The following is a 72,089-nucleotide window of genomic DNA, read 5'->3' on the forward strand; positions in this document are numbered from 1 at the left end:
GTGTACCTGTGCGTGTGTGTGGAGTGGAGGACTAAAAACTCTGAAGAACATTACTGATCCTTGAATGTATCTGGCTGTTCTGGGATTGTAGCCAATTTGCCTTGCTGGGTCCACTCCAATCCCAACCACCATATAGACCTGCAGAGATCCACACTGGCCAGCAAAGACTGGAAAAGGACAAACAGGAAGTCTGGAGATCATTATGTCTACAAAATCAATTTGCTATGATTTTGTCTAAAAGCCATATACCTAAAATGTATTAAGTGTATTCTACCTAATAACATAGCATATGAAAAACTGAGGTCCAGAGATAGGATAAGGGCACTCAAAATCACCCATGTGTTCAAGATCAGAATTATACAGAAGCCCACACCTAATTTCAAATGGTTTGTTAACGGAGTGTTGTCACCTCTCCTGTCAAGCACACTTGATGAGTGTTCCTGAGAGACATGAGTCTAATATTTTAGATATTTTCAGAAGGCATTTCTGTAATAAAAATCTATGTAAGAATGAAGAAGTTAAATAATAATAATAAAACAAGTACTATTCAAAGCTGTATGCCTTAGCTGTGAAATCACATTTTGACTTTTGCTGTCCTGGCTCTTCAAGTAAGTAGTACTTTTAAATGCAATCCAGCCACAGCTCCAAATTCCTTCCCCAAATGACAATCTTCTTGTAAAACATACGTACACTGCAGTATGCCCCATGCCTAACGGAAGTAGTAAGTCCAACCTGACTTTGTCTTGTATATCTGCCCTGTGTGTATATGTCTCTGTGCGTGCCTGTGTATGTGTGTGTGTGTGTGTGTGTGTGTGTGTGTGCGCGAGATAGAGAGAGAGACAGACAGACAGACAGAGAGACAGAGAGAGACTCAACTTTGATTTGAGTGTCTATTTAAAGTGAGATCCTTAAGAGGGAAAAACATAACATGTTATTATTAATAACATTATAATTATCAAAATGTATGAAAATATTCACAGTGAAAAGCCAAGTCACTGGCAGAACCAAGGATGGAACACTTGGGTGGAACACTTTTGCCCCGCCATTCATTCCAAGAGGAGTAATTTTTCCTAGCCCCACTCTTGGCCCCTTTACTCACTCCTGATTATTAAACCTGAGGATGAAACCTAAGCAAGCTTGTGCACCTGACACTTTTACCACCTGGGCAAGTCTGTCCCAAGAGATTTCACTGCTGCTACATGGTGGAAGTCTTCCTGGGTATTGGTAGGTAATTTGTTTTAATTCTAGAGTCTAGTATTAGTAAGCCCTTTAGGTAACAGATCTCAGGGCTTGTTATTTTTTACTTGTTCTCTTTTTTATGTTTCTAATTACACTGGACTTTTCTGAGATATATTTCATATGCAAAATAGAAACCCTCCAGAAAGCCTGTGGGAGAGAAGGGCACAGTGACACACAGCTCCCAGGCTCATCCATCTGGGACAGAGACCCTGATACTTGGTTTAGTGGCAGCTCCTCCAAGGCCTTTCTCCAAGCTTGTTAGAGGACCACCTGGTTAGTAACTCCTGTGCCCTTCCTTTTTTTTTTTTTTTTTCTTTTTGCGGTACAGCGGGCCTCTCACTGTTGTGGCCTCTCCCCTTGCGGAGCACAGGCTCTGGACACGCAGGCTCAGCGGCCATGGCTCACGGGCCCAGCCTCTCTGCAGCAGGTGGGATCTTCCCAGACCGGGGCACGAACCCGTGTCCCCTGCATCGGCAGGCGGACTCTCAACCACTGCGCCACCAGGAAAGCCCTGTGCCCTTCTTTTAAGTCAAACTCTTGAACCTCGCCTAGGATTTACTGAATTAATACTGGTTGTGGGGCCCAGAGATGCACATATTTTAAAAGTTTCTCAAGTTATTTGTTTTTATACAAGAGCTTAAGAACTACTACAACAGAAATACTTTCTTTACTGCACAATACTGTCCTTGCATGAGAGCACTTGAGATCTCTCCGGGAAGTTTCAAAAGCCCTCCTCAAATACACAGCTCTTCCAGCAAACGTGCCCTGATTTTATAAATTTCCACTTTCTATCCCAGCAGTGTTTCTTAGTAGAAAGTGCATGTATAGACTAATAGGGGTCTGTGAAACCTCCAAATGTATTAAATTTTACATACATGTGAATATGTACATTTTTCTAGAAAGAGGGTTTATAGATTTCAAGATTTCTATAACTCAAAGCATTCTTGGAGTTGCAAAATTAGAAGATAATATCCATCCAGAAAGACTGATTTGTTTTCAACAGCTCTTTTGGGTCCCTAAACAACGAAGTACAAGGCTTAGCAGTTAAATTTTTGTTAAATGGCCTTATTTGTCTGCATGTCAGTTCCTTATAATTAAGCACACTTTGACTAATTTGAATTAAGTATGCCTGGATTCTAAACTCCCCACGCTATTTGCCTTATACAGATAGAGAACACAAGAACAGGAATGTCTGTGCTCCTTTTTCAGTGTTAGTTACCTCTGAGGAGCATAGGTAGCTTTGCTTTTTTGTGGAAAAAATTAACATCTTCTCTGATGAGAGTCACAGATTCATCTGATAACAGGTGCAGAAAGAAATCTTTAAACTCTAGACAGATTAAGGATAAAGGAGGACCCTAGGGCACAAAGCAGATGTTGTAAGTAATCAAAGAGACAGAAATTTTAATCAGTTCTTCTGTTTTTCAAAGACAATTCTGTTTCCTGGATTAATAGGGAGCTGCTGTGAAGTTGAATTGCCCAGGTGTGGCAAAATACTGTCCTACCCTCCTAACCTGGGGAAGCTTAGAGAACTACATTCTTTCTAAAATTTAAAGTTATCTAGAAAAAAGTTACTTGTTTATTTTTTAAAATAATAATCTCATTGACATATAACCTGTTAAGCTTTGGAGTTAAACAGAGGGTTTTGGGGCTTCTCTGGGGAGGGTACTTGGGGAAGGATACAGTTTTCCTTCCATAATTTTCAATATGATAAAAATATTTAATACACAAAGTTGATGAGCATTACACGAAAATATATGTAAAACAATTTCCATTTGGTGTTTACTCGGTGTGACTTTCCTTCCCCTTACCAAGCTGAAATGGAGGACTAAACATTTTGAATGATCTGAATTTCATTCCAATAGTGTAGTAGGCAGCTTCTAAGATGTCCCCCAAGGATTCCCATTTCCTGATATCCATGATCTTGTGTAATCCCCACCCTTGAGTGTGGACTGAACCTTGTGACTTCCTTCTAATGAATAGAACATGGTAAAAGTGATGGCATGTCCCTTCTGAGGTTAGGTAACAAAAGACTTTGACTTCCATCTTTCTCGGCCTCTTTCTCTCTGCCCTTGCTCTGGGGGAAGCAAAACGTTGTGAGTAGCCTTATGGAGATGCTCACATGTCAAGGAACTGATATCTCTGGCCAACTGTCAGTAATGCTTGAGTCTAGCCAACAGCCTTGTTAGTGAGCTTGGACCGGGGATCCACCCTGAGTGTGGGAACGACAGTAGCCCCAGCTGACACTTTTTATTTTTAATGTTTTGTATATTTTTATTATAGTGTGGAGCACCAATAAAAAGAGGTATAATAATAAAACTAGGCACAAGCCCATAGTTTTCTGAATTTTTTAAACATTGAGTACTTTTTGAATATTCATATAGTTCAAAATCAAAATAATACATAAAAGTACATGGTGAAAATTACTGCTTCCTTTCCAGCCCACACTCATGTTCACCCTTCAGCTTTCCTCCATCTTACTAGTTTCTTGTGTTATCTTTCTTTGTTTCTTTTTTTCCTTTTTTTTTTTAACATCTTTATTGGAGTATAATTGCGTTACAATGGTGTGTTAGTTTCTGCTTTATAAGAAAGTGAATCACCTATACATATACATATATCCCCATATCTCTTCCCTCCTGCATTTTCCTCCCTCCTACCCTCCCTATCCCACCCCTCTAGGTGGTCACAAAGCACCGAGCTGATCTCCCTGTGCTATGCGGCTGCTTCCCACTAGCTATAGGTTTTACATGACACTTTTTGGTTGCAGCCTTATGAGTAACTCAAAGTCATAGGACTCAGCTAACCTTCACCCTGATTCCTCATCAACAGAAGTTTTAAGGTAAAAATTGTTCATTGCTTTGGGCCACTAAGTTTTGGGGTATTTTATTACACAGCAGTAGATAACTAAAATAAATGCAAAGAAAGCATAATTCACCCTCATGAGGAAGAAACACTTCTTTCTCTGGACAGTGGTAACCCATTCAATCTCATTCTATAAGCCTATGGTTTTTATAATGAAAACCATTTCAAAGGAATTGAAGTTGAAAGGATGAGATGGGCATACAAAATCAGCTAAGGTAGCTTTTTCAAACATCACTTGCATTACTACCCTAGCTTCTAGGAAGTAAAGTGATGATAATTTAATATATATTAACTGTTAATATGTACCTGACTCTATGTAGAGTGCTGTATCCGAATCATTCCACTGAATCCTCACACGTACCCCAAGTGTTACTATCATGGACACTTTACAACTGAGAAAATTGACGTAAAGAGAGGTTGAATATCTTTCTCAGTCTACATAGCTAGAATTTGAACCCAGAGCATCTTGAAACTAAAACTCATATTTCAAAGCAAAGCAGTCTGAGGAGACCTAACAAGGACTGGCATTAGTGAATAGTGAATTTATGGCTTTCTTTGCCAAGTCCATTCAATAATAATAGGGAAAAAAATTTTCCAAAGTGCATAAAATCCTAATTAACTCTATTAAACTAACCTATAATTGTTTCAATGCACTCATAAAAATACATAGAAATATCAAACATGTTCTATTCATGTATAACATTTTTGTGTACTCTAATGACAGTTACACACAACCAAGAGATGTTAGAATTACATAGATCTATATATAAGACATATATAATAATGACATTTAAATTTTTTCTTTGCATTTTTCCTTCTCTTGCTTGGAAGAGCAATTTTGACCAGAATCATAAAAAGCTGACAGAGAAAGAGGTCTTTTCATACAGTCCAACAATTTCCTTTTACAAACGGGAAAACCGAGGACATTATTTGCTACCAGTTAATGGTAGCAAAAATTAGAACCAGACTTACTGATTTGCAGTTCAATGTATAGTCCAGTGCTGTGCATGGTCCAGTAAATTCGACATAGTATTGAAAAAGCACTAGTTTAATTTTTTCCAATAAAAACATGGAATCAAGTTAACCAACAATGAATTATTCAGCTCTCTTTGGAGGCCAAAGCAAGATATAAAATTCGTATTGAAAGAGCAACAATAAGACTGACAGCTAATTCTTCCTTAGAAATAACAGAATTCCAACTATAATGGAAAGATCTCTTTAAAGTGCTTAAAGAAAAGCACTTAACTTCTCAACCTAGAATTTTACATTTATAAAAATATCCCTCAAAAATGAAGGTTAAGATTAAGATGTTTTCAGGAAGTTAATCATTTATCACTAGCAAGAACACTGAAGGGAGTTTTTCAGGCAGGAAAAAAATGGCTCCAAACAAAAGCACAATAACGTAAAAAGGAATAAAGAGAGAAAAGGCTAAACACAGTGGCAGAAAATGAGTGCCGGCTGCATAAACAATCATAATAATGATTTGCAGGGTCTAAAATATATTTTGTATAAAAATGCATAACAGCAACAGTACAAAGACAGTAAAGGATAACTGGAGTTTAAGTGTTCTAGCCTTTGCATTTTTCTGGCAGTTGATAACAGGACATATTTAAGGTGGATCTAATCGGTCAAAAATATATGTGCAATCTTTAGGCTAACCATTAAAACAGTAATAACACTATGTATAAGTGCACACTGATAGAGAAGGGAAATTTGAAATTTTTCAAATATTTGAAAAATACAAAAATCAAGAAAAAAGAAAGGAACAAAGAACTGGTGAGTAAAAAACAAACAAAAACAATAGAAATGTTATAGATTTTAACCCAATTATATTAGTAATTTTCTTAACATAATAGACTAAATATTCCATTTAAAGGACTACAATATTCAAGGTAAAAAATAAAACTGAACTATGTGCCCTTTACAGGAAACACACCTTAAACATAAGGACACAGAAAGTTTGAAAGTAAATAGAATGGAAAAATGTATAGCCAATGTAAATAGTATATCAATAACAAAAAAGTAGACTTTTAGGGAAGAAATTTTAATTAAAAAAATGAAAGAACTAGAAGAAACAAAAGGCCACTCTTCAATTAGTTTTGGAGATATTAGCATACCCTTTTCAGCAATGAAGAGAAACACTGATAAAAAATAAATCGGTAAGGATATAGACTATTTGAACAACTTGATTGATAAATATAAACTAATTAGCCATAACACTACAGTTAAGAGCTGCAGAGACAGAGTCTTTTCCAAAAGCTCATGGAATGTATATGAAAATAGACCATATGCTGTGTCATTAAATAAATCTCAACAAATTTTGAAAAACTGAAATCATAAAGAATACATCACAGAGCACAGTAATCTTAAGCCAAAAATGGTAAAAAATTTTAATTTAAAAATCCCAAATATTTAGAAATCATGCAATATACACCTAAATTGCACTTTAGTCAATGAGCAATACAATGGAAAGTAAAATGTTTGTGAAATAATAATATACTAAAATTTGTAGGATGCAGGTAAAGCAGTGCTTAGCAGAAAATTTATAGCATTATGTACATGTATTAGAAAAGAATAATTTGAGCTTTTATCTGAGGAAGCTATGAAAAAAATATCAAATGGAATCTAACAGACAAGAAAGGAAATAAAAATATGAACAGAAACCAATAACAGAAAGCAGACATACAATTGAGAACATCAACAAAGCCTTTGAGGATTAATTGAAATTTAAACGTCTAACAATACTGTCAGGGTGGGGAGGTGGGTGGAAGAGTGGGGGAGAGAATACAAATTATTAAGATCAGGGATAAAAAAGCCACCATTACTTCAGGTGCTACAGATGTCAAAAAGACAAGAGGATAGTGTAAGCAAGTTTATACCAATAATTGTGATAATTTGGGTGAAATGTACAGATTATCCCAAAAGTTGTATTATCACAGCTGACAAAAGAACAAAAAGAAAGTATGAACCCACAGTTCCTTGCCAGGGGGCTTTCTCAACAAGGTTACTCAGCTCATCAAGCCACCAAGTGGTACCTCTTGCCCCAGTCTATGAAGACAGAGTCTTATATAGTGTGACATAACCACAGGAGTTATATCTCATCATCTTTGCCTCATAATGTAGCCTAAACAAAGGAGTGACATCCATAGCTTTGCCATATTATATTGGTTAAAATAAGTTACAAGTCTTATCCTTATGGGAGATTGAGGGGTGGGGGAAAGGATATATTACACAAAGCCATGGATATCATGAGGCAGAGATCATTAGGGTTATCTTAGGGTCTATCTATCACCCTGTGCCCAATCACTTTGACTACAAATGACTCAAACATACATCACAGTAGAATGGATAAGTAAATTATGGTATATTCTAATAATAGAAAATATACAACAATGAAAAAAATGAACTGTTGCTTCACTCAAAAATATGGCTAGATCTCTTAGACAAAATGATGAGCTAAAGACACCAAACACAAAAGTACCTGTGGTATAATTTCATTTATGTATGATTCAAAAAGAGACAAAACTGGTTGTGGAAATAACATCAGTGGATACCTTTTGGTTAGAATAACTGGTAAGGGCCATAAGGAAGGCTTTTGAGGTGAGGGAAATGTTTATGTCTTACTCTGAGTGTTGGCTGAAAATTTATCAAGAGGAACACTTATATTTTGCACATTAATGTGTACATTCTATGCTTCAAAACAAAAATTATCTAAATCTCTTTAAATTATTTTAATTTCCTACACAGAAACATCAACTATTCCTGATTCTTCAACTCTTTATTAAGACTTTTCCTTCTTATTGCAAACGGCCAATGTGCTTTGAAAGAAACAAAGAAAAGAGGGCAACTGTCTACCAGCTTCTCTTCCATGTGGCATTGGTGACCTTGCTTCAGGCATCATGCTTTCTCGTTTCACAACCATCATTCTCATGTTCTACAGATCCCATGGCCCATTGGTTAGGGTCAACAGTTTGTTGTTCAACAAAGTGACGATTCAACCAACATTCTTAAGCACTGCAGCTAGTAGCTTACAGTGTAGCTTTCTCGAAGAGCAAAATCATCAAAAAATAACAACAAAATCCACTCTGTACAGGTCATAGATGAATGGAAAGGAGAACCACAATGTGTAAAAATGGAAACATGAATTAAATACTATAAATGATCAAGGAAAGAAACACTTTATGTAGAGAATACAGGACAGTCTACTCAAAGGAAGTGTCATGCAAACTGGTATGCAAGGATGAGTGGGCAATGCCCTGAACGAAATGGTGCCACAGCAGCTAATGTTTAACTAACATCTACTTGCTGGGCACTGTTCCAAATGCTTTATATATATATATTAACTTACTTAATTTTCACATCATCCTAAGAGGCAGGAACTCTACTTTACAGATGGGAATAAACAGAGGTGAAAAAATAACTTGTCCAAGGTCACAAGCTGGAAATAAAAGTTTAGAAGTTTGAATAGGAACTCTGGAAACCTGTGCTTCTAACTGCTTTGCAGCAGCAGTAAAGAAAATACCACCACCTGAAAGAGTGTGGTCTCCTCTGGAGAAGGCAAGCATCAGAGCATGGCTGAAGAGTGAGAGGTGAGGCTGGGATGGTAGCAGAGACCAGAGTGTCATTCCATAAACGATGTTTGGATTGATTAAGCGGGGAGCCATCGGAACACTTTAAGGTATTGAGTCACCATAAGATTTTTATTTAGAAAAACCACATTGGCAGCAGTTGGGGTAGGAGGTAATGACACAAGAGGGGAACCTAAAATAACAGACAAGGTAAGAAATGATTAGGCCTTCCTGCACTAAAGCAGTGAGGATAGGGGTGAAGAGGAGTAGAGGCTAGAGAAGGAGTTCACAAAATCCAGGCAGGAGGCTGGCATCAGCATCGCTTGGAACCTGATAGAAATGCATACCTTCAAGCTCTGCCCTAGACATTTGCATCCAAAGTTCTGAGAGTAGGGTCCAAAAATCTGAGTTTTACTGATCTTTTTGAGTCATCCTGGTTCACACAAAAGTTTAAGAACCACAGGCTTAGGGGATTCAGTTTTAACCCAGGGTCCATGTTAGACTTACCTGGAAGGTGCTCAAGATTCATTGCCCCACCACCCACCCATTCTAATTTAGTAGGTCTGGTGCAGTGCTCCAGCATGTGAATTTTTGAAAAGCTCCCTGAGTAATGCTGATACATCCCCTGATTAAGAACAACTGAAACAGAAAATGGAATCTGATCTGGTTCTTTACTCCTCCATAAGTAGATACATGCACACCTTGCAAACAGGGTATTCTCTGCTTCAGAAAATTCTAAAAGAGTAACTTGCTGATGTCTGCCTATGAGACTATCTCTAAGTCTAAATCTTTACCTGGGGATGCCCTTTCGTGTCTGCCTATGTGCATAGGGATGATCCTGCCCTCTATTTCACACGCAATAGGACCTTTTGATGTTTGAAATTCATCCAGCAAATAAAAGCAAGAAAAGTGGCACATCTACTAAATGTTTATTTCTGAAATGTATCAGATAATGGTTTCAGAGTGAATGATTCAGTCTCTAACAATAACACTGTATTAGCTAGTGAATCCAATTTAATCTGAATTCTTGGGAATATTCAAACAGTTTTATACTTGTCAGTACTGAAATTTAAAAAGCAAACAAATCAGCAACAGAAGAGAGGCAGGAAGCTATACAAAGCTCAGCTCCATGGTGGCCTCATTTCATACCTGTCTCCCTTCATCACCAGACTCATCTTTCAGTGCTTCCTTAGACCATTTGAGTCTCTTTCTTCTAGGTTTGTACCACTGTTTACTCTTGGAACAGGCAAACGTAACTACATATGCACACATTCCCTGTGGTTGGTGAAAATTTCAGAAGCCGTACTACCCCAGGGTGCACTCTTCACCCTCAGTATCATCCTACCAGTTTTGGCACAAAGTCCAAACTCCTTAGCATGGCTTATAATAGTCCATCATGTAATTTATCATCCAACTCAAAGGATTTGAGAATGATAAGCGGTGCTAATAGTAATTACCATGGGATAATTGGACAAACTGTGATAGCCCCAGTCAAATAGGAATCTCCATTAGCCTCCACACCTGGCAGTTCATGATCTAGTTACATAACCAGCACTTCATCAATGTCTACCTTCTAACACATATTATTTCTAATCAGTACAAAAGTTCTGCAATTCTTTATTATTACCCTTATTTTACATATGAGGAAATGCAAAGAAATTCAATAGCTTGCAGGACATTTTACAAACAGGAAAAGGCAGAATCAGAAGTCAAATCCTGATCTGTTTGGTTTCTATATCCAAACTTTTCCTCAGGTGGGTGTTTTTTTTAACAAGTAGTAACTTTCTAAAATAGAATCAACAAGGAGTTATTCAAATCCCCATGTATACCAGAACCTGTTTTTTTTTTAGCTATATATTAATAGCTCTCTTCCTGAAGAACAAATCATTCATAACGAAACTCAAAAAAAATTGAGACATAAGTATATAAAGTCAATAATATAAGTTCCCCTCTGCCCCTACTCTCAGTCAACCCAATCCCCGTCCCAAAGGTAAACTCTCTTCACAAAATCCTGTTTATATTTCCAAAAGTTTTTAAGATGAAAACATAAGTATGGGTTTCTCTTTTTTTCCCATTTAACTTGGAATATACTATATGAAGAACTCGCTTAACACTCCATTAAGAAATATGGATAATTTTTAAACCAAAGATATAAAAGATTTTCCCATATAAATCTGCTGACAAACAACAAAAAACATTCACATTAATTCCTTAATTAAAGACTAAGAGACACTTAGCAATAAACTCATGAGAGTGGAAGGAACAAAATATATTTCATGGTTAGTAAATTTTGTTACTGTGGTTGACACCCTCAAAGAGTTCAAAATATAATCATTGAAGGCTAAGCCTGTTGTGTGGAGGTTGAAGTATACATCTTTGACTCCTGGGAGTGGCTCAAGCCCCATGAAGCCCCAACTCTGCCACAAATAACCTGGGTCACCACACGATTACTCACCTGAGTCTCAGCTTTCCAAGTACAAAATCAAAGGGTTTGACTTCATAAAGCTAAAACCCCATGTATCTAGATGATGCTAATGCACCAGCAACACCAAACAGGGCCCTCCTTCAACCTCCCTCCTTCTCTGCAGGAGTACATTAGACAAACATCACCGCCCTCTCTTGCCTACCAGCTGGGCCATTTTCCCCAAGACAGAGAGAAAACAGACATCCAAAAGAAAAACCTGCTGCAGAACTACTGAACTGTGGATGGGAGATCATTGCTCCCCTCACCCTACTAACTACTGTGCCTGCTCTCACAAAGATTCACATCTAGAGGGAGAAGAGAAATACAGTTTTCATGATGGATGGATCTTTTCCACTCCTAAAGTTTCCTTCTTGTGAAGGGAGGTCAAAATAATACAACCTGTGGGCATTCTCCACCTGTTTACTCATTAGGGAGGTCCTTACATGTTTGGTAAGTCTGGGAAGAATAACTGAGTATGTTTATTATTGTGCTTAGGCTGCTATAACAAAATACCATAAACTGGGTAGCTTAAACAGCAGACGTTTCTCACAGTTCTGGAGGCTGGGAAATCCAAGGTCAAGGTGCCTGCCTATTCTATTCAGTTCTTGGAGAGAGCTCTTCTCTTGACTTGCAAATGGCTGCCTTCTCACTATGTCCTTACCGTCCTTACATGGCAGAGAGAGAAAAGAGCATACAGACTCGCTTATGTCTCTTATCAGAGTATCTCCCCTCCCCATGGCCTTATCTGAACTTAATTATTTCCCAAAGACCGCATCTCCAAATGCCATTACACTCGGGGTTAGGGCATCAACATGTGTATTCTGAGTGGGGGTACAGCTCAGTCCATAGCAGTATGCTCAGCTCTGTCCTTTTTCTTATCTTGGTAGTAAACCCGCCCACCAGAAATCATGAGGCATCTTGTGTCCATCCACACTGTAAGCCTCGCTAGGCCAAGGGGGACAGGTTACCTGATTCTTGAGTTTGGTATGGACATTTCCATTTTTTCATAGAAAAGCCAAGTACTTTATGCTGATCTTTATCTACAGTAAAAGTGATATCCTGGACATACTGTACTTTATGTTGTCCTATTAACCAGTACCAACAATTCTCCCTCCCTCCAACACATATAGGATTGTGAATGTCTTTAGCCATATGCTCCAACTGAGGAACAGTTAGTTCTTTGAGAGTATTTTTCCCTCCCTATGAGTACACACTTGTGTGTGTGTGTGTGTTTGGGTGTGTGTGTGTGTTTACTGGAGGGAGAACTGGTGGTAGTGGTTCATCCATAAGTTCATCCATAACTATACTTGGCTAGTATTCTGCACACACGCCACAGGCACTCATGGGCGGCAATCCGACTGTGCAGCACGCGCTTGCCTTTCATGTAACACGTCCTCCTCAACACATGCTTCTTTAGAAATGAGAGACTCTGTGCATGACTCACCAACATTCAAGAGTAAGGTCATTGGTGGAAAAACCAAGTAAGCAAGGCACACCTCCTTCAAAGAAAGGACACAGCCACCAAGAGGAATTCAAAGGGTCAATCCTATCAGTAAGAACATGTTCAGGCAAAAGTCACAGAAAAAAAACCTTGACATAATAGGTTAAGAAATTTAGAAATATTTTAATCTCAAATAATGAGATAGGGACAGCTCCAGGATTGATCTGTTCAAGTGGTTCCTTTACATATCAAGAATTCAAGATTTTTTTTTATTTTACTCTGTCATCAACAATGTGTCAGTCACTCAAGGTAGCTTCCCTCAAGGTCACTAAGTGATTACCACTGCTCCAGGAATCTCATCCATGGAAACATGACAAGATTTAGTGGGAAAGAGGGGCACATCTCTTCCTATGTGTCCTTTTTTAAGAATAATAAATCCTTCACCCAAAGTCCCCCAGCCAATTCCTTACATTTCAGGAGCCAGGACTCATTCATATTCCCCTGCCTAAACCTATCAGTGAAAAAAAGGTAATAATACTAGTGTGATTCACTTCAGAAAATCAGGTGTTATACCTGAGTTACAATGGAAAATCAGGACTAAACCAGCAAGGAAGGAGGAAAGCCTATGAGGCTGGTAACCAGTAGTGTCTGTTACACTTACCAGTCAGGACTGATGGATAATGCAAGAATATGCTCTTCTTGGTAAAATGCAGGACCACTTCTCATATCCAACTAAAGTCACCCATCCCCTGATGTGCACTTGGGGACTTCAAGGAAGATAGGAGACAGAGACTAAAACACTTGGGATGTTATCAGCGGCATCAGCGTATTGAAATAGGAAGGCTGTGATCACATTTAAATTATGTAAGTCCTTTCCCAAATGGCTGGTGCTCTTGTTTCCTTTCATAAATGGATGAAATGAACAAATAAATTATAGGACTACTCAAATTCCATTCCTCGGGAGCTGTCACATAGTCCTTGCCAATGAATGCAGAGGGGCAGATATAGACCACTGACCTTAATAGAATTTCAGACAGACAGTAGCCCGGCCTGCTTATCCTAAGGTTTAAATTAGATGTGCTCTGCCAACACGAGAGAATCAGTTTGCTGTTCTGACAGCCCCTTTGCTGCAGCCATTTATGTAGAATATACACAATTATTTAAGAAGTGTTGGCAGTGATGTTATTCATATTAATTAGATAAGAACCATCTGACAATGCTAAAATTTATCCTATTTTCAGCTAACAATTAAGGACTGTTGCATAATAATCAGACTCTTTAAACATTTCATTTCCATTGACCATTTTAATTAAATTTAAGTTGTAATAAAAATATAGGATGTTGCTGCCCTTTTTAAGCTATTAAGAGCCAACTTGTGGATTGCTTAAACAGATAAAAAGAGACTGAGTTTCCAGGTAGTGTTCATGATGTATGGAAGGCAGAGTGATATGGCGTAAAAATGTGATATTCCATGAGAGAAGACATGAGTTTAAGTTTCATTTCTGCTACTAACTCTGTTTCTTATAGATGTCAATCAATTACTTTCAAACTGCTCATCTCTGAAATGGGGACAATATTATCCGTTGCATAGGTTTGTTGTATAAAACACTCAGTGCAGTACCTAGCACATAGTAAGCACTTGAGGATGACAGATATTAGTATTTAATGGATATGAAAAAACTTGCATATATGTGCAGCTATTAGGCTAATTAATCTGAACCTAGAAACAAAGGTGGCATTAACATTATTTTTATGGTCATGTAAATTAATTTTTAAATGTATAAGAATTCAGACCACAACATCCAAAATACCAAACTTAGAATCTCCTGTGATGGCTAGTTTTATATGTTAACCTGGCTAGGATACTTACTGTGCCTAGATATGTGGTCAAACATTATTCTGGGTGATTCTGTGAGGATGTTTTTGGATGAGATTCATATTTAAATCAGTGGACTCTGAGCAGAGCAGATTGCTCTACATAATGTAGGTGGGCCTCATCTAATCAGCTGAAGGCCCAGGTAGAACAAAAGACTGAGCTCCCCTGAGCAGGAGGGAATGCTGCCAATAGACAGCCTTCATACATGAACTGCAGCATCAGCTCTTCCTGGTTCCACCAGCCCACCCTGAAGATTTTGGACTTGTCTCAATGATCACCTAAGCCAATTCCTTAAAATAAATCTCTATATACATGCACATCCTATTGGTTTGGTTTCTCTAGAACCCTAATATGCCTCCTCACACAAAAAAATAGCATGTCATGTGTTAGACCATGACAGCAGTTAGCAGTTATGTTAGTATTATGACCCTTCATGCTAGGTAGGTTCTCCTCCCACCAGGTATGTCCCCTGCCAGTGGAGAAAGGGCAAAGTAAACTCCATTCACCTTCCTTGAAAACCAGAGCCACAACCTACTACTCTCATTAATTCCCTTAAGAAGGACAATTTAGTCTTTGCAATACCAGAGGTTTAAAACACTATTTACTAATTTCCCCAAAATATGTATCTACCTTCAAAATATCCACTTATCTTACGTCTATTTCAGAATTTATTCAGGCTTCCTGTCAAAATGTATTCTCCAGCCTCTTAGCTTCTCTATTACCTCCTGCCCCTTTTCTATCTATCTATCTATCTACCTAGCTACCATCTTCTGGTTTATTACCAGGTGTTGCCTCTCTATTTTGTTATTTTTCCTAAGGAACAGACCAACTTGTTAGATGAATGTAGATATAAGTTCTAATGGCAAAACTGGGGACACTTTTTAGCTAATTTGTGGGAATATATCTATTCTTAAAGAAAGCAATACTTTTTTGGAAGTGGTCTATGTCAGGTCAGGATAAAGATTATGAAGTCAAATTAAATTACTTCATCAAAAAGAAGAACAAGAAAAATATGGAATTTTTTTTCTTCATACTCCCAGGAAGAGGGCTAGAGAACTTAATGTTTATCTAGTCTTAGGAGTTTATCTCTTTGAACCTAGTTTACATCCATTAAAACCAAATGCATAGTAAAACTGTACATCCTAGCCAGAGTAGAGGTGATGAACATAGTTTAGGTTAAGACAAATGCATAGGACTGAGACGTAATAGATAACAGTTCAGCGGTACTTGGAACTGGGAACTAGATTATGGGAATATAAGGCTGTGTAATAACTAGGTCACTTGTGTATTAACAAGGTCCTATGACCTTGGAGTTTATCCCTGCGTCCTCTACAAGCTATACTCTCAGTGAAATAGTGTATTATTTGGGAATAGTGTATTTGTGTTCCATTTTCCCAGCCAGGATGAATATAGACACACCTGTGAGGCTTAAAAAAATCCATTTTGAAATATCTATAGACAAAAGTATTCAAGGTGTGGATTTGGGGAAACTATCTCTCTGAATATCTGAAACATGTCAAACATTCAGGCATAAGCACTGAAGGTTATCATGACTGTATTAACCTTTTAAAAAGAGTGTGAATACTTTTATCCCCAAATTTTGAGGGAAAAAAAATACAGTGGAAAGAATTCTATAGCTGTTCCCCCAAGATTCTGTCTCCTGGTTATTTGATCAAACACTATCTAGGTAGGTCTGTGAAGGGATTTCGTAGGTGTAACTGAGGTTATGGACCCTAAATTAGGGAAAGTAGCCTGTATGATCCAGATGGGCCCATTCTAATTACTTGACCCCTTAAAAGCAGCTAAATTTCTCCAGCTTGAGTCAGAGGAGAGATGAGACAGAAGAGGTGAGTCAGAGACTCAAAGGGAGTTGCAATCATCCTCTAAAAGCTGAGGATGACCCCCAACCAACAGCCAGCAAGGCAACGGAGACCTCTGTCCTACAACCACGTAGAAGTAAATTCTACCAACAACCTGAATGAGTCTGGAAACAGATTTTCTCTCAAAGCCTCCTGATGAAAGCCTTGGGTGCCCCTTAGCCCTGTGGGATCCAGAGCAGAGCTCCTGGACCCTCTGAATTCCTGACCTACAGAACAGTGAGATAATAAATCTGTGTGGTTTTAAGCTGCTAAATTTGTGAGAATTTATTATGGCAGCAACACAACACTAATCTAGTACTTTAAAATAATTCCTTATCTTCATCTATTTCCTCTATTCCCTCCCCCTCTACAGGAGCAAAAGCAGTTTTCAAAAAATCTGCAGGAGGAAAAATCTATGCTTTGCAGATGTGTCCTACAAATTTAAATTAGCCAAGAACAAATTATTTAAATTAGTATTTTCCCCTAAAATCAGATTGATAAAAGAAACAAGCACACATTTTCACTGAGAAGAAATGACTCCAAATTCTCACTCTGCCATTTACTAGTTTATACGACTTTGGACACATTTTTAATCCCTTATAACATTGCAAGGATTAAAAATTATTTTTTAAGTGAATCTCTCAATTATAAGAGATTTTAAAATAATTTTTAAAGTTACAGAACGATAAGACTCTATTACCTAAATTCATCATTTTGTTATTGCAGAAGCAATCTACATTTATTGTAAAACAAATATGAGAAAAACCAGATGAGACTAATTTTTTAAAAAAGAAATAAAAAAGATAAAGGCATAATTTGACATTTTAGAATAATTCTTGTTAATACTCTGGTGTAAATATCTTTCCAGATATTCAATTTTTGAAGCATATAATGCACATATAATAAACAATGTGCATATATAATATGGCAGGGAAAAGTATTGATGATTTTTCTCTTTTTCATTGCTATTAAGACATCAGAAAGAATGAGAACTTTTTTCTCCCCAGGGAAACTAGAAATTGAGTTTCACAGACTGAATTTGCCACATACCAGGACTTCTCTTCCCCCTGCCTAAAGAGAGAAGAAGAGGTTCACTTAGGTCCTTGTGACAGGGACTATCCCAGGCAGCAGAGGACGAGGCAGGGCATCCAAAGGGAATGGCTGCAATGACCTCTCAGACTCGGCAAAGATCCTATGCCAAAACAAACCCCTAGGTGATAAGATCAGAACACCTGCTACCTAAATATATATCATAGTGAAATTTTAAAATGTGGCCTTTCTTACATCCAAAATGTGGTGGAAAAAAATCTTACTCATATGAAGTTTCACAAAAATTCTAGAACCTGCTTTTTTCACTTCACGTCTTAACCTTTTTTCACGTCAATAAATGTAGAGCTACAAAATCATTTTAATAGCTACATTATATTCTTCTGGATAGATGTTCCATAATTTTTTATTAATAACATATTTTTGGACATCAGTTAAATCCAAATTTTCATTATTATAAACAATCGTGCTGTCAAGCTCCATTATCTTTAACATAATAAAAGGGTAAGTCAAGGTGACCTGTGCTTTACCAAGACCAAAGCCAAAAGCTGAGAGGCACGGTTGATGGAGGTCGTAACTAGAATGCTTATTTGCTTCCCCATGAAGGATGGAAGGTTTCTAGACAAGGTCTGCCACAGCATATGGGCTCTATACAGCTTTGTGATGGATCACTCTCTGATACTTATTTTTCAGTGCTTTTTACTTTGGTTTCCTCAAAGACAGGTAGTATCTTGGGAGCAAGGCAACAAATATATTGCTTTTCATAGTCTCAGATTTTCTCCAATATTCTGCAAAGAGTAAGTGCACTAAAAAATTACATAATGATTACAATTATATTTTCTTGGCCAAACACTTACTAAGGTAAACTATGGACTAAACTTATCTTTAAAATTATATTATGTCCTGGCTTCTCTAAAGACCATAAACCTGTGATGGTTGAGTACTGTTTCTAATATCTAAAATTTGATTTCGTGATACGTGTTTAGCTGATTGCTGTTTATTACGTCAGTTGGACTATGAATGCACCTTCTAACACCAACAAAGACAGACAATTCTTGCTAGGGAGGCTGTGTGCCCAGGTTTTTTCAATTCTTCCCCTTCATGATTCAATAAATACATGTGATATAACTTGATAGGCTCATGTTTTACTATATTTTATTGCTCAATTTTAAAATTTATTATCAGTTTCAAGGGGTTGAATTTGCTTAAATATATGTAATTATATCGCCAAGAAGAAACTTTAAATACATTTAAATCAGTCTAAATGTTGAGCAAAAATTACTTAGAGAAGGTAAATCCCATGTATTGAATCCGGGCAGTGGAGTCTTGATATAATGCCAGACCAAATCAATGAAATATTTCATCAAATTTTTCCTTAGTCCCATTCTCTCCTAGCTAGTGTGCTTTTCAATCTAAATGGCTTGTTAGCTAGTAAAATTCAGACAGACAGCTGGTGTGTCCTATTGCCTGGCTTATGGATGCGTTTGCCCTGAACTCCATAGGCAAGCAATGAGTTCCCAATATTGAAGAGGTGTTATCTCTGAGTAACCAGGAATAAGCTCTCAGTGTAGAATCTAAATTTATCATCATGTAAAAACATGGTCCTTAATATCTTAAAAATATCTGAATAATTTGATATAACTAGGAGGAGGCGGAAGTATCCAGGAGAAAATCAACAGTCACAGAAGACAAGCCTTGCCAACACAGTGCTATGGGCTGAGTCCATCGCTCCCCAGCTAAAGTGTCTATCCAAACTTCACCGATTTTTAATTCCTTTAACAGGGACTCAGAAGTCCACCTTCACACAAATTCTTTAATAAGTAAAGAACCCAGGAAAAACCAATGTTCTTCTAATCCCATCCTTAACATGTTACAAGTAAATTTTCTATTTTCAAACAGGATAGCTTTAAAAGAGAGAAATGTCATAAAAAGGATGCAATTCAAAGTGGTGTGTATTTTAGGGGAGAGAAGTTTGACAATTTTGCCTTAGTTCTTCTTGGTGGGATAAAGAATAGAGGGGTCACTCTTATACACACACATACACATGCACATATTGCATTTGTTTTGGTTTTTTAACCTCAAATTTCATTAAAGACCCAGGTGATGAAACTATCTCTTTCTGAGGCCACATCCATGAATCACTGTGCAGCTACCAATACCCTCAAATGTGATCTTCCTGATTTGTCTGTCTCCCAAAGAGGCAAAATCTAATAAACATTAACATAAAGGTCAGCCTTGCGGGTTACTGTAAATATGTCGAAGATTAAAAAAGAATCAGTCATGATTTTAACTGGCTTATCAGGATTAGTGGAGGGAGAGACAAGATGCTGCATATACACCTGGAATGCCATGTGCATGCGCTCATGACCTCTTAAGTTTTTCACAGGTGTGTACCTGGATACCACTAGAGGACCAGTGCATTTTGTTAGGATATTCTGTGGTGAGCTGTAGACAGGGTACTATACACTGTTAACACATACATTGAATATTGTGAAATGAATGAGTAACAAGAAAAATACATTTAAACTATTTGATTTTCTGGTCTGTCTCAGCACAGACAAATAAAGGACACATGGGAAAACTATTTGGGTCCAAATAGAATCTTAGCCTTCTAAAGGAGGAAGGGGCAAAATAGATGGTGGCCAGAATGAATTTCATGTTAATAACACATACAACAATGTGTATGAACTTGAATTACTATTTTACTTAGACTCATTCCAGTTTCCATATTAACTCACAAGAGTAAGATCTCTTGCAAGCCTTCAGACAAAAAATCGATTTATGATTTGCTAGATTCTGTTGCATGAGTTCTTCAGCACAATTGCTACTGGGCATGACAAATGGAAATTTCGACACTGCCATTCTTCGTACTTTCATTTTGTAGATGAAACCTTTGATTTAACCAAAAATAACAGACCTGCCCTTGAGAGTCTGAAAAATAGTCTTTGGAGTCAATGGTATGCATCATACAAAGACTTCCGAGTAGGAAATTCTTCCTGTGCTGTTTTGGTGGAATAATGTATGCAGAAATGTTTCTTTGGATGCCAAGGCAGCATTGAGGCACCAACTGTGGTGTATTGAAAGAGTTGATAACTGAGTCATTTTGCTCCGTAGCCCTTTGGTGTGAAAAGAAAGCTCTACTTTTAAATAAATAAAACTAAACAATGATTTAATTTCTGATTCTTAGACCATAAGTAAGACCATCATTCTGAAACCAACAGGATACTCTACCCATGCCCTGAATTAAATCATTTGTGGCAAGAATTAAAACACTCAATGCATATTCATTAACACTTCTGCAAACCCTCAATTTCTATTTCTCTCCCCAAAGATAAGTAATCTACTTAAGAAAGGTTAATGAGAAGTACAAGTGTATTCCATTTCTGCTACTCAATGTTTTTGGTCCAAAATGTTAAATATGTTTTTTAAGAGTATTTGTTGTCAGTTGTACAATCCAAGCCCAGCTTTAAATGTAGCATTATTATCTGATTTCCTAATCCATGGGTTACATGTGAGGTTGGTGTAAATGAACAGAAAATTCTTTGATGATGAATGATAATTATGATATCCATGATACCAAATATGATATTTATCTATGCTACTCCCCAATTTAGGAAACATGGATCTATATATATATATATATATATATATATATATATATATTTATATATATACATATAAAGCTACCATTTTTAGAGTGCTTCAGCATGTCAGGTAGTGTGCTATTTTCCATGAATTATTCATTAACTCTCACAGGAATTCTCTGAACTAGGTATTACCATCTATGTTTTGTAGATGAGGAAACTTGGATGTAAAAAAGTTAAGTGTAAGTGATGAACTTGTAGCCTCATTTTTTTTTCTGACTTGAAAGCCATCTTATTTTGTTTTCAGTATTTTGGTATAAAATGGTATCATTTTAATGTTTTTTCCTGATTTAAGTGATTTTTGAAAACAAGTAAGTTTTTGAATACAGTAAGGTACAGAAAGAACAGAGTAGAATTAGACCCCCAAACACCAAATTTATTATAATCAAGTTCAGAATATAATTTTTAAAAAGATTTAATATCTTTAAGAAAATGAAATAGGCAATCAAAAATATGAGCTGGTAACAGAAAGATGAAACCATAAAAATTTATCGGTTTATTTTTTTTTCCTTTTCTGCTCTACAGTAGTTTTACTCATATCTCTGTTCAAAGCCCAACCTCACCATGGAAAACTATTTTCTCCTCAGCATCACTTTTTTTTAAATCAAAATTTTCAAACATATACAAAAGTATAGACAATAATATAACAAATAATAATATAACAAATCTCCATTGTCCCAGTAACAATATTCAGCAGTGGTCAACTCATGGCCACTCTTGTTTACCTACAGCTCCTCCCCTCAGCCCCCACTATCCCTACTGGATTTTGAAGTACATTCCAGATATCATTTTATTTAATCTGTAAACATTTCTGTATTTATTTCTAAAAGATAGTCCTTAAAATACATAACCACAGTACCATTATCACCATTAAAAATGATTCCTATTTTTTAAATTGTCTTATAATGTTATTTTACAATTTGTTTTTATCGGGATTCGAATGAGATCCATACACTGCACTTGTTTTTATATCTGTTAAGTCTATTTTAATCGACAGATTGCTCCTTCATCATTTTTCCCCTTTCCTTGCAATCTTTTTTTTTTTTTTTTTTTTTTTGCGGTACGTGGGCCTCTCACTGTTGTGGTCTCTCCCGTTGCGGAGCACAGGCTCCGGACGCGCAGGCTCAGCGGCCATGGCTCACGGGCCCAGCCGCTCCGCGGCATGTGGGATCGTCCCAGACTAGGGCACGAACCCGTGTCCCCTGCATCGGCAGGCGGACTCTCAAGCACTGCGCCACCAGGGAAGCCCTCCTTGCAATCTATTTATCGAAGCAACTGAGCCATTTATCTTATATAGTTTACTACAGACTAAATTTTCTTGATTGCCTCTCTGTGGTGTCACTTAATATGCTCCTCTATCTCTTGTATATGCTGTAGATCAGTAGTTAGATCTAAAATCTTGATTCAAAAGTTTGTTTTTGTTTTGGCAGTAATGTTTTATGGGTGGTATTGCACACTTCTATTAAGAGATGTGTAATATCTGTTTGTCTCTCTTTCTTGATGTGAACAATTTATAATTACTGTCTAGATCCTTTATTTCAGTAGAGGTTAAACATGGTAATACTCAAATCGTATCATTCTTTCTTCATTTATTTGCTAAGATGCATCTATAAAGAGAACTTTCTCTTATCAACATTTGATTATCGTAAGGTATAATCCAGAAAGGAAATACAGGATAAAAGTTTGATTCTATTCCTTTATTCACCAGTTTTCAAAACAATGCATTGGATCTCCAAAGGTATCCAATGACACCATTATTTTTAAAATTATTATTAGCTCATAGATTTAAACATATTTGATGTATTTTAATCTACTATATTTAATTTTCTTATCGATTATCAAATTGTCCTAATTTTGGCCAGTGATAGCTTTTTCAAGTTGACTCCTGAGTCTTTTTGGTACTAATAATCATGTAAATCTTTCTTGCTTCTTAATAAAAAGAAAATCACCTTTTACTCTTTTCTTTTTTTTTCACTTTTTAAAGTAAAGCTTCCTTGCTTTTAGCCATCCCAGCTGAGGCTCATACATGTGAGTAAGTGTAGCCGCTCTGAAAGTTGTCCATTGCCATATAACTCTTTCTAGAGAAAAAGGGTAAAAGAATCACCCAGTCAACCCACTGGAACATGAGAAAATAATGAATAATTTTTGGTTTAAGACACTAAATTTTGTTTTTTTAATGAAGCAACATATAATCTTCAATATATTATACTCACTTAAGTTGATCATGTTTTTTTTAAATTTTTACTATTATTTAGATACCACTGCATAGCAATATATAGAGCTGTTTGACATTCTTTTATAAAGCTGCATAGTACTCTATTATATGGACTTAGCATGCTAGACAACCAGTGCTTTAGTGATGGCATTTGGTCTGTTTTCACTCTTTTCCCATTACAACAATGCTTTAGTGAAAGCTTTGGTGAAAAGCACACGTGTCTTTTACATTTTTTCAACAAGGCTGTTTTGATAAAGAATAAAATACAAATTGTAGAAATAAAAAAAAATTTTTAAATCAATGTGTAAGTTAAAAAATAGGCAAATATTTCTGAAGACAGATCTAGTGAATTGGAACATAAATCTGTAAAATGTTATGGAATGCAACAAGAAGCCAAAGAAATGAAAAATATGAGAGAATGGATAAAAAACATAGAGAAAAGATGGGAAAATTACATTTGTGATGAGAGTTACAGAAGAAGACAATAAGAGTTTTAGGGAAAAGCTATACTTGGAGAGTTAATGGCTGAGAATATTCAAAATGGATGAAAGATATGAATCATCAGAGTTGGTACACAAATAACCACATAGTTTAATTAAAAGAAGTCCTTTCTAGATACATCATGGTAAAATTCCAGACACAAAAGACAAAGATTTCAAAGGAGACCGAAAGAAAAGACCTGCAAAAGGGCTACATTTATGCTGACACCTGTTTCTCAATAGCAACAGCAGAAACTAAAAGCAAACTGTATTCAAAGAGCTGACAGAAAATAACTGTCAACCTAAAGTTGTATACCCAGAAAAAGCCGTTCTTCCAAAATGAATGCAAAATAAAAATGCATTCAGGCTTAAAATAAAGAATGATCCTTCGGAATTTCACCGTCAATTGACCCTCATCAAAGGAAAGCCTAAAAGAGTACTTTGGGAGAAAAGAAAATGGTCCCAGAAGAAAGGTCTACTATGAAAGTTACACTGACAACCAAAATTAATTGCAAACACGTGGATGAATGTGTCAACACAGATATATATAAAAATAATGTGTAATTTATAGGATTATCAAAATAAAATCAAATTAAAATACCAGATAATACAATGATATTTGGGAAATGGGTTATTTGCGTTAAAGCCTTCTAAGTTACTTGTTTCGATAGAAAATGGGGTAAAGACATTGACTAGTTTTATAATTAATTGTGTACATTAAAATTTCAAGAGTGCTATTAACAACCTGAAAATAGAATATAAAACTTCCAAATAAGTAGAAATGAAAAAAGGAAAAATACAACAATTTTTTAATCTTAAATTGAATAAGAAAGATGAAACAAAAAAATGTACTGCCAACGGAGAACACAAATATGGTGATATGGGTAAAATTAAATTAAATTTAGCAATCCAAATAATTTAAATGAATAAAGCTTATTCATTAAAAGGAAAACATTCTCAAAAATTATTAAATTTCTGGTACTATATTACTTACAAAATACATACACATATCATAAAAACAGAAAGGATGAGAAATTATGTACCAGGCAAATACTATCCAAAATGAAGCTACGGTTTCTTTCATACAAATAAAACCAAAGGCCAAAGGCATTAATAAAGATGAAGAATACAATTCACCAAAAAGATACATCAATTTGAAATCTGTCAGTACTGAATAATATAGCTTCAAAATCAATAAAGCAAAAACTGAAAGAAATATAGGAGGAAATTGATAAATCTATCACCATGGTAGACAGATCTCAGTAATTAGTAGATAAACCAAATAAAAAAGAGATCATTTAATATAGAGAAAATCTGAACCACACATTAGCACCTTGATCAATGGGTTTGTGTAGAGCCATGCATTCAGTGTCACAGACTACATTTTTCTTTAGCATAAAGGGCATCTATGGAAATTGCCAATACACTAAGCTATGAAACAAGTCACACACACACACACAGAGCAAAAGAACTGGAAAAAAATATAAACCATGATTTTCTAAGCACATGTAATTAATTTAAAATATACCAGAAAAAAAATTCAAGGAAGAAATCATAATAGAAACTATAAAAAACTTAAAAGTGAATAACAATTAAAATACTGAATATTAAAAATGTATTAATGGGCTTCCCTGGTGGTGCAGTGGTCAAGAACCCACCTGCCAATGCAGGGGACACGGATTCGAGCCCTGGTCCAGGAAGATCCCACATGTCGCGGAACAACTAAGCCCATGCGCCACAACTACCGAGACTGTGCTCTAGAGCCCGCATGCCACAACTACTGAAGTCTGCGCGCCTAGAACCTGTGCTCCGTAACAAGAGAAGCCACCACCTGAGAAGCCCGCACACTGCAACGAAGAGTTGGCCCCGCTCACCGCAACTAGAGAAAGCCTGCCCACAGCAACAAAGACCCAATGCAGTCAAAAATAAAATAAATAAAAAATAAATTTAAAAAAAAATATATTAAGGTAGTTAAAATTGTCCTTAAAGGAAAAATTTAGTGTTCAAACCTATATTTGAAATTTTTAAAAACACAAAAAACTGAAAAATAGTGAGCTATGAATCCAATTTAAAAAGTTATAATAACAAAATAAACACCAAATATAGTGGGAGGAAAGGGATTGCTCTAGTCTGAATGTTTGTGTCTGACTCCCCCCCACCAAATTCATATGTTGAAATCCTAACTCCCAAAGGTGATGGTATTAGTAAGATCTTTGAGTGGAGATTTGGCCATGAGGGTTTCGCCCTCATGAATGGGATTAGCGTCTTCATAAAAGAGGCTCCAGAGAGATGCCCTACTTCTTCTACCATGTGAGGACACAGCAACAAGGCCCCAGCTATGAACCAAGAAGAGGGCCTTCATCAGAAGGCTACCATGCTGGTGGCTTGATCCTGAACTTCCAGCCTCTAGCACGGTAAGAAATAAATTTCTGTTGTTTATTAGCCACCCAGTCCATGGTATTATAGCAGCCTGCATGGACTGAAACAGGGATTTAGGAAAAAAAAGAATTAATAAAATAGACAAAAATACAAAGATACAAACTGCCAAACCAAACTAATACAGATACTCAGACAGTTTAATGTTGTATATATGGAATGTAACAAATGGAATCAAAAAGAGCATAAGTTGCTTCTATTTAAAATAAGAAACAAAGAGAAATTGAGAAAAGCTGAGCTTATGTATTTTAATAAATTTAAAGTCTAGTGAAAGAGGGGCTGGTATTTGTCTCCTTACCGCTAAATCTAGAAATGTGATTATTCAGACCAGAATCACTGAAAGAGCAGCCCTGGATGGAATGACATTTTTGTGAGATCCAAGTACCTAGGGGGAAGTATGAAGACAAAAGATCACCAGGGAGGCAATAGGGCTCCAGATGTGGGGAGGAAGAAGGGAACATGCTCAATACAGACTTTCTGCAACTCTTAACATAACGTGCAATCATCACACCATATTAGTCGGTGGGCAGATTACTATCCTGTGGTCTGGCAAGCTTATGATGTGGAATGCTGTGCTCTGACTTTGAACTGGTTAACCATTTTCCTCACTACCCAACCTCCCTATCTTTCTTCTATGCTTTAATATTGCAAATCCCAAGAAAAATATTTTCCAAATTGTTCCAAGTAGTTGAGATAGTTGGCAAAACAAGTCTCTAAGAAATTTAAACTTCTGATCAAAGAAAATGTTGAATATGGTTTACTGTCAAGATGAGTTTCAGCTTTTAGGAACTAAAGGAAGAGTTCATAAAAAGAGGCTGAAAATCTTCTACATCGAACACTGCATTTTATTAATAAGTTCAATGAAAATCAGCTCAGGAAATCACAGGAGAGAGTTTTTTCCCTTAATTCAGCTTTATTGACTCCCTTTGATTCAAAGCACCAATACTTATGTGGCAGAAATTTCCAATTGCCTCTTAAAAATTGGTTTATTTGATTTTATATGAGAGACTATGCTACGAAGATAGTTCAGTGAGTAAGATTTTTGCACACATTTTCATAGAGCGTTTCTTCTCTCCCAACAGTAAATATATTCACCTGGTAGCATCCCTGACTTGGAGTTATTGCTGAGGAAACAGCTAGGACTATTCTCACATCCAGCAATTTTTGAGTAGGTAGGTGCCATTCTAAACAAACAAACAAAAAAATAGGATTTGGGAGTAAGATGGAATAGCAACTTGAAAGAGAGAAAAGAAGGGAGGGAGAGAGAAAGAAGAGAAGTTATTGACTCTCCTGGGGAGAATTTGAACAGATACTTCACAAAAGAAGATATATGGATAGCAAAACACACACACACACACACACACACATACACACACACACACACACATACACACACACACACACCCCAGAAGATGCTCACCATCTTTAGTCATCAGGGGAATGCTAACTACTACACATCCGCAGAGTGGCTTAAAGGAAAATGAAGCACTGGTGAGGATGTGGAACTAGATGTCTCATACATTGCTGATGGGAATGTAGAATGGTGCAGTCACTCAAAAATACTTTGCCAGTTTTGTATGAAATTAAACATAAGACTCAGTAATTCCACTGCTAGGTATGTACCTAAGAGAAATGAAAATATACCTCCACGGAAAGACTTGTACACTAATGTTCATAGCATTGTATTCATAATAGCTTAGAATAGGAACTACTCAAATGTCCATGAACAGATGAATGAATAAACAAAATACACATTAATAAAAAGCAATGAACTAGTGGTACAGGCAACATCATGGATATATCTCAAAAAGATTCTGGAAGCCAGATACAAAGAGTACATACTGCATGATTCCATTCATATGACACTCTAGAAAATGCAAACTAGTCTATAGAGTTATGAAGTAGATTGGTGGTTGCCTGGAGTCAGTGGTAAAGAAGAATTGAATGCAAAGGAGCATTAGTGAACTTCTGGAGTGATGAAAATATTCTGCATAGTGACTGATGTAATAGTGAGATAAATGTTTACATTTACCAAAACTCATCACTTAAAATGGGTGAATTTTGTTGAATATGAATTATACCCCAAAAAATGTGTAAGGTTTTAAACACGTATACACACACAGAAGGGACTTAGGAAGAATGAAGAAGATGGTGAGGGAATCAGAACAAGCTTTATTTGCCTTTGAAAAACAGAATAAGTGTTGTTTTTGGAAACATGTCAGTTAGTGGTAGTGCAGTAACTGCCATAGCACTTTAGGTGAAGTACGAAGGAAAGGTGGGAGTCAGCCCTTCAGCTCTGAATCAAGTGGACACAACATCTCCAGTGCATCACCACAAGCTCTTGTCCTTGGTCGTTCTGATCAACTATTTTATCCATGACGTTACATTCTTTCAGCTCTACTGTTTTATGATTCTGTGTTCTGCAATAATGTACTGAAATTTATTTGTCAAGCCTACAGAAACCTTAAAGCTAGAAAGGATAGCTAGCTAATACTTTGGATGACAGCTTCAGGATTCAAAATCCTTTTGACATAGAGGAACACTGCACTGTAATCAACAAGATGAAATTTAAAAGGACAAATATCTTGAAGTTAGGTTTAAAAATTCAACTCTGCATACACAGATTTGGGATAATCTGGCTTCCTTTGAAGGAAAACAACAACAACAACATACTCTCCAAAGGAGAAAAATCCTTTGTAATGGATTATATAGGTGTGTATGATTTCATTTATATAAAATTTTAGAAAATGCAAACTAATCTATAGTGGCATAAAGAAGATCAGTGGTTTCCTGGGGTCAGAGGTAGAGAGGCTATTGACAGGAAAGGAGCATTGGGGAACTTTGGAGGTAGGATATAATATATATATATATATAATTTATTGCAAAATGATCAAGCCAGATTGTCAAATAACTATTAAAAATTTCATGCAATATTAAACTACATAAAGAGAAGTAAACATCCAGAACATTGTAAATCACAGCCTCATTGAGTTTTGTACTGGTCAAACCATATCTGAAATATATTCAATTATGAGTATCAGATTATAAAGAGGATACCTAAGAAAGACAGACAATCTGATGAGAAATTCTCCAAAACATGTCATGGATTAGAAGACTAAAGTGAAGAGAGTCATAGTAGTTTCCAAATATTTGAAGCATTGCAACATACAAGAGGAAGAGGAATAGAAAATGTACCGTCTTAAAAATTTAAGATCAATGTAAGTTTCAGAGAGGTAGAAATGCCTTTAAAATAAGAAAGAAGTCAAATATGGCAGCTAGTTCATAAGGTCTCAACTGTCTCTTGATGTACCATGTAACTTGTTATTGGAAGTAATTGTGCAAGGGATGCACGATCAAATTATAGAGATATTAGAATAGGAATCCTACCATTAGGTGAGAAGTAAGACTGCATGTCACTGATTGGAAAATGGAGTAGGTGGAATTCAACCCAACTTTAATGATGGAAAATATCTGGAGAGGCAAAGAAAAAGGGCAGGTGGAAGTAGGAGGAAGTAAAGGGAAAAGATAGCACATGTATTGATGCAATGATGCTAAAGTCAAAAAATAAAAATAAAAGAATCAAATAGTGTAGCATGCCACAAGACACCAACCTGCCTAAAAGCAGTGTTCTTTGTTAAGGAATATTACCCTAATTAGCCTGGTAAGAAAAGCCTTAATATTAGGACAGGTGGTTTGATACTTGACTATTCTGAGCCAAAAGCTAGAAGGTGTTACTTTCAAATACATTTTAGAGTCGAATGCCTTGCTTCCTTGTTCACATCATTAATAAAGGGAGGTAATTCATGGGCAGACATCCACAGATTTTGCTCATGAGATTAAGAAGGAAAACAGAAGAAGGAAGAAAGGGAAAGTGGGGAGACTATTGAGAGAAAAAGACCAAAAAGATAAAGTAGAGTTATCATCAAACCCAAATTCTAGCTTGAGTTTGCTAAATTCAATGTTGAACTCTAATTTGTAAGTTCAGGGGGAAATTAAGAGGAGGAGGTAATGGACGGGATAATAAAGAATTTGTGGACAACAGAATAACATCAACAATTGTAGCAACAACCAGAAGCGAAAAAGAAATGATCTTATGAAGAAAGGCTGATCTTTTGAGGTGATCCTCTGCATCCAACTAGCCCATAGAATAGACTCTAGGCACTTGAGAAACTCCAAGCTGATGTTTGTTCTGAGAGAAAGAGAGCACACAAGCACGTCTGAGGTTCTTTTATTTGCTCTCTTTGTGTTTCTCTGTATTTGATAAGATGGATGGATTCTCTGCTTCATTGAGCATAATAGTTAAAGTGAATGAAAATTAAATGTTGACTCGGTCTGATTAAAATGTAAATCTAAATACAGCAATGAGAGAGAGGATCAGGAAGTGAGGGGTAAGAGAATCATTAAATATTTATATATACAGAAATGTGGCTTTTAAATATCTTTATAATGGGTTAGATGTCATAAAGCCATAGACATAACAGTTTTACTTTAGCCTGCATATTACACCTATGCATTTAAAATTCCAGAAGCTGGATTTACCTGCAGAGGACAAAGAATTTTTATACCCCTAAAGCCTGAGGCAAGAGGTCAAAGAGCCAAAGCTCTTGTTATTTATATAAAGGAAGATGTGGAGGTTTTAGTCAAACACCTGTATATTCAAATGGCCGGTAGATGTATGAAAATCGGTAAAACTTCAGATCTAGTCAAATGAGTGTAAATTAAATTAATGATATTATCTATCTAATGGATTGGTAAAAATTAAGATGAATCATATTTAATGATGAAGGGGGTGGTGGAATGGGCACAAAAAAGGAGAATAAAGTTCTCAATACAGTCTAATATAGTGTATGTATTTTTTGGCCCAGTAATTTCACTTCCAGAAAAATATTCTAAGGAGATTAGGAAAGAGTATAAAGAAGTAAGTATGAAAATGTCTGAGGAAGCATTGACTGTTAGTATACTACAGACAATTTAAATGCCTACTAAGGGGGAACTGGAGTAAATAAATTATAGTTTATTCATAAAGTGAAATACTAGGTAACTGCTTAAAAGGATGCATTTATCATTATGCATTAATATGCCATTATATATTATTAAGTGAAAATAAGATTGAAATATATATACAAAATTCGATGCAGGGAATTCCCTGGCAGTCCAGTGGTTAGGACTCGGTGCTTTCACTGCCATGGGCCAGGATTTGATCCCTGGTCAGGGAACTAAGTTCCTGCAAGCTGCGCCGTGCAGCCAAAACGAACAAAAAACGCTATGCTATACTACATATTTGATATGTTTTAATTTAGGTAAATAAATAATCTGTGAAAAAGTCTAGAAGGATGTGTTTTTAGCTGTTAATTATGTCTAGCTAGAATTATACAGAAGTTTTCACTTTCTAATCTATAAAGATAGGCTTTCAACTTTAAAATTTTGAGTGTGTATTATTTGGTAATCTGCAAAATCAATTAAGCGGTTCAATATAGTAGACTCTAACATCTCTTAAGTGACGCTGTAGCCATACAGGTGGATGTATGAACATAGGTGAACGTAGGTGAAATCACTGGAGTTGAGGAGTTTAATCATCTTTGAGGATAGATAATTGGATGTGTCATCCACATGCATTATGATGGCAAGAGACCGAGTGTAAAGAAAGAGAGTGAATCATATTATGACTTTAATAAACAATGCAGAAAGTGATAGACAATAAGAAAGGCCATAGGGCAGTATTGGGGTGGCATGAATCTTAAATGACTAAGGCCTTTGGCATGAGGATGGAAAAGGAAAGTCAGGAAGGAGCAGTAGGGAACTGGAAGAATGTCCACACCACTCTAGACCCTGCTACTCTGTGCTGAGTGGCCTCTGAGGACAGGGCAACTATGGAGGCCCTGTTCCCTGAGGAGACCTAGTCAGAAGGGCCATCCAGGGAAGATGTTTCATTCATATAAAGATTTATTGAGCCTCTACTACATGCCAGTTACTGGATCAGTTCTTCAATAATAATGCTTATAGAAAGCATAAGGTGAAAGGTCTTGACTAAATGAAAAAATAAGGGAAGAAAAAGCAGATAATAAAATGGAGATAAAAGTTCATGATCAGATAGCTTGTGTGGGTCTAGTCTTCTGGATGGTGACTAAGGATAATATGGTTTCTATTATAAGGGCTGCCTGGCAGGATGCAGGGGTGAGTGAAAAAATGAATGACAATTTTGAAGATTCTGAAACACTGAATATATAGAGATGGAAATGTCAAGGCATGAATATATCCTAAAAGCTAGACAGACCAGATTAGGTGTGTGACTTTATCACCCTCTAGACTCTTGCTACTCAGAGTGTGGTCCAGGGACCATCAGCCTTGGCATCACCTAGGAGCTTGCTTGAAAGATGAAATCTTAAACTTACTGAATCATAACCTGCAATTTAACAAGCTCCCCCAGGTGATTCATAGTCATACTAAAGTTTGAGAAATATTGCTCTAGAACATAGATTACCAACTACTCAACCATAAGTGGTGGAATTAGAGCTGGCGTTACAACTAGGATGCTAGGAATTATGCATAAACCTATATCCTGTTGTGTCTATGCAGCCATCTATTGAACTACTTACTGGTGGGAGTGTAAGGCTGGTGAAAACTTCTTTTTTCTGAGTTTCTTTAGAAAAAAAATGGGGGAGGGTTGTTGTAAAAGAAGACTCCAGAAAAACAGACATGCAAAGCCATGACTATATGCTCCAAGAGACATTTGTGCCTAAGAATGATTAGAAGTTGTTGAGAGAGCCATGAGGACTTACCTCCTATTGAAGAGAGAATTCTGTTTCATAGAGAATTATAATGGGTACTGAGACTATATGCATGCGTTTAATTGGGCATGCTGGCCTCTGCCACTGCCAGAACCCTTAGGGACTGGGAGACCTAGAGCCATAGGATATAAGTGAATGTGCTGTTCCAGGGAGTAGGACAGCACTAGGAACGGGAGGGTTGCTAAACTGCCCTGTGGTGACATTATGACTCTAACGATAAAAGTGTACTTTATACTCCCCCAGACTCAGGCCAAGATACAATTTATAAGTGTACTACGAAGGAAGACATCAGCCTGGGCAATGAGGGTGGCCAGCAGGGAGAGGGTGGGGGCTTGAATTCACCTCAGTTTCCAGGGGGTCCACAAGAATCTGTCAGAGGTTCAACCTCAACCCACAGGAAGCCATCCCAACTGCAGGGCAGGCAGGAGGGAACAGAGAATCCCACCATTGGAGAAGCCAGCATCTGAGTAAGCTCCCTCTCAGGTGGGAGGAGTGGCTGATAGTCCTGCAGCTGCAAGACAGAAGTGGGGCTCCAACCGTTCAAAAGCAAGTTCCCCTTCTTCCCACCTTCTACTAAAGCATTGCCCTTCCTAGAGAAATATTTGGGAGAATCTGCCTCTAGGGACAGTGAGCACGCTGAGTTGAGAGGAGGAACATAACTTCTTTACCTCCTTTGAGAAAATCCCCTGGAGTTAGCTGTATGAACAGTCATTCCATGCCTGCTCAGAAAATTCTATCAGTGAACTTGCCTACACCTCCTTTTACTCCTCCTTCCCGTGCCCACCACTACCCACCATTAGTTTAAAAATAAAATCAGTTTGGGCATTCCTTCCTCTGGATATGGATGTGGAAATTAACTTATGAGAAGTCAGAGCACAGCCTAGAATGGTAGTTTAACCAGGGAACTGGGTAGGAGTCTCAGTTAAACTGGTAGGCATATTATTTTTTACTATTTACTTTTTTTGTGCTCCTCCCTTTGGAGAGACACAGTGTCTATATAAGTGCTTCTATATTACTTTAAATTGAATTATTGAAAAACTGCCAAGCACCCTCATTTGAGATACCTTCATCTTTTTCAAATCAATATCTGTCTCAGGAGAGCACTGTTAGAAATTAAAAGGGTGGAAAGGAAAAATATCCTTAGGTTATCAGTTTTTCATTGCATATTCAATAGGGGAATGGTAACTCAATTATTCTAGATCAGTTGGTAGCCCACTTGGACAAAAATGCCCTTCTTCAGCAACAAAAAGGGCTCCTTACGGATGAGTTTGGCTGGAGAGCTCTGAAATGCCAGAAGCCCTGATTCAGGGGCATGAACAAGACAACCTTGCAGAGATTTCTTCACTCTACTGCACTTCCTTGGCATTCACTTGGATTTCATCATTCAAAATGGATAGACATCTTAGCATTCTCTAAAATTCCTCAAATCCTTGGAGGAGCAAATCAAAATCACTACCCTGTGTGTCCAGTAGGGGGCCAAGTGCTATCAGCATGATCCAAAGTAACTGAACCTGCCCAGGATCATTTTCCAAATCTTCTACACTTAATCTTAATTTTACTTGTCTTCTCTTTGATTTCATGACAGTCCATGGAGGAACAGCTGAATTATGCTAAAATGATAGGCAAAGAGTGACATCCCTGAGTCATAGTCAATTCATTTTCATAACTGAAGTAATCACTGATTCTTGCAACATCACTTGGATTGAAATATGGAGGACTTGTTTTGTTCTTGGAGGTTACTGAAAAAGCTACATCATGACATATCTGAGAGAATTATTCCTGTCATTGTAAAAGCAGATTCAGATAAACTGGCCAGTTATCTGCTTCATTATTTGCCCATTGTCTATCATGATAGCTGAAACAAAAATTAATGACAGAACAGTTGATTTAGGCGTGCTATATAAATAAAGCCTGAATGTATCTGCCATGGACATATGTTATTTTTCCAACTTTTATAAACAATGGATCAATTTGCTGGCAAAAGTCTCTATAAACCAACCATTTCACCGGCTTACAAAACATTCCACCATGCGAGAGAAAAAGAAAGAGAGAGATTTTTTTTCTCAAGCAATGTTGTCTTGCATATATGCAAATAAATAAATAAATAAATAAATAAATGCTTTCATTTTTGCAAGGCCCCACTGAAAAATATAAAGTGTGCATTATGCTTCCATGATACAAAGTATGGGCAAGTATCCAGCCACTTAAGTTTTTTCATTAATTTTTCAATGCATTTCACATCTACCTACAATTTTGTACAGTGCACATAAACTAGAATAACAACAGTCAAAATATAACATGATGTCCACCCCCAAAATGAACCAGTTGGCAACTGTAAGCTGCTTCCATCCTGAAAAATGTGTAGTCACAGTCATTTACAGGGCAATAACCAATTGTCGGCCCCTGAGAAGAGACAAAATCAGCATGCACTATGTAATATAAACCTTTTATAATGACTTAAAACTCTTATTAAATTTATTTTGTGAATTCTATTATTTTAATTATTTAAATGTTACGTCTTCTAATGTCAAACACCTAATTTCACAGTTTTATTATAAAAATTATCAGTAGTGACAGGAATATGAGGGTGCAAATAGTGAAATAAGGGGAAGTCATTTAGAGGCATTTAAAGATTTAATTAAACAGTCATATTTATACTTTTTTTTTCCTTGCTGGAAAAGCATTAATAAATCCACTTTGCAATGGTATAAGACTATAGTTTTTAACGTGTTTTGACTACATTAAATGTCTAATATTTTAAATCTGTCTAGAAGCAAACATCTATACGATGTCTTTTTTTTTTTTTTTTTTTTTTGAGGTATGCGGGTCTCTCACTGCTGTGACCTCTCCCGTTGCGGAGCACAGGCTCCGGACGCGCAGGCTCAGCGGCCATGGCTCACGGGCCCAGCCGTTCCGCGGCATGTGGGATCCTCCCGGGCCGGGGCACGAACCCGTGTCCTCTGCATCGGCAGGCGGACTCTCAACCACTGCCCCACCAGGGAAGCCCCCGATGTCATATTTTAAACAAAGAAATAAGAAACCAGCTAAAACTTTTTAAAGACTCATAGGTCTAGCCTTAAGTGTCAATGCAAGGAATACAATGAGTAGGAGGTGGAAGGGAGGGTGAGTGGCTCCCAACAGCATATAGAAAGACAATGGAAATCTTGCAAGTCAATTCACATACCAAATAACAAACTGTATGATTTACTGATAGATGACAGATAGACAGATAGATAGATAGAGCTGAACAAGAATCAGCATAAGGCATTTCACAACTCTTTATGAAAAGATTAATGTGATACTGACATCTGAAAAAGACCTCATAAAAGTATACATATAGCTGAGTCACTTTGTTATACAGCAGAAACTAACACAACAATGTAAAGCAATTATACTCCAATAAAGATATTTAAAAAAAAATCGTGTTAAACATCATTGCACACATTTTTCTAAAAACAAAAATACCTCATTATAAAATTGTCCTATGTCATGCATTTTGGGGCAGCTCTAAGACAAAGATGCTGCATAGATATTTGGAATCTGTAAGAGTCCCAGGTTGGACTGGTGTAAAATGCAAGCATGTAAGCAGGCCCAGTGTTTCCCAAAGAGCACAATGCACGCTCTCGGAGGTTCCTCAAATGGTTTCAAATGGCATATAGACATTAAATAGCATCAACCCCCATAGAAAAAGTTACTTCCTCTTCGATCAATATGATTATGTCAAGAAACAACTCTCGTTTTAGTGCCGTTGTGTCATCAAAAACTCTCTAGCATGTGGTAAACTACCCTTAGTAAACAGAAAACAAACGAAACAAAACAGAAAACCCGTAAGCAGACGTCTATTTAACAGGCATCCAAATACACTTCTACTTCCTGGGTTGAAAGTCACAAACTGAGATTAAGGTCATGGTATTTCACCAAAGGTTTTCCAAAAGTGTGTGTCTTCCTCTTCTTGGACAGGAAATAACCTTTAGGGAGCTTCAACATAGACATGCCTTTAGAACTGACTGATACAAAGAGTGTTCTGTGTTTTCTTGACCTCATACTTCTGTGGTCAAGATCTTTATCACATGAGGAGCATTTTAGTTTTAGTGTTCCATCACAACTGATGATGCCAAGTACATTCAAGGGACATTTAAGTTTTGCTGGGCTTTCTCTTCTTTCACGTTTCTACCTTCAACCAGTCCTTATGTTACATAAGGCAGATATACAGCATAATATTAAGGTAGATTTTCTGTCAACTGGAAATTGCTCTGGATGTCATAGCATGGATATAACAGTGATAGATTACCTGACCAGATCAACTGATCCCCTGCCGCTTTATACTTATTTATAATTAAAATAAAGTAAAATAATATAATAATAGCAACATCTTAATTAAAAGAGGCTAATAGATAACTTACAAAGGGAATGTGACCAAGGTAACGATAAAGTGAATTTTTGTTTGCCTGCCTGGTCAGCTTCCTGAAGTGCATCAGTGGTTCCAAAAATTCCCCATTAAAGAACCATGGCCCATCAGAACCCTGCACCTCAGCGACTCCACGTGGCTGTAAATGCCACACTTAAAGAAGCCCAGTACCCTTGCCTATGCTGCCTCTCTTCCTGAATGACATCGCCTGCCTCCTTCACATTGGAGTCTCTGCCAGTGCTAGGCTTATCCCCTCCAGGAAGTCTGCTTCACTTGCCGTATGCAGTGTTAGGTTTTCTCTCACTCGAGTCCCCTAGTACTTTACATGTACTTCTAACTTATAGCATACAACACACCATGGGCATATTTGTTTGCATGTCAGTTTCCCAGAAAAACACCCTCCCCTCAATGCAAGATGATGGAGGACAAGACTGTATTATTAACCATCTGTGTATCTCCAGCCACAAAACCTAGCAAGGTGTTGTCCTTTGGGAGCTACGTAATACATCCATGTTGAGTGAGTGTATTAACAAATTACCTCAAATTTGCTGCAAATTTCTGCACTGTGGGGAAATCAGAGAAATCCTCTTGCCATCTCTTATATATGGTGCGGGGTGCCGGGAAAGTCTGGTACATGAGTTCAGAAATGTAACTGAATGAATCTCCAAGCTGTGCTCATGAGGAATCCAAGAAGAGATGAAGTCCAAGTTTCTTATGCTTTAAAAATGCTTATTATTGAGTATCTCCTACTTTAAATTTTTAGCTGAGAATGCTGTATTACTTACAGGGAACTTGCTTGTACTAACAGCCTCGCATTTGTCATTTAAATAGGACCCTCTATCATTTTTCCTTAGTTTTTTAGTAGCTGTCACGTATAAAATTACCACAAATAAAAGATGGAGGTGGAATATAAATGTTCAGAGACAACACAGCATGGCAAGCAGAGGGGAGAAAGGAGGTTGCACAACACTTGCCTGGCTCCCCAAGGGACGAGGAATTTAGGGCAAGTCACATAAGGAGCCTAGTGGCTGTTCAGCTGATACATACGTATATATGTATGTATATATGTATATTGTTTTTTTCTTGGAAGTGTAATCTTTTTGGATCTTTTTGATTCACTATGTTGTGCAGGCCTCTGCTGCTATAACAAAATACCATACCTCTTTTTGTTTCAGGAAGCTAAGGCTAAGTTACTTCCTGAAATCCTTCCTCGGCTTCCAGGCTCTTTTTTTTTAAGCATTAAAAAGCACACACACAAAAAACCAAAACAGCATACAGGAATATAAAGTGAAAAGGAAGTTGCTACCCTTCTTCTTGTCCAGGCTCTTTTACCACAAAGAAATTTCATTTCAGCAAGGAAAAGCCAGAGAGGGAGTTTCCCGGGTGGGAAAGCAAATAAGAAGGGGAAGAGAAGGAGGACATATTCTGACAGAGTCAGGGCACCAAGGATTTTGTGACCAGTGTCACCAAAACACTTATGCACAGGTTCATGAATAGGGTGGGACCCTGCAAACATAAGACCTGGCTTGCAGGTCAGCCTCTGGTTCAGGTTAGCTGGGTAATTAAGAGCATGTCATTTCCCACTCTGAGATTCAGTTTTATTATCTATAAAGTGAGGAATTTGTCCTTTCCAGGTTTGATTTTCTGTGCCATTGTTGTTTCCTGCTTTAATTCACATCAAATCTAGTAAATGGGAACCACTGACTTATTCAAGGGATATTAATTTGCCTCTAGTCTGTAAGGTCAAGAGAAATAATGTGGTTAAAAAACAGAACTGGTATTTTCCTTCTTCTTGCCAATTCAACAAACGTCAGAGACAAGGAAAGGCTTTGCTTAAGACTGAAACAGCATGTTCTAACTGGTGCCACAATGTACAACATACATCACGGGGAAAGCATTGCCAAGCAGAGAAAAGCAAAACTTTAATTTTTTCCACTTGGAATTAAAAGTGTTTTTCATTGCATTTTCTGCCTACGGCTTTAGAGTTTCAACCAGGTGCTGTATAGCTGATGAAAGAGAGCTTAGCGTTGGATGACAGTTTACATTTTATCTCCTTCGGCTCTACCGCAGAACGGTGAATTCAGAGTTGTGCCCTCTAGTGGAGAAACACTCTGATTGCAAGTTTCTTTTACTGGGAAGGAGAATCAGGTCTTCAACCACTTGGGATTTCTGTGTGACAGGGCACCGTTTCAAATGATTTATGTCTTTCATGGTCTGATACTTATCTGTGATACAGCATAAAGAGCACTCAAGACTTGGAGTTAAAGAGTCCCAAGTCTGAGTCCTAGGTTGGCCATCATGTAACTATGTAAATTTGGGAGTTAATCTCTGAAAGTCCCAGTGCTTCCATCAATTATGTGAGTTTTACCTTCCATGTTGCGCTGTTGTGTTAATTAAACGAAGTAATACATCCACATGTGCTTTTTAAAATATAAACTATTTTTATTATAAGTAAAGTTAAAAAAATATTTAGTCCCTTGAAAGCCTAAACCAATATTAAGAAAGTACATCTCTGAATACTAGGTGAATCAGCATATATTTGAATTTTTTGAAAGCTTTTTTCGTATTTTTCCTCTTTGTCAATCTCCTCTCACACTTATTCAGCATCTTTTCTGAACTCACAACTGCATTATCAAGTAAAAAATCTTAAATGAAACTTGAATAATTTACTTAAGAATTATCTGAATTCAACTGAAGAGTTAGTAAGAGATCTGCCAAGTTCCTGGACTTAAATAAAAACAAAACTTACAATAGTTAACAAAATCAAATAATTTAATTAAAAATTGCCACCTATAGGAAGCCCACTTTAAATAAGAATATATAAAGTAAAAGTATGGCAAAAATATGACATTTTAACGTTAGTCCAATTGAAGATGAAATTCCTTCCCAAAGAGCTTCTCTACAAGTTACTTCTCTACAGAAAAAGCACCTAAAATGTATGAATGACTATCTATGGATGGTGAGATTATCCATCATTGTTTTTCTTCTTTTTATTGTTCTATGTTAACAATATATCACCAACATTATTAAGTGAAAAGCATTATCTCAAACCAATTCAAAGTAATGGGTAATTCTGTGTGAAGTGGAAAAATGGTGGAAATTGACATAGATGTTTATCATTTTAACTACCTAACCAGGTATAAACTTCCCCTCCTCTGTCCCCAGTACTCTCCGGGAAGCACACACACCTTGTTACATACAAGACAGTAGCAGACTGTACTTGCAAAGCATTCCTCCTGTTTCCCCAGATGTGTTTATGTATCATCCCAGTCCACACACAGCACCTACCCTTCCTCCTGCTCTCCATCACACGTTTTTGAGATTAAGAACTTTTAAAATTAAAAGAGTAGTAATTATGTAATATAACATTTTTCTGTTTGAAAATAACCGATTAACATTCCACTATAACCAAGCAAAGTAAATGATCTTTCCAGGTCTGCCTCTATAGTAATACTACAGAATCGGAGAGAAAAGCCATGTTCAAGATTAGCAAGGAAAATGGATGAGGAGGGAATGTCAGGAGCAGCGCAGTGACACTGAGGATGGGAAGGTGGGGTTTAACTGGGGCAGACCTGAGGGTCTGAAACAGATGGCAGAAGCAAAGTACACGTAGGAAGGATAGGGAGGAATTAGTGTTCAGTCCAGCCCCTCCAAGTGCCCTCTGTCTTCACGTGTAGGTTCTGATGCCAACTTAAACCTCCGATAAACCCTAGGACTACAGAACTCCTGCACTCTGAGCCACAGGAAAGTTCTAGCCTCCCAGAGACACCGGATTGTCTTCCTGAAACCCCTACCAGACAAATCAAGGCCCCTTCTTCTACTTTCTCACAACACCCTGAACTTTCCTTCACGGGACTTACTACAATTTAAGTATAAATTTATTTATGTGAATAGTGAACCTTGTAATCAATGGGATTCTGAGAGAAGGGTTAAAATGGTCCCAATTTATACATGATCAAAAAACTCAGGACTCTATGGACAGACCCCCAAAACTGCTAGCCTGGTTAGCATTTCCAAACCTCTCCATAAAGTCAGTCCCAGACTTCTTACAAGTACATGTAAAACCTCACAAGTCTGAGTTATCATTCAGGTTCAGAATTATTGTAAATCATCTCATCAAACTCTTTAACTTTTATAATAGATTTTCTAATTAGTGCCCTGAACCACAAGAAACAAAACAGAGCAAAAGAGAGAACGCATTTATATTTCCCTTTATTAAATACCTTTAATTATGGATCTAGAGCAACTCCATAATGAATAAAAAATGAAATTACTTGTAGCAGTGGACTTGCACTGCTCAATCCACATTATTCTTTCTGCTCTGCATAATCTGTGGACTGGAAACTAATTATGTAACTACCAAGGCATCTACTTTAACCCTGAACCCTCACAGCATTAACCAACTAATCTACTCGGCACACAATCTCACCCACACCGAGAACCATAAAGCAACAGGAGCCCTAAAACCGTGTGCTCCTTCTCCATTTGCTCTCCCTCCCCAAACATCTGAGCTTCCCTCCTGATGGCCCATCTGAGTTCAGCTCCCAGCAATCAAAACAGCAGCTGCACAGCACCCTCCCAACCAATCTAACTACAATTAAAGAAAAAAGATAGAACGAAGAGATGATTGTAAAAAATTCAGTTAACCTCTTAGAAACATAGAAAATATGATTTCTCTCTAAAGATATCAAAATGAACTTTTGAATTTTGCTTATCCATCCCCCAAAAGGAACTTTGATGGTGCTCCTACCAGAATTGTGTATATGAGGCTCTGAGGAATTGCTCCTTTGGTCTAGTTTGCCTTCGTAGCCCTCTTCTGTTTTCCAAAGACTTTCCTCCTTGTCAAGTATTCTGGGTCCTAGAAACCAAAGGAAGTTATGCTCCTTCTCTTAGATGAAAATTTAAGTCATGTATGGGTTTTATTTATTTTTTTAATTGGGGTATAGTTGTTTTACTATATTGTGTTAGTTTCTACTGTACAGCTAAGTGAATCAGCTCTATGTATACATATATCCCCTCTTTTTTGGATTTCCTTCCCATTTAGGTCACCTCAGAGCATTGAATAGAGTTCCCTGTGCTATACAGCATGTATGCCTTTTAAAAAGAACACTGTTTGAGTGAAAATATACAGTATTGGGAATCCAAAAAAACAAAACAAATGAACAAATCTAGCAACACAGAAACAGATTAACAGATATAGAGAACAAATTGATGGTTGTCAGAGGGGAAGGGCTTGGGCAAAGTAGATGAAGGAAGTTAAGAGGTTCAAACTACTACATATAAAATAAATAAGTCACAGGGATATAATGTACAGCACAGGGAATATAATCAATAATAATGTGTATGGTACACAACACATAAAAATATCTAATCACTATGCTGTACACCTGAAACTAATATAATACTGTAAGTCAACTATACTTCAATAAAAAAGTAAATAAATAAAATAAGATAAAAAGGACTCTGTATGATATTATAATCGTGGTTACATGTCCTTATACATTTGTCCAAACCCAGAGAATGTACAACACCAAGAGTGAACCTTAATGTAAAGCATGGACCTTGGGTGATTATGATGTGTCAAGGTAGGTTCGCCAGTTGCAACAAATGCACCACTCTGATGGGGGATGTTGATAATAGGGGAAGCTGTGCATGTGAGGGGGCTGGGGGTATATAGGAAACCTCTGTACCTCCCTCTCAATTTTGCTATAAACCTAAAAGTGCTCTTAAAAAAGTAAATCTTTAAAAAAATAATAATAAAAAGAAATCTTTACCCCAAAGGAGTTTCCTTACACAAAATGTTTATCATGGAGCATTGATTTTTTTTTTCTATTGTCATCATTGTCAATAGAGCAATGTACAGTAGGGAGGTCTCCCTGAAGGAGTTAGCGGGCTTTGTGTACAACCCCTTGTTTACTCTACCTCGTTTCATAGGGAAGCTTAACCACCTGTTCGTTGAAAGGTTCTCCCCACAGGCATTTTATTCCCTCTCCAACTGTTCATCCTCATCCCCACTGTTAAGTAATAAAGGGATCAATACCATTAAGTAGGTCATGATGTTGAAATCTTATGATGAAAAAGTTTCTTGATGAAGATAACCCCCATTTCACTAAAATCTTTACATCCTGGGGAAACAAAAACAACTACCCTTGTTATTACTGACCAAAAAAAACCAGACTAAAAGGTGTCTGTAGTATATGCACTTTAGGGTCTGTTTGCTCAGAACAATCCTCCTTTATTTGGGACATTCCCCTGAGAGTATCTTTTTTGTTTTTTACCCCTGTGATGATGTCAGCATCATAGTGCTGTGATGTGGCTGTAACTGATTGGCCAGCAGTTGGCATCTCAATGAAGCTGGACCAATTAAGTGCTCACCTTCAGAAATCTGGGCTGGGCTCTGAGAGATGTCCCAGTCTCTGGGCTGTGATGGATTATGGTGGGAGTGGAATCACTGTAATGTTCACACTCCAGAAGAGAGGCCCCCAAACTTCTACTGCAGAAACCCGTAAAGTATTCCAAGTTTCCATTCATCTCAAAGCAGAGCTCTTCATCTTTTTCCCAGCATCTGTGAGATACCACAAAATTCTTTCTTCTATAAGCTACCTCACTTCCTTTCTGTAATAAATAATAATGATTTGTTTAATGCCTCTTTTTCTGAAAATTCATTAGGGTGGCACGAAGTGAAGCAAATTATTTATACTTAGTCTTATTTCTGATACAGGTTACCACCATTGCTGGTGTTTTTAAGAGGGTAGGAATGTTCAACCCTCCCCTCACTTCCCTATAAAGGAACACTTTCTGTCCAGTCTCGTTGAGCTTTTCTCCTAGATAGGAAGAGTTCTTCATCTGATGGGCAGAATCTGAGACCATAATTCAGTCTTTATATATACAGAGAGAGAGAGAGAGAGAGAGAGAGAGAGAGAGAGAGAGAGAGAGAGAGAGAGCGCCAGGATACTATATCTTAAAAGGTTAGAGACTTGTACGTTCTCTCTCTTTGACTTACTAGGCCCATTAACATTGGGCTCTCTTGCCCTCTCTTGGTCTGTCTTCACGCTCCCCTTGCCCAGGCCCAGACAGCATCCTCTCTCCAACCCTACATTTATGCTCTTATTTGGATTAGCAAAGCAAGCTATATAGATCTTGACCCTAACACTGGCTGGGTAAATAGAGTGGTGATCTTCAGACCAGCTATTTTTAGATATGTCAGAGTCATGACAACTACTCAAAGGAGACTTTATTTAGATTTCCATACCTAACTTACTGAAAGGATTTTCCAACATCTTCTAAAGGCAAAGCAACACATTTAGTTCAGATAGTGGGCATCTGGCCATTTATTTTTTTTTTGATTGGTATTTTACTCCCTGTTTTCCATTATATCAGAGCTTCTTAATTCAAAACTAGAGAGAATATTGGTAAAGAGTAGAATTTAGGTATTAAATTTCACCTCACATCCCTCTGGGTCATGATTCATTCTTGGTATACTGTACACAGGTTATCCTGTATCCAGCTCAGTGGTTCTCAATGTGGGCTACTAATTAGACTCTCCTGGGAAGCTGTGAAAACTTGCAGTGCTCAGACAGCACTCGTGTCAAACTAAACCAGAATTTCTCTGGGTGGGAACCAGACAGCAGTGAATGTGCAATAAAGGTTGAGAGCCATTGCTATGTCTACTACTCTTTCAACGACCCTCATGACTCTCCTGTTGTCTTTTGACAACAGGAATCTCCTGATCAACCAAAGAGCACAGAGCCCAAACAGAAGCAAGGAAGGGCTAAGGGAGTCAAGAGGAAAAAAAAAAAAAAAAAGTTGGGCTCGTGTGCAGCAAACTCAATGGGTTGTAGCAGTAGGAACAAAAGTCTTGTGCCAGATGATTTATTATAGAAGGACAAACTGCTTTAATTGGAATTGTATTGATCTCAATGGACAAACTTAATGGGAAAAAAGATCAAGTTCTGAAATTAGGTAAAAAACCCCAACATATATATATGGGATGAGAGAGAGAGGACTAAACATGAATAATTAAAGTTGAGAAAATTTAGGTGCATATCAGTCTGCTCGGGCTGCCATACCAAAATACCATAGCCGGTGTGGCTTAAACAACAGAAATATATTGTCTTATAGTTCTAGAGGCTAGAGGTCCCAGATCAGGATGCTAGCATGGCCAGTTTTTGGTGAGAGCTCTCTTCCTGGCTTGTAGGTGGCTGCCTTCTCTCTGTGTGCTCACATAGCGTTTTCTTGGTGTGTGCAAGGAGAGAGAGGGAAAGAGACAGAGACAGAGACACAGAGAGGGAGGGGGAGGGGAAAGAGGAGGTGAAGGGGGAGAGGGAGGGAAAGAAGGAGGGGGAGGGGGAGAGAAGGGGAGAGGGTTCTGGTGTCTCTTCCTCTTCTTATAAGAGCCACCAGCCCTATCAGATTAGGGCCCCACCCTTATGATCTCACTTAACCTATATCACCTCCTGACAAATATAAATCACTTTGGGGATTAGGACTTAAACATATGAATTTGGGGAATAGGAGGGAAGGATGTTTTAGTCTACGGCAAGGTGTTTTGGTTCAGTCTAGACAAACTATAAGTCAATAATGATTGCTAAAATGTGATTGTATGTCAAGATACATAAAAATAATAGTGATTATTTATCGAAGTTTACCATGTGACAGGCACTATACTACAGATAGCACACTTTTACAGTATAACACACATGGACCTGTTTACACATTATATCATTTAGAGTATGGAGAGAAACAAACAGGATTAGCCGGAGAAGTCCTCTGGACACTCATAATAATGGAGAAAGGGGATTTCCCATTCCCAGTATGATCTGGTTGTGTCTAGCTATTGTGTACCTAGCATAATACCAGGGCACCATATCCTCCAACAGCCTGAAGTCAATTTCTCAGAAAGTCACCAGGCACTAGCAGCTGGTTCTCAGACAACTCCCTGAAGCTGTCGCCCAAAACCTGATCCTTTATTCCCTGAATTGAAAACTGTTTCTCATATTTGCATTATATGCTGGTAGCTAAAGAGGCAGGGTACCCCCCCAACCCCGCCAACACAAGCCAATCCAAAATTGTGTAGCTTCTCCCAGACTCCCAAAGGCATCTCTGTGATACGGGGCAGCATGCCTCTTCTTACTGAACCTTGGCTGGTCAACTTCCCCAAAAAAGCCTCTTTCCCAGATAGAGCTGTTTTTAACCTGGTGCTTCTCTAACTTTTATAGGCATATGAAACATCTGAAAGGTTTTGTTAAAATGCAGATTCTGAGTTACCCGGTTTGCAAGGGAACCCAAGTTTCTGCATTTTTAACAAGCTCCTGCTGCTGAAATAGGGACTGCACTCTGAGTAAGAAGCATGTTTTGAGGAACATACTTTGTGATATGGTGGTATTTTCCATCTCTCACCTCCCACCTCCCCATCAGTCCATCAATCCTCACAGCAATCTCCTGAAATATTCTTGTGTATACTCATCATTTTGTGTATTAGAAAGTTAAGGCTCAAATAGGCAATGGAATCATAGAGAAGAGACTGTCCCTGGGGTTTCAATTAAGTTGCTTTTTTTCTTTTTTTGGAAAAGGGACACTGTCTTTCTTCTCTCGTCTTTCTCTTTACAAATTCACTGATTTTATTCTGAAGGATTAGAACTCACCGTACGATTACAGAAGCGAACTCTGGGAAAATACGTAGAAGGATCCTGGACTTTGATGTGAATCACAACTCACCAATCAATTCACTGTCTTTCCCAGACCTACATCGCTATAATTTAGTAGACGGCAGCTACGGTTGACTTGAGAAACAGCTATGGGGGCCACCAGCCTGGTACTTTTGTAACTTTTTATGTTTTTCTTTCTTCTTATTTTACATAAACCCCTTGGTACCTCATACACAGAAGAAAGGGTAAAAGAATGAATAAAGGTATAGATAAGTAAACGAGATTCCCATGTTAGATCCAAAGATTGAGTAATGTTACTCTCCTCTATGAAAACCAGCAGAGGGAGAGACAAACATAAATACACATACATATGCATATATATACACACAAACGTATTTCTTACTGTTCAGTATCATATATATTTAGATTTAAATTTGTATAAAATGTACATAAAAGATAGATGTGTACATATCATAAGAAATATGCGTAAGGAAGCAAATATTTTTATCCCTTATGCATGTCCTTCGAATGGACTTATCAGGAGCATTTCAAAATGAAGGCAAAACCACATGATTCAAAAAAGAGATAAATTAAACTCATGAGCTGGTCTGTATTCTGCCCACTTAAAATAATTTAGCTTGAGTTTCAAAGTGATATTGTAACCAGGTTCACTTCACTGAACCTATTTGCATATTCATCTGAATGCAAAGCACAAGATTAAAGTGAATTGCTGCTTAGCTTTCTTCTCTGGAGTTCTCCGCGGGATCCACCTCTTGCTGACAAGCACACCAAAGCCCCTAGGGAAGCATTTACAAAATGGGTTTACAAATTTGTTTATGTGCAATACCCTCCTCACCAAAACAACAAAGATCACCATGGTCCTGCAACTAAAGCAACTCTTCCCATTTAATCAGCTTCTCCTACTCATTTTTCACTCTATTCTTATTTTGTACACTTTGAATTTGAGCTTATCTTTATCCTATTTAACATTTTAAAAGTTACTCCACATGTGTAGCAAGATATCGAAAATTCATTAGGTACCTCTTACATGCTTAGCTTTATGTTAGGCACTGGTTTTAATACATTGTTTTCTTATTAGAAGAATGAAACATACACATATTAACATTTTTAATAATATAAAAGGCTATTAATTTGACTCAGTTCACCCCATTTTCAGTAGCTCGTCTGAGTTTTAACCACTTTTAATTATTTCTCCTGCATCCTCCCAGAAAGTATATGTTTGTATGTGTGTGGCTGAGCATATATGGGGCACCCTAACATGTATACATATCTTTCTCTATTTTCCAGTAAATTGATTCCACCCAAAACAAGAAATACAACCTTTAGTTTTTTGGTACTAGCCTCAAAATAGCACATAACACTGATTTTTGAATATAATAAGTGTCTGGCAATGTATTTGTTAACTCACCAGCCTTTGATATTCTTTTCCCATTAATCCATTCTAGCTTGGATATTTAACTCTGTGTATGGCTCTTCCCCTCAATTTCTACTACACTAAACAACATTTGGTCAAGTTCCAATTTAAATATATTGAATGAACTTATTTCTGAAACATTAGGCCCCTCTTGAAAAGGATTATTCTGTAGTTTGTCTATTTTAAAATTCTACTATATTTTACTGGGTTTTTTAAAGGAAAGGCAATTGATAGCACTAGAACAGGCTTAACCAATGATTTTAACATTGGATCTGAAATGTTGTAATATTTTAAAAATCCCATTTATACATCATTATGTTCCTTGATTCATTTATTTTAAAATAGTTGCATAACATGCACCATACCCAGAGACCCATGGTAATAGGAAGAGCGCTGGCTTTAGAAAGACCAGGAGAGGAAGGGAGGGCCTACAGCTCAGAGAACTGTGCTTGAGGTGGGACTGGGCAGGGAGCAGCCACATTTACAGGGCAGAGAAAGGTACAGCTTGTGCACAGAAAACAGAGAAGGAGAAAACCGAGAGGCGGCAATTTGGGAAACAAGGTCAACTTTGCAGATCAAATATGTTTACACAAGAAAAAGGGAAGCTGCTTGAGATTCAGATGTTATAAAGAAAGGAGGCTGCTGTGGAAGTGAGTTCATCTGTCAGAGATTTCTATGACATTGAAAATTGCAGTTACTGACCATGTTAAAATAACTACATATTTAAATTGTTCTACAATAGATGTAAAAGAGTTTTAAAATAATACCAATTTTATTACTAACAACCAGAGGACTGAATAACCTTGAAAATGTGTTTGCAATTCTATTTGTTCTTAGAATATATTATATTAAATATATGCAGTCAAAGGTTGTTTCTAAAGTCACTTGAAATAATTTATTCTCGCCGCGGTTAATATCATCAACTTGATATATAGTTAAGTTCATTCATTTTGTTTTTCAGTTTGTAGGTACTCTACCGTATCTTTTCAATTCAATTTAATTTTGAAAATGTAAGTAATTCATAAGTTTCAAAAGCCAACATTATTTAAAAAGGTATTTTCAGAGAAAGCTCGCTTTTATATCTGTTCCCTTTTGGGAGTGTTTTATTTATTAAATACATTTGCATAGACATACACAAATGGTTGCATATCAAATATACTCTTCTGAACCTTGCTTTTTTTCACTTAACAATACATCCTGGAGATCACTCCATATCAGCTGATGGAGAGTGTCCTCATTCCTTTTTATGACTACAAACTATTCCACTGTGTGAATGGACTATTTTAAATTCAACCAGATCCCTATTAATTGATATCTGTAACATTTCTAAGCTAATGGGTTAAAACATAATTTTTAATGGGTAGATTATATGGATATAACATAACTGATTTAGCTAATATATTTCCAAACATTTATTTCCAATATTTTACCATTACAAAAAAAATGCTCTAGCAATAATGCTTTAGCAAACTCTATACAGATCCTAAATTATTTTATAGAATAAGCTTCTAGAAGTAGAATTTCCAGTTTAAATTTTTTGCACTTATTTAATGTTTTATCTCCATTGATTTGGGTCCTATTTGACAGCCTTATGACATATAATCCTGACAGTAATTCCCAATTTGACTATTCAGTAACATCATTCTGTCATCCTGAATATAGAGTTTTTTCAAATTTAAAACTTACAGATATCAAAAAGTTGAATTAAAAATAGAAATAAAAACTATTCTAATAAATGAATATAGTCTCCACTATGGAAAAATGGCATTGAAAAATGGTTATACCTATAACATGGAGATCAGTCTGCTCTGTCAAACAGAATAAATGAATAAATGAAAGTTTCGATTGAAGGTGTTATACAAATGAATTTTATCCATAGAGATTGCTTCAATTTAAGTAGTTACTACAGTGTAATGTAAATATTTACTTTGGGTTTTAAGGACAAGTCTTTCCCTGTTTTATATATGCCCTTTTGCACATGGTACAAATGTAGAAAACTTTGAAACTATTGCCAAGTTTCTTAGAAACCTGAAGTTTCAGTTTGCTGAGATAAAAGTAATGTGTTCTACACTGTTCTCATTGAGAAGCCACCAGCAGGGATAAAGTTATCTGAGTCAAGAGTAGAAATTCAAGAAGGAAAGGGACCTGGGATTGTCTTCCTTCCTCTAGACAATCATAAAAACTTCAAATAATTTCCCCTGAAGGTATATGCCTCAGAAAACATACAGCATAGAGGAATTTACTCTGGAGGATTCCACATAAAGTCATTTGTACAGGAAGCCCTGGAGGAAACAGAAATGACTAGTCAATGTTTTGATTCTGACCAGGGAAACAAATAATGAACCTAGTTTGTACATAGGGAACTACAATACATACCCAGTGACAGATTATAAACATGTCAGCCAGTGTCTGAGAGAACAGCTGGTATAAAGATAAAGGAGCTACTATTTATCAAAGACAGATTTAGCAGAACAGAGATCCTTAGCCAACAGAGACAATTAGTACCCAAGATCCCAGAAAACTATCTGAGGAGCCATCTTATAGAATATTAAGATACGAAAGCAACTGTGTAACAGACCCCATCTGAGCTTCACAACATGTAAAATCAAAGGGACAAGAGATGTGGTGGGGTGGAAGATAGACACTATGAGAAAACAGGCTGTAAGCAGAGCTCCAGTGGACGGAGAGAATAATTCTGGTAGGTGGAGAGTCTAGAGATAAAGACTCTATGCCTTAATCAGTAAACTCAAATATCTTAATGAAATAAAAATTCATATTTTAAGGCAAGACAAGAAAAACATAAACATAAAATTTTTTCTGCCAGTTTGGGCCTCCTGCCTCCCCTCTACTATGCATTGTGCATCTGTGTTATGTATCAACCAGACGTCCCCAAAGGCAGAAAAACCTGCTCAACCATAAAGATCAATTTTTCTTCTTTTGGAGCTAGCCATGTAACTCCTTAGAAGATAATATTCCTTTCTCAATTGTGTAAGGGGTCACGATAACCCACCACTTGCCTTGTATGTGCAGATATCTTTGGTAAACTTTATGAACAATGCCAGTACATATTTTTCCTTAAAGATAGCAACTGGTGAAGAATAGACTGGGTCAGAGGAACTGAGGAGATACTGGGCCGCACCTAATGGAAGTTCTGAGCTTAAATACTCAGGACCTTATTAATGTTACTAGCTATATTACTTGTACCCTGCCTGTTTTACAAGATCATTTTTTCTTGCATTACCAAATGTGTGACTGAGCCTCCAGTAAAAATACTGATGACTAGGCAGCTTGAAACAATTGATCAAATATATAGTTATATAAGGTCAATGATTGTAATAGTGTAACTCTAGATATGGGAAGAAGCAATAAGAGGGAACCATTTCCAGGACCATAACGGACTAGTAACACAGGTGGCCCAGAGGCTTTTGGCTACTGTTAACAGGGCTAGTCCAGTAATAGCCCAATAAGTGGCCTATCAACGAAATCCTCACCTGACCTTGGAACAAGCATTCCTAGTGCCGTGGGACACACTGGTGATAAATGCCTCCCAAACCTTGGTCAAAATTAAGACTGAAAGGGAAGGGACTGTAAAATAAAGAACGTGGTCCATTATCCAGTTCTACAAGAATCAAGACATTAGCCACTGCAGTCACTGACCTACAGGACACCCTGAAAGGAATTCAGGGCAAGGATCAGAATGAGGCACTTTGTGCTCTGGGAAAACTGGGAGAACTGGCCTTCAGCTAGTTAGATCTCTTCAGGAGAAAATTTTATGAACCCAGTTTCTTGCATCTTCCTACACTCAGAAAAGCACTAAAACCATTAACTTAGAAATACTATTTCCTGCAAACAGCAGTAACCTTATAACAAGATGTGTGCTTGAATTGCATGTACCCCTTAGCCAATATCACATATATACTGACCTCCCCCCTTATCTCTTTGGAACAGTTTTCAGAGCTCTCTGGGTTATAATCCTCAGGTTGGCACAAATAAGTTTTTCCATTTCTTTCTTAGATTGACTATTGATTAATTTTTTTGTTGACAATCTTATAGAACCAAACACATAATGTCAGCAACTGCAGCCAACCAGATGATACAGAGTGATGGGTAAGATGAGGCACTAAAGGCTGTTCTCCCACCTCAAGACAGGAGGAGCCATGCTGGCTTAGCTAATAGTTGCCTCTAAGGAATTTGGGCCCAGTATTGCCATACTGTCTGATTTTTCAAGAAAAGCTAAAAAATTTTTGTGTGAAGAAATCAAACCGTTATGTTACCAACACAATTTTTTAAGTTTTAAAAAATTCTATATAGGCCAACCAAAACATGTCTACAGGCCCCCAATTTGCTATCTCTATAATTGTCCTCAGGCTACTGAGCCTGAGGAAGCTGTTTACTGCTGCTGGGCCTTACTATCCCCTTCTTCCAAAAAGAATGAGAGGGGCTCAGGAACAATGAACATTACAAGGAAAAACAATCTAGTTTTTTTTATGGGCAATAAATAGTTCTTATTTACCTTGAATTGCAAAAGCTCTGTGACACCCAAAGTGAACAATGTTAGCTCAAAATAACTTCAAATATCTTTTATTTAGAAAAAAACCTGTAGGGGCTTCCCTGGTGGCACAGTGGTTGAGAGTCCGCCTGCCGATGCAGGGGACATGGGTTCGCGCCCCGGTCCGGGAGGATCCCACGTGCCGCGGAGTGGCTTGGGCCCGTGAGCCATGGCCGCTAGGCCTGCACGTCCGGAGCCTGTGCTCTGCAACGGAGAGACCACGACAGTGAGAGGCCCGCGTACCGCAAAAAAACAAAACAAACAAACAAACAAAAAAAAACCTGTAAAGCTGAAGTAGGACTATAACTTTCCAAATTTCAAACTGGTTCATAATGGTGCAATTCAAGCCTTTTTCATCTTGCTAATGAAAATGCCACACTGCCTAGGCATTTCATGCATTCAAAGATGCTGATGCACCCCTCTGGAAAGGAAAGGAAAGACCCATCCCTTCTAATAATCAGTTGATTGATCTTCCCACCAAGATGACCAGATATTTTGACTGCATAGGTAGAACACATTTACGTGTAAGGTCGGTCTAGAGAGTTTTGAGAGCACAAATTGGAGTTGATATTTTACAGCTCCCAGTAGAGTATTAAAAGTGTTTCTATCTCTTTTCAAAGGCAATAGCTATTTTTAATCTGAAAACTTTTTTTATATATAAAAAATCACCCTGCCTCTCACCACCACATTTCTGCAAATACAATTTTCTTAGAATGAGGGAATTTACAGTTGGAAAACACATTGGAGGTCATTCTGGTCAAATCTCTGATTCAGTGGGGAATTCATGCTATAGAACCCCAACAAATGACCAGTAGTCTCTGCTGAAGTAACTGGTGAAATTTAACCAGTCTCTAAGGATTTTGGCTCATATGGAGAATGGTAAAAACGTGACTTGGAATTTTTCTCTCTCCCCATCTCAAGTCCACACGTAACAAAGTGAAAGATCCCTGCTATTAACTCTATCATATTCTGCTCTCTCCTTAGTAATCCTCAGCACCAACAAACACCCAACAGGCTGGTGTCCCAAGCACCACTCGTGACTCGCAAGTATCTGATTATTTCAAGCAGTGAAATATCACATTTGGCACCTCTCCTGAGAGGCAGTTGCTGTGTTTAGCTGGTGTGTGAGCAGTTGGTGGGTCCTGCCCACTGGCAGACCAAGTCAAAAATAGTGAGTGTCCACGTCAGCAGTCAAAAACCACACGGTTTCACTGACATCCCAAAATTTGTGGGGCTAATGTGGCCAAAACAAGGAGCAGAAACCTGTATAAAAAAAAGGCAAACCACCTTTCTAGTCTTTTGGACTTTCTGTCCTCTTAAAGGAAGAACAAACCACTTGTCTTTATAGAATTGCTCTGAAATGCTTGAATCTGTGAAGAAGATATATTACCATCATAAATCAAATGAATTCATTATGGACCAATTATTTCAAGCTCAAAATAAATTATTTCAATTTTTATAGAAAACATATATTTGCTGTGGAAATTGGGCATTTTAAAATATTGATTTAATGTGGTATAGGATCTCCAATAGTAAGTGTATCTGTGGTTTCTAGGGCTCTTAAAATAATGTTCTGGAAGCTAGCTGTCCTCATTTTCCCTATTTGTGCCCATGACACAGCTATTAATCTTTATACAGTTATATATTATTAAAATACCTTCCAATTAATGTCTTGTCTCTTCACTTTCTTTCTTGGTAAATTTACCTGAAAAAAAAGTACTGAATTTGATGCAGTCAGTTTTATTAATTTTTTCTTGTACGTTTTGTTTCTTACGTATTTTGTCAAAGAAATATTTCCCATCATAAGGTTTAAAATAGTTTGATATTTTCTCCTAAAAGGTTTACAGCTTTGCCTTTCAGAAATAAGCCAAAATTATTTTATGTGTATCATGTGAGGTAAGAATCAAATTCCATTTTTCTCAACATGATAACAAGCTGTTAGCACCTATTTTCCCACTGATCGATAATGCCATTTATGTTGCATATCAAGGTATCACAAAAGTAGATTCTACTCCTGGGCTCTTGAGTCAATTTCTCTGTGAAGCATAAGTAACACTGCACTAAATGCTGTAAATGTAAAGCAAGTCAGTATCTTATAGAGTAGGTTCCCACACCAGATTCTTCTTCAGCAAAGTTTCGGCCATTTTTCTTCCCCTCAAAATTTTTAGAATCAGCTTGTCAAGTTTCTCAAAAATTTCTATTGGTATTTTTATTAAAATTGTGTTGAATCTCTAGCTTAATTTGCCCAAAACAGACACCTTATGAAACTAAATTTTCTAATTCACTAATTAGATATCTTCATTTATTCAATTCTTCCTTAATGTCTTTGAAGAGGTTTTATAATTTTCTCTATAAAAGTCTTAAACAGTTTATGTTAGACATATGCCTACGTACCCTTATACTTTTGTGCTATTGTAAAGATTATTTTTGAGTTACATTTCTGTTTGTTAATAGTGTATAAAAATTCAGTTAATTTTTGTCTTATAGCCAGAAATGTTTCTAATTAATTCCAATAATAAGTCTGAAAACACTTTGGATTTTTTTATTTGGGCAATAATTTTCTGCAAATAATAATTTTCTTCCTTCCTTCTTTATATATTTTATTTTTTTCTTTTGTACTATCTTGGCTACCCTTAATATACTAAAACATAGAAAATAATGTTGAATAGAGACAGTTTTGTTGGTTATTCTTGTCTTATTCCTAATGTTACAGAAAATGCTTCTATTCGTCACTAATAATGTTCTTAAAAACATTTTAGTTGGTAGCTTTTTAAATTTATTTATTCTTATTTGGTTGCACCGGGTCTTAGTTGTGGTAGGTGGGTGCCTTAGTTGCGGCTCGAGGGAGCCTTAGTTATGGCTCGCTGGCTCCTTAGTTGCAGCATGCGGGCTTCTTAGTTGAAGCTTGCCACCTCCTTAGTTGCAGCTCCTTAGTTGTGACATGTGAACTCTTAGTTGTGGCATGCATATGGGATCTAGTTCCCTGACCAGAGATCAAACCCAGGCCCCTTGCATTGGGAGCGCGGAGTCTTAACCACTGTGCCACCAAGGAAGTCCCAGCTTTTTTCAGATTAATAAAGTTTTCTTCTGTTCCTACTTGGGAAAATATTTATAATAAATGCGCATTGAATTTTATCAATTTTTTCCAATTTTTGAGAGAAACATACATTTGTTTCTCCTTTGATCTGCTGATGTAGTGAATTTAATTTATAGACTACTTAAGAAAATAAAATTCTCTTGAATTTCTATGGAAAAGGCACTATTTATTAAGGATATATGATCTTGCTATGCATAGCTAGATTTAGTTTGCCAGTATTTTGCTCAGGATTTGTACATCCATGTTCCTGAGTAAGAATGTCTGTTATTTTCTTTTCTCATGATGCTCTTGTGTGATTTTAGAAGATAATACTAGCTTTCTAAAATGTGTTCAGAGAATATTCATTTTTCTATTTTTTGGAAGATGTATAATATTAGAACTACCCCTTGAAAGTTTGATAGAGTTCTTCTGTGACACACTCTGCAACTTGTTCTTTCACTGTGGGAAGAACTTAGATTACTCAGTTTTTTAAAATGTTATAGAAATTTTCATGCTTTCTATTTCTTCTGGAGTCAGTTTGGGTAAATTATGTGTTTCTCAGAATTTGTATATTTCATTGAAGTTATCAAATCTGTTGACATAAACTTGTGAATAGTATTTTCTTATTACCTTTTCAATCTCTTCTATATCTGTACTTACAACCCTTTCCTACATTTAATTTTGGATATATTTGTCTTCTTTGCTTTGGATGGGCCTCATCAGATGTATATTTTATTAATCTTGTCAAAGAACCACTTTTGGTTTTGTCATTCCTACTTATTTATCTTTGATTTATTTTGTTAATTTCTGTTCCTAATGTAATTATTATCTTTCTTCTATATTCTCTTGGGTATATTCTGCTGTGCTTTTACTCTCTTCTTAAGATGAATAGTTCGCTCACTAATTTTAAATTCTTCACAGTAGTAAAGCCAAACAAATATTTGTGACTAACAATTACAGATGTTATATTTCTATAGTTGTAGAAATCTCAAAATATCATTTACATCTATAACTACTGTAAAATGATAATTATTAGAGCCACCACTAGATCTTATTAATAAATTAATAAGAAGCACATTTATTTCTAAATCACACATTTTTAAAAAAAGATTTTGCTGGGCTTCCCAGGTGGCGCAGTGGTTGAGAGTCCGCCTGCCGATGCAGGGAACACGGGTTCGTGCCCCGGTCCGGGAGGATCCCACATACCGCCGAGCGGCTGGGCCCGTGAGCCATGGCCGCTGAGCCTGCGCGTCCGGAGCCTGTGCTCCGCAACGGGAGAAGCCACAGCAGTGAGAGGCCCACGTACCACAACAAAAAAAAAAAAAAAAAAATAAAGACTTCGCTAACTCTATTTTTATGAAATTGGTTTTATTATAATTTTATATATTTTATTTTATGCATTAGGGATCACAATTATAGGAAGGAGCCTATAAGCTCACCAGATTTCTATAGAGGAAAAAACAGTGTAAAATCTCTTTGGTAGAGCTTAATGCAGGATTCACAGGTTTAGCCTCAATGCTTTGCCAGGAGCCGAAATCTCTAGATACCCAGTGTCTTTGTAGGTGTTTTCCTTCATGTAACCACACTTTACCATTCCCTGGTTTGCTTTCCTTTTCACAACTTACCTTTCTCTAGTGTGTTTTCAGCTCACTGGGTTTTATTTTTGATAGTTCCCACCCCCTTGGATGTTTCTTACTTTGTAGCAAATCCAATAACACATTAAATATATTTCTGATAATTTATCAAGTATCATATTATATTTTAGCAAAAGGATCCCTCAGATTATGTAATCCATTATTCTGCTAGAAAAAGATATCTCATCCAGAATTTTCCAACTCTTACTTAAGATGGGTTGGGAGAAAGATCTACCATAATTTATTAAAAATTCTGACCTTCAGATTTATATTCAAGATGGATTCTTCCCCTTGAAGAGCAATTTTCCCTAGTGAGACTTTATACCTCTTATACATCATCTATCCTGAAACACTCTTTCCTAAGGGCAAAATTCAAAATTTTAAATATGGGAAACTAGTGCTCGGCTTTTAAACATCTATTGCTGCTTCCTGTTTTGATAGGGATATACACAACCTTGTCTTTAGTGAAACAGAATTCATATGAATGGCACAGACAACTCTTGAAGCTCCATGCCTTCAAAGGTCTCAGAATCCTGTGTTTCCTCTTACATACTATAGTATTCATACTGACTGATCATTTATTTTTTTCTGTATCTTTCAAGATTCTAAATCTCTGTGCCATTTTGTTTAGCTTCCTACCTAAAAGTGTAAAGGCATGTCACTTGTAGAGGAATAAGTCTTTTTTGTTCCTTGGAACATAGTAAAAGATCTCTCTCTCTCTCTTTCTCCATATATATATATAACATAAGATATTAAATAAGTATACCTGTACGTATATATATATATAGCATAAGATATTAAATATGCTTGGGTCATAATTATTTTTCTTTGTTTTCAAGTAATTCTGCATCTGGTTGCTCTAATTTGTATTTCCCCTCCTCATTACACTTCACTGGCATTAGTTATTATTGTTCTATTTAGGCTTTTCAAACCTGATAGGCAAAAAATGATTCTTGTTTTAACTTACATTTTTATGACTAGGGCTGTTGAATATTTTATCTGTGTTCTCAGAAGAGTTGACTAAGTTATTCTAGCACAAAATCACTCTCCTTTCCAACGTACCTTATTTTTCAGACTTAGGCCAGTTTATGGTTACTTTAATAATTAACTACCCATTTTCATATAATCTTTTTGAATGAATTCTAGGAAGTGATTCTTTTCAAAAGTGATTAGGTCCAATTCCTATTGCCTTGCTGTTCAAATTCTTTTATTGTTTCTAACTAATTTGTTTTAATTACCTAGGGATGAAACTAAATAAACTGAATAATTTGAAGTACCTGAATAATGGCATCAGCTCTTTTGGGGGTATAACTGCAGCCTTAGGATATTTTTATAAGACTTCTAAATAGTCATATGACTCAGTTGTGGCTAAAAACACTTAGAGATATAATTAGAGAAGAGAGAGAGAGAGAGAGTCAAATCCAGCACTCCTATTTTGTAAATCTGGCAAATAATATCCAGAAAGGAAGGCTGATTTACCAATATTACAGAGAAAGTTATTGGTAAATCTAGGGTTAGAACCCAAATATCCTGGCTCTTTTTCTACTGATTTATAACCTTTTTGGCACCATACAAATTTTTCCAAATTGGGAAAAGGAATTATGACAAATAATACATTTTTTATATTCAGATAGACATTTGTATTTGGACTTCAGAAAAATATTAAGTTTTCCCTGACCAAGGATGTCAACCCACTGGGATGGGAGGTATATGTTTAACCCACATTGGTTTTTGCTTGATATTTTCAAACTCTTAAAAGACAATCAGGCAATATACCATTTAGGAAGTGTGTTAGATAAACTGCAATAGATTGGGCCTGCTATAAGGATGTCTCTGGCATATTTTTAAAACAAAGCTATTTCAGTGCCACTATTTAAAAAAATAATAAGTTTAACTGGAGTTAGTGACTTAATGAATGACTTTTTTCTGCACAACATCAAACTAAACATGGAACTTAGTCCTACATCACTTACTCCCAAACCCAACCCACACAAATAATTTGGGTGTATAGTAGATCTTGTTGAAAAGCTGGAGTCTATTGCAGCTTCAAATTTCTAACTAGAAGGAGATTATGCACATTCAGCAATCAGGTTGGAAGAAGAGGTACGTAGGGGACATGTTTTGAAGAAGATTTTGCATATGAGCTCACTATTTTGGCTTAGATTGTGTTTTTCTTTGAGGGATCAGGAAGGCATTTGGATCCAAGAAATTTCTTTACACCAAAGAACTTTCTGGTCAGCCTGCTATCAAATGTGTGTCCTGGACCTTTCCCGTCAACATGGCATCCAGTACACATCACGTTACACCTTCTTCCTCTTTCACCTTTCTCCCTTCTCTGCCTTCTCAGCTCTCTTTGCACTTCATGAAGAGCAAAAAAAATCTTTTCCACTAGCATATTTGCTCTTTTCTCAGATGCCTTGGCACCAGTATGCCTTCTGCACACACTTAGATAAAATTCCAGCCAAAGACAGTTCACTGTATAAGAGCAATTCTAATGCCAGCTGTTTAGGTAATGATATTTTTTTCACCGTATTATACAATAAGCAGAGAATCAGCTATGAGGGTTTAATGCAGACATAGGGTTTACCACAGCACTTAACAATCTCTAAACAATCTCTAAACCGTAGCATTTAATAATCTTTAAACTCTGCTTATCTTTCTCTACTTCCCTAAATTTGTTCCATTCCCAATCAAGTGCTTCTCTAAGAAAGTAAACATTCTCTTGCTAATTCTACCCACTTCTTATCTTGTTCTCAGGCCAACTCTTTCTCAGCCCTCCTCTCCACTGAAGAGCCCTTTTCTCCCAATTTCCTATCTGGCCCCAAATGGCTGCCATCCTTTGCCTAGCTTGCCTAAATCAAGGAATAATTAATCTAATAATCCCCAACTTTTTACAGAATTCTGAAAACATATTCTTCTCCTTCTTTATTCATGGTTCTCAATTTTCAACTCAAGTACCCAAACATCTATTACTGTTCTATTCTAGAGTTTGGAGCAAAAATGGTGGTCTCCCATTTACATGCTCCTGTTAGCACATACTGGCAGTAATTTAAAATTCCTACATTGAAAACACCACAGTGAAACTCTTTTCTTTTTTTCTACCAAAAAAAAAAAAAAAAAAAGGAAAAGATGCTAAATAAACAATGAGGGCAGAGAATTTTCTTCAAAAATGTCCATATCTTTGTAATAGTGCTACACTGTTTCTCCCAAAACCAAGATGACAGATTTCATTATCCTCTCAGATCCTCACTTTTAAAAAGAAATATTTAATAGTCATTCTGCCTATGGTATCATATTCTGATCTCATTTCCCCCTGCTTTTCAGTCTCTAATAAAAGTTTCCACTCAATCCATATGTAAAACAATCTTGTAATAAGGGAATTTAATGTCACTGGGAGAAAGATTTCTGTTGTGCTCCGTTAAGTAGCATGGTAAGTGAAGCAGCATTTGTAAAGCTTTTACAAGGGTCTCTGCTTCAGTGCTTCCAAATAAATTGCTTCAGGAGTCTTCAGATCCATCACATCCTTTGATTATGTCCCTTCATTGTGAAAATAACTTTCATTTATGGATGTCTTAAATCAGGCACTGTTTTCATGAAATATTCTTTCTCTATAGTTCATATTTCTTCTTTCTGCCTTTTAATATACCTATTTGGTTAGCCAAAGAAGGAATGTAATTCAGGGGGAGTGGGAAGGAAGGCAGACGGGAGAGGGCACGAAATTAGTTCTGAAGTGTTGCACAACCTAGCAAGTGTCAGTACAGGCAGCAGCATTATGCTCGACAAACGGACATTTTATAAGAAATACCACTTAGGTTTTAGTAGTGCTGCAGTGACAAGCCAGTTGAGGCAGGCATGATATTGATGAACAGTGATTCATAGGTGAGACTGGGTGCAAAAGCCTCATGTATCTATACTTCATGGAACTCTCCAGGTTAGAGTTTTCTTTTTTCTCTAGTTCTCAAATTATTGAAAATAACATTGGCCCTCTCCTTCTAAAGAAGAGATGTGCTTTTTACTAAAAAAAAAAAAATACTGGGAAACACTTTTCTGGCCATTTCACTTTTTTTTTCATGGATGACCTCAATTCATTCAGAATAACCTGCAACTTCAAACTACCACATAAATACCTAATACTTAGTCCTTGGAAGTTGGAACATTTCAGCTCAATATATGCCTAATATCACTAAGCTTGCTGCTATACGTAATTTTTGTTGTTTTTCAATTTTAGGATCACTTATTAGCTGGGGGCTAAGAAGGAAAAAAACATGCATTATCTTGAAAAGACAAGAACATGATTGACAAACAAGAACTGGCCCCCAAGCTAGTTCCAGTCAATTTCTCAAACAAAAGATTCATTCTCAATCTTTCTTCCCACATGAAACAGAGCTAACTAAGGGATTCTTATATAATCCAAAGTCTGAAGGACCATTGGAAGCCAGAATTGAGATGTTAACTCCATCAGGTAAGGGATAAATCTAACAGTTCTCCACTTGGATTAAAAGGAAACTACAGATGTAAAAGAAAATCTTCAAGGTACCAATTCTGACATTCTATTCCTAGCTAATCAGTATGATACGTTTTCTATGGTCCTTTGGGTCTTCAGAAATCCTTACCTTTTTTGCCTTTATTATCAATATTCCTTCCCCACACTTTAGTTATGTATATACCATGTGACCCTAACTTAACATCTTAATGTGTATGATATTTCAAACCCTATCAAGTAACTAGAAACAACCAAATACGTCTTCAGACACTGAGAAAAATCTGCTTCCATTTTTTGTAGGTTAAATAATCCCCAGTAACATTTTTCACAGAGAATATTATTTTCTAAATACATTGGTTGGTCTCTTAGAGAATCTTAAAAATGTCTACATATATATAAGCTAGTGGAGCCCATAAGAGTCTAACTAGTTTCTGACTAGTGAATATTAATACAACTTATTCTTTTTAATATTCTAATGTAGAAATCCACAGTTGAAAGAGTCTTATCTCCTACTGATCTTCAGTATCCCACAAGTACAAAAGTAGGCTTGTAGCAACCCTTCCGTGAATTTCAACCACATGGAGAAGAAACCATAAACTCCCACAACTACCACCCCCTTATGAAGAAACTCATAAGCCCTTCCTGCTCCCTATTCCATGAACTACCAAGGAAACTGCGTGTCACATAAATATACTTGGTATTTGAGAGGTATTCCTTGAAGACCTACTCTTCCATTTGTTTTGAACAAGGGTTTTTCACTGACGCACAGCTAAGTAACATAGCAAACTCTAATCAACAGTTCCCTGAATTCATAGAAGATCCTTGCAATCGGGGAATGTACAATGCCAACAACATGGGAAAATTTGGTGCGAGCAATGATCCCTCCTAGCAAGTAACCTGTTACTCAAAAGTGCCTGAGATTGTCCAGGGATTAGATAATGCTTATATGCTGAATGTCTTACAAGCCTCTTAAGAAATCTATCATCCTGAGAAAGATCAAGCCAGGGATACAGTGATTCTCCAATTACAAAGCCTCAGTGCTCTCTTCATCCTCAGGGGCTTTCATTCCCCTCTTCTTCCTCCCATGCCAAAGTCCCAGCTCCTTTGAAGTCCAGGCTCCAGTGTAGGGTTATCAGCCATTCACGCCTCCATTTGGTATCACATGGCACACAGGGAGGGGGAGCTTTAGATACTAAAGCTAGAGTACAAAGGGGATGGAAAAAATCCTCACAGTTGTCTGGGCTTCAGATTTCTTACTGAAAACCAGTAAGAATTTATGTACTACAAAGGTGACTCTATTACCAACGTATTTCCTATTTTTTATATTGAAATACTGTCTGTATCTGTCCTAGCTTAAAGATCACTTAAAAACCACTAGCATAGCCAGGCTTCTGGAAGAGAATAGAAATAGAAGTGGGAATGAGGAAAGTCATTCCAACGTAAGTTAAAAAGTAAATTGCGGGCTTCCCAGGTGGCGCAGCGGATGAGAGTCCGCCTGCCGATGCAGGGGACACGGGTTCGTGCCCCGGTCCGGGAAGATCCCACATGCTGCGGAGCGGCTGGGCCCATGAGCCATGGCCACTGAGCCTGCGCGTCCGGAGCCTGTGCTCCGCAATGGGAGAGGCCACAACAGCGAGAGGCCCGCGTACCGCAAAAAAAAAAAAAAAAAAAAAAAAGTAAATTGTAATATTCATTTATCCACAACCAAAAACATTTTTATTTTTACCTTACACAATTCTGAATACATACAAAAGTTGAGAAAATAGTAAAATAATCCTTACACACCCATCACCCAGTTTCAACAATTATCAAGCTCAAATTGTTTTGAAACAAATTCCAATTGTTATATCATTTCATGCATAAATGTCAGTATGTACCTCTAAAAACAACATAACATCATGACTGTTTAAAACATAACTACAATAACATTATATAAAACATTAGCAATAATTTGTTAGTACCATCAAATATCCAATTAGTCTTCAAATTTCTCCGACTGTCTCGCAATTTTTTTACAATGTGTTTGCTCAAATTAGGATCAAAATGTACTGCACTTGGCTGATACATCTCTTAAGACTTCTTGAATCACAAGTTCTCCACTCCATATTTTTTCATTATAATGTGTTTGTTGAAAGAATGAGAATATTTGTCCTGTGTTTTTGGCCCAGTCTAGATTTTGCTAATTTTATCCCTGTAGTCGTTTAGCATGATTCTCCGTCCCATGTATATTGATTAGATTCAGGTTCTTTTTTTTTTGGCAAGAATACCTTAGAAGTAGTTTATGTACCTTTATTAGAAGGCACTTAATCGCTGACTGTCTCTATTTTGTGATGGTACAATGCACTGTAATCACTGCCTAGATTTTTCTAATTCACTGGGGGGAACTCTAAAAGATTTAGGCAAGTTCTAACCTGTATATCCTCGAAATAAGAACTGAGGACTCAAAGATGAATAAGACGTGGTCTTGCTCTGTAAAATCTTATAATTTAAGGTGTGGGAAATAAGAAACAGGCATAGAAACCAGCTGTTATAACGCCAGGCAGGCTCTGCCAATACCAGATAAGTCTATAGTGTGAGGCTGTCTTATAGAACAAGGGACACCGGCCAGGCATCAGAGGAAAGCATCCCAGGTCAAATCAACACCGGAAAAGAGTTGTGCAGAAAAGATCATTGGGAGTATATGGGGAAACCCAGCCTCTCTGACCATCAATACTTTTTTTTCAGTTATACAATGAGAAAGCTGATTTAAAACCTCTCTAAATTCCTTCTACCTCTTAAGTTCTAGCAAACCATATATTTAACCTATAATATAGCCAAAATACATATTTGTAGCAAAAGGATAATTAGAAAATCATATAACAAAATTCAGTATGAAATAGTTTGCTATCCACTTCTCCAATAAAAATTTCAGAGAAAGATAAGCCAGTGGTTTAGATATTTGAGGCACTTCCGCAAAGGATTGCTCGCTAACTTCAGAATATGATCACTCCAGTTCTTCATTGAGTTAAACTTAACATTGAAATATGATTTCCAAGCACTCAGTGGATTGTGGGCAGGGGTATAAATTAGAATAATAACGTTTTGAGGAGGAAATTTGGAAACATCTGGTAATAATATAAATTTACATACATTTCTGGCAATGTAATTTAAGCAATAAATTCTATATGACTACTCACACAAACATGCAAAGAGGACAATTGTAGCCTTATTTGTGATACTGGTAAACTGAAAACAATTACACCCATCAATAGAGGACTGATTTTTTTTTAAGATAATGATTTGTTGTCAAAAAGAATAAGCTAGATCTCTAACTACCTATATGAACATCACTGCACAGTTTCAAGTGAAATTAAGCAGTATGCTGAATGTCCTGTTTAATTCTTATTTTTTATTCTTATTTTAGAAAGTATCTTTCTACTTGTGTATCTGTCTGTATGTATGTATATTCATGTTTTTAGTAGAAAATGTCTGCAAGTATAAAACCAAAGTTTTATCAGTATTTAATTTTAGAGAGTAAATGCTATTATTTCTATATTATTTGTATGCTTTACCTGTACATATTATTTTTCAAATTAGAAAAAGGGCAATAATTTTTTTAACCAATGCTTTTCTTTCCCCAAATATAGTTCCTTTGTCTCCTCTCTCCCTCTCTTCTGCTTTGAGCTCCCCATCATATTAAGCATGTTCTATCTCACCACAAACTCTAAACAAGTAAATAATAAAACCCTTGCTTGACTTACATGCTCCTCTGGCTTTTGCCCTGCCTCCCTCCTTCCCCTCGTAAACACATCCAATTTTGAGGCCATTCACACGGCTGTCCTTCCACACCTCCCCTTCACTTTTCCAACCAACATCACTGGGTTTCTATCCCCATCACTCCACTGAAATTTCCTTGATAACAGTCATCAATGGCTTTCTGATGGTCAAATAGTATGGGCCATGTGGGATCTTCATCTTGGACCTCCCAGCTACACTGAACACTTTTCAGCACTGTATTCCCAAGATTTCCATGAATTTCCTCCCCGAGGTTCTGTGACACCATCCTCTTGGCATAATTTCTATGTCTGTGCCAGCACACCCAGAAGTCTCCTCTCATGAATCCTCTTATTTGAGTTACTCCCCAAATTTTCTTTCTTTTGTCCTGTTCTTCTTGATTCCATCCTCTCTCATACCCTCAGGTACTTTGATCTGCTTTTCATGCTCTCTCTTATGTATCTTCCACATCTCCCTCCATCACCTCAAGTCATATCACCAACATGCTCATGTCACTCCATAAACACACATACACACTCACACACACATGCACACACTCCTCCTATGCCCTCTGTTCTCTACATCCACATACTGTGATTTTTCAATTTTTCTTCTTTCTTTCAAAGCCAAGGTTCTTGAAGGAGGATACAGCACTTGCTATTTAATCATCGCTCATTCCTTCTTCAGCCCAAAGGTGGATTTGTTAAACAGCAAATGAAGCTGTATGTCAGGCGCTCTCATTGCATGAACCCCTTCCAAGGCCTTATACATGGTTTTGAATTCATAATTGTGTGTTCTTTTTCTTATAAAGAACCCCCAAATTGTACAGCAGAAGGCCACCCATAATTTGGATCCATTCCTGACTCAGTACATTAAAAACTAGCTTCTAATCTAACCATTCCTCTGAAATTACTATGACAAAGATCACAATTTAGTCCCTAATTGATAAATCTACAGGTAACTCCTAGTCTGTCTGACCTCTTTGTGATTTTGTTGCAGTTAACCAACCTCTCCTTCTTAAAACTCCCTTTTATTTTAATTTCCATCCTTCCCTGGGTCTTTATACATCACTTGCCTCTTCTCATTCTCCTTCTCTCTTTGCTTGCCCACTCCTACAATGAATTAATCATCAATCCTATTAAGGATGCCTCTGAAATTTTTCTCTTCTATTCACTGTCACTTTCATTCAGGCTTGCTCTTAGCTTCTACTCTCATAAGATCAGTCCCTATAGTTATGCCATCTCTCTGCCTTCACCCACCCCCACCATTAAAATCCTTAAAGGTGGCCCATAGCTTGAGGATGAAATCCAAATTTTATAGTGTACGAAGTCTCCATGGCACGTTCTTGCCTTTTCCAGGCTCATCTCAAAACACGGCTCAATGGCGCTAGCCAAAATACTCGCTTTTCCCAGAAGGCACATCTGTGCTTTGTACCTACTGCGTCCTGTACCTAAAGGACAATTTCTCATTCCCTCCTATTCCCCTTCCCATCATTCTATCTAACTCCTAATCAACATTTAAAATTCAGCTTAAGAATCACTCCCTGACCACCGTCTGTTAAATTAAGCTGGTACTACTTATCTATGCTACAAAACTTCCTGTTTTCTATTGCAGTACTTATCATACACCTTGCAATTGTTGGCTTAGTCATTCCCCAACTAGGCAGGATCCCTTAAGAACAGGGAATATACTTAAATCATCTTGTATACTTAGCCCCCAAAATAATGCTTGATACAGTAGGCTCTCAACATGTATTTGTGGAATAAACTAGTAAATAAATTAATGAATGCTTAATGTGCTTCAATAGAATTAGATTGGGAGTCTTTTTCCCTCTATATTTTTCTGCTTAAAGCATCTTTTAAAATTTAATAAGTTGAATGCCCTGTTCTCTGTCTCAAATGAAGCTACTGGTTTGATTCTTTTTGAATATTTTATGTTCTTAAAATCTTTCTTTTCATCAGTCTAATCAATATGTATTCAGTGACACATGGTACATGTACTAGGGTCTTTGGGGTTCCATGAAGAAGCAGACAATGAAAGATATTCTCACCAATCAGGTTAATATCACCTGTGATGATCAGTCACACTCTCAAGCTTGAAGAGAATTTATTCATGTTAAAAGAATCAGAGGTAGCACAAGGAAGTGAAATATCTATGGAGATCTAATTTCAACAAATAGCATTACAAAGATTGACAGTGAACAACAAAGTTAGGTTATTGGAGTAAGAGATCTGAAAGCCTGAATTCATGACCCCTGAACCTCAGTTGTTTTTTATCTAGAAATTGAAAAGATAATTCCTTAGTCTGCTGTTGACTTCACCCCCCCCCCACTGTGAACACGTATCTAGGATACCCTGAAAAGCATCACACACAGGAGATGTTACAGGAGAAAGGACACAGAGATAGGCAAGAGAAGAGAAGGTACATTTGATGATACCAGGATATTAACAAAGTATATGTTATACATAGGAAACATAGCTGGGATAAGGTAAATTTGAATCATGCTCCAAAATGAAGCAGACAGTTGACGAATACTCTCTTCCTTCTCTACCACTAGGAAGTAAAGTTATCATATGACTATGAAGATTCATGGGAGAGGGAGCTTTGGAGTGTTTTGCTCTCTAATGCTCACTTTCTCTTTCTTTTTCAGAGGGGATTTGGTTGATGAGGAAACTGGATCTCTACAGAACACAGATTGGTCCAGATTGGAGTCCAGAAAAAGGGAAAAGAAGCAAGTAACAGTGTACTAGGACTTACTCTGCATTCTTCCAGGTCTTAGGCTCAAAGGATAAAATTAAGAGAACTTGTAGGTTTTCTTCTAGGTTGGCCTGCCTAGTTAACTTGAATAGGAAAACAGGCAAAATTTCAGAGGTGGTATTCTGAGCTAGAGTAAATATTATTCATTTTAAGAAAATTCTACTAAAGAAATAGTCTACATATATTTATGCCTTCAACAAATACTAAGTGCCTGCTCTGAACCAGGCACTGTCCTAGTCACTGAGAATACAGAATGGGCAAAATATACAAAAGCCCTGTCTCCACTGAGCTCACAAGCAGCCTGGCAATCAACTAAATAAGTAAAAGTTTAAAAGTGCCAGGTGAGATACGTTCTATGGAGAAAAATAATGCAGAGAGAGTAGACGGGGAAGGTGGGCAGAGATGGTCATTTAAATAAAACTGGTTCTACAAGGCTTCACAGAGAAGGTGACATTTGACAAAGACCTGGAGGAGATGAGGGAATGAGTCATGGGCAATCTGGGAAAAGAGGAATGATCCCTGGGCCTACCTGGGAGATTAACTTTCCAGGAAAAGAGAACAACCAATGTCAAGCTCCTGGGAACTCCAGTGCAAGCCCTAACATCTCTTGCTTGGATTACTACAGCATGCTTTAGTTTTTGCCCTGTTGCAATCTATTCTCTACCCAGCAGACAGAAAGATTTCCTGAATGAAGGAATCAGATGATTTCAATGCCTGCTTAAAAATTAAAACCCTTCATGGCTTCTGGGACCCCTTACCATGGCCTCCCAGGCCCTCTCAGGCCCTCCATGATCTGCCCTCTCTCCAACTTGATCCCAAGTCACTCTTCCTCTCACTTCCAATGCTCCAAGTTGTCTTTCTGTGTCTTGAACACACTAAGCTCATTCCTGTCTCAAGGTGTCTGCATTTATCAGACCCTCTGACTGGAATGCCTCCTTTACAGAGCATCATGTGGCTGCTTCTTGTTCAACATTTATGTCTCACTTCAAATATCGCCTCCTTGAAGAGGCCTTCTCTGACCACATATCCTTCCCCTCATCATTTCACAAACTATTGCACTTTTATATTTCTTCCGAAAACCTATCAGCATTTGGGATGATACTACCTATGTATCCGTTCACGTGTTTATTGTCTGTCAATTCCAATATATTGTGAGTTCTGTAATAGCAATGATTTTATCTCATTCACCTCTGTATCCCCAGCACCTAGAACAGTGCTTGACATTTAATAAGCACTCAATATGAATGGAATACATGAATAAATTATTCTTCGATATTTTGTTTTTAAGAGCCCATTTTTTTTCTTAAAATGGAATTATGCTGTGTACTTGTGTTTCTTAACTGTTGTAACAAATGGCCCCCAAATGGTTCTGACACAGTAAAAGTATATTTTTGCTCATATACAAAACTGAGCAGACAGACAGCTTTACAGTCCCCTTCATCTGGTCATTCAGAAGCCCAGGATAGCAGAGTCTCTGCCATCTTAAATAGGTGGCTTTCCAGGTTGTCCTGAGGTCTCTCTACTGGAGCCAGCCTGACGATAAAGAGTATTAAAAAATAATAATAAATTCCAGTGGATATTTGGGGGAATAAACTTGTAGGTACATGTCACCTCTGCTCATATTCTATTGACTTGAATTCAGGCATATTGCTACACCTACATGCAAGGATTTCTGGGAATGTACTTGCTGCCTGGGCCGACCCTCCCGAGTGAGAACTACCCTACTGTAATGGGAGCACAGATTATTGCTGGACGGCTAACCACCTCTGCCAGAGTTCCCATTTATAAACTACAGCATCTCCACATTTACCTGCCAGCCAGCTTATTTTTAACATCTTTATTGGAGTATAATTGCTTTACATTGTTGTGTCAGTTGCTGCTGTATAACAAAGTGAATCAGCTATACATATATATACATATATATATATAACCCCATATGCTCTTCCTCTTGTCTCTCCCTCTCACCCTCCCTATCCTACCCCTCTAGGTGGTAATAAAGCACTAAGCTGATCTCCCTGTGCTATGCGGCTGCTTCCCACTAGCTATCTATTTTACATTTGTTAGTGCATATATGTCCACGCTGCTCTCTCCCTTCATCCCAGGTTGCCCCCCCCCCCACGTCCTCAAGTCCATTCTCTACATCTGTGCCTTTATTCCAGTCCTGCCCCTAGGTGCTTCAGAAAGTTTTTTTTTTTTTTTTTGGATTCAATATATATGTGTCAGCATATTGTATTTGTTTTTCTCTTTCTTACGTCACTCTGTATGACAGACTCTAGGTCCATTCACCTCACTACAAATAACTCAATTTCCTCTCTTTTTATGGATGAAGAATATTCTTTTGTATATATGTGCCATATCTTTATCCATTCATCTGTCAATGGACACTTAGGTTGCTTCCATGTCCTGGCTATTGTAAATAATGCTGCAGTGAACATTGTTGTACATGACTCTTTTTGAATTATGGTTTTCTCAGGGTATATGTCCAGTAGTGGGTTTGATGGGCGGTCATACACTAGTTCTATTTTTAGTTTTGTAAGGAACCTCCATACTGTTCTCCATAGTGGCTGTATCAATTTACATTCCCACCAACAGTGCAAGAGGGTTCCCTTTTCTCCACACCCTCTCCAGCATATACTGTTGTAGATTTTTTGATGATGGCCATTCTGACTGGAGTGAGGTGATACCTCATTGTAGTCTTGATTTGCATTTCCCTAATGATTAGTGATGTTGAGCATTCTTATACGTGTCTGTTGGCAATCTGCATATCTTCTTTGGAGAAAGGTCTGTTTAGGTCTGCCCGTTTTTGGATTGGGTTGTTTTTTTGATATTAAGCTGCTTGTATACTTTGGAGATTAATCCTTTGTCATTTGTTTCATTTGCAAATATTTTGTCCCATTCTGAGGGTTGTCTTTCGCTCTTGTTTATGGTTTCCTTTGCTGTGCAAAGGTTTTTAAGTTTCATTAGATCCCATTTGTTTATTTTTGTTTTTATTTCCATTTCTCTAGGAGATGGGTCAAAAAGGATCTTGCTGTGATTTATGTCATAGAATGTTCTGCCTATGTTTTCCTCTAAGAGTTTTATAACGTCTGGCCTTACATTTCGGTCTTTAATCCATTTTGAGTTTATCTTTGTGTATGGTGTTAGAGAGTGTTCTAATTTCACTCTTTTACATATAGCAGTCCAGTTTTCCCAGCACCACTTATTGAAGAGGCTGGCTTTTCTCCATTGTATATTCTTCCCTCCTTTATTAAAGATAAGGTGACCATATGTATGTGGGTTTATCTCTGGGCTTTCTATCATGTTCCACTGATCCATAATTTCTGTTTTTGTGCCAGTACCATACTGTCTTGATCACTGTAGCTTTGTAGTATAGTCTGAAGTCAGGGAGCCTGATTCCTCCAGCTCCGTTTTTCTTTCTCAAGATTCCTTTGG

This window comes from Delphinapterus leucas, chromosome 9 (genome assembly GCF_059928025.1).
Source record: "Delphinapterus leucas isolate spDelLeu-1000000601 "Yukka" chromosome 9, BTC_Dleu_Yukka2, whole genome shotgun sequence".
NCBI lineage: Eukaryota > Metazoa > Chordata > Mammalia > Artiodactyla > Monodontidae > Delphinapterus > Delphinapterus leucas.